The 56,419-nt window shown below is 38.2% G+C and overlaps 2 protein-coding genes and 1 long non-coding RNA gene across 5 annotated transcripts; all 3 read right to left on the bottom strand.

Moving 5' to 3' along the window:
- Nucleotides 1-8,883: 8,883 nt before the first annotated feature.
- Nucleotides 8,884-21,981, bottom strand: LOC136750585 (uncharacterized). Its single transcript, XM_066705720.1, has 4 exons — nt 21,891-21,981; nt 12,635-12,985; nt 10,241-10,368; nt 8,884-9,575 (listed from the first exon to the last, which is right to left on the bottom strand). Exons 1-4 carry the CDS (start codon nt 21,952-21,954, stop codon nt 9,477-9,479), a joined length of 642 nt encoding a protein of 213 aa, XP_066561817.1. The 5' UTR covers nt 21,955-21,981; the 3' UTR covers nt 8,884-9,476.
- A 5,461-nt stretch (nt 21,982-27,442) lies between these two features.
- Nucleotides 27,443-33,243, bottom strand: LOC136750095 (uncharacterized). The gene is made up of 5 exons (XR_010816822.1): nt 33,088-33,243; nt 31,950-32,067; nt 31,142-31,468; nt 30,595-30,861; nt 27,443-29,996 (listed from the first exon to the last, which is right to left on the bottom strand). It is a non-coding gene; the product is annotated as an uncharacterized LOC136750095 (long non-coding RNA).
- Nucleotides 33,244-38,722: 5,479 nt separating this feature from the next.
- narf (nuclear prelamin A recognition factor) lies at nt 38,723-55,214 on the bottom strand. Of its 3 annotated transcripts, none has more exons than XM_066704883.1 (12): nt 54,862-55,214; nt 53,699-53,802; nt 52,482-52,562; nt 51,784-51,927; nt 49,899-50,031; nt 48,616-48,750; nt 44,631-44,749; nt 43,850-43,976; nt 43,166-43,238; nt 40,941-41,078; nt 40,589-40,746; nt 38,723-39,861 (listed from the first exon to the last, which is right to left on the bottom strand). In XM_066704883.1, exons 2-12 carry the CDS (start codon nt 53,723-53,725, stop codon nt 39,620-39,622), a joined length of 1,377 nt encoding a protein of 458 aa, XP_066560980.1. In that variant the 5' UTR covers nt 53,726-53,802; nt 54,862-55,214; the 3' UTR covers nt 38,723-39,619. The 3 variants fall into 3 exon arrangements, with proteins under 3 accessions (XP_066560980.1, XP_066560978.1, XP_066560979.1); XM_066704881.1 differs by having other exon boundaries at nt 43,850-43,979; nt 54,862-55,211; XM_066704882.1 differs by having other exon boundaries at nt 43,850-43,979; nt 54,998-55,211.
- Between the last annotated feature and the right edge of the window lie 1,205 nt (nt 55,215-56,419).

Raw genomic sequence — 56,419 nt, 5'->3', positions numbered from 1 at the left:
TATAAAAATGAATAATAGATCATACATAATAACACACATTGTAAATACGTTTCAATAAATAATATATTACAAATAATAATAATACAATATTTGTTTTAAATATTGAAATCAAGAAGCAAAGGTAGACATTAATAACACATATCTTTCCCATTCAAGTCCCCCCTCTCACACCTAAGAAAACAACTACACTAAAAACTGTCCCCCTGCTCTCTGCAGTCGTGACATTTTACACTGAAGTACTTATTTAACATTGAACTGTGTCCTTCCCTACGGGCTGTATGACTGCAACCCTCCCTCCGAATCAGCAGCAGCAGCTCCCCACACACTGTGCCTCAGGCTGCGGCAGGCAGACACTTATTTTGGCTGCTATATGGACAGTGCCCACTTCCTCTCTCAGACGGATGGGGACTTTCTATTCATCTGGGAGGAATGTGAATTCTCTGATATGATTTAGAAAGTGTGAGGTATATTATTTTCCGATTTCAGTGTATTTCGAGCACGACAGCAGGAAGTGTGTCTCTGTTTCCGTCTCCACCTCTTTGGCAACCCAGGGCAGTCTGTGTGTCGGCCTTTTTCAATTGCCAGGATGTGGTCAATGAGTCTGAACTGTCAATGTTTGCCTTTGTTTTGTGTTTTTGGGAATTTAAGTTTCCTATTTAGGACTCGACAACATTCAAGTTGATCTAATCATTTTAATTCAGTTTTCCGATTTTCTGTGTATTTCTACTTTAGGTTATGGCCAGTTGTTTAAATTGTGTTGACCTGGCTCTGTGGCTCTCTGCTGGCTGTGCAGCTTGCGAGAGTTTCTTCGGGACGTCTGCGCCACAGTTTTGAACTCCCATCAAAATAAACTAAAATAACGAACCCAAACTATAAATGCAATAATTTTGCAGCCTAATTGGTCTTTCTACCTTGAAGGTTGCGAGAGAGACAGATTAAACAGGGCCACCTGATTGCAATTAGGTTATCACCAACAGCCGTGAACTTGAGGCCGATCATCAGGTTGGCCAAGGCCAAAGGTGTGGCTAATGAGCCACTGCAATCATGGTCGCCACCAGCAGCTGTGCATTTTAAAGGATGTCTTGTCACAATCATACTTATTCACACTTGTAAGTAACTCAAAAAATTAAATTCAGCAAATATAATGTAGCATTAACTTTCTGGTGTCTTGAAGTTAATTGGAAGCGTTTTCAACTTTTATAAAAGCTTCAAAAGTCAAAAGTACAGAAGCTATCCATTATTAGCATTCATAGTTATGGTCAAAGGCGGAGAGCTGTCCGAACATTTCATTGACACCCACAAGCTGGGTGATGGCTATAAAATACAACAACAACAAAAAAACTGAAAAAGAAAAACCTGCTAATTTCCACAATAACATTCTTCATCACGAAGTTCAAGGCTAATGGAACAGATGACACCTTGCCCGGAAGACGATGCAAGAAAATATTACTGCTACGTGCTGTGAGATAACATGAAACTTGGGATCATGTTTTATAGGTCAAAATAATTAAAAAATTATATCTATGGGCATGCTCATCAGTGTTATGTTCAGTCCCTCATGTTGAGAAGAGCATCATCCCTCTGTGAAATTTGGAGGGGGATCTGTTTCATTTTGGGGTTGTCATACATATTCTGGTCCTGATACCCTTCTTAGAATCAAGGGAAAGATTCCAGCATGTACAAGGACATTTTTACCCAAAACCTGGTTCCATCTTCTCAGAAGCTCAAGCTTGTTTGAAAATGGATGCATGCTTTCGAACATTGTAATGCTGGGACATCCACATGAAAATTGTTAAATGGACACAAAATTAACATTCTTGAATTAACAGCTCTAAATATTTTGTGTTCTGCACTCATAAAAGTAAAAATCAAGAAATATGAGGGAGTTGGAGAAATTCTTCTAGGAGGAGTGGTCCGGTTTCCTCCCACCATCCAAAGACATGCGGGTTAGGTTATTTGGCCATGCAAAATTGCCCTGTAGGTATGTGTGTGTTTGTGTGTGTGTGTGTGTGTGTGTGTGTGTGTGTGTGTGTGTGTGTGTGTGTGTGTGTGTGTGTGTTTGTGTGTGTGTGTTGACCACCGATGGCCTTGCGTCCCGTCCTGGGTGTATTCCTGCCTTGCGCCCTGTGCCTGCCGGGATCAGCTCTGGCTTCCCCGCGACCCTTACCAGGATAAGCAGTTTTGAAGATGGATGGCCACTGTATATGTGTATTATGTGATTCGGCATATGCAACTGTACAGAACATCAAATCAGACTTTCATCGCAAATGGGGCTAATTAAGAGCATTAGGGACACTGAACTGGGACCTTATAGATGCTGAACTGGGAAATCCCATATTATTATTCCAGTAATTGAAATGTTTAATTGAACAAGAAACATTTTTGAATACTTTGTGGGTGTTTCTTTTTTCTTTCAGCCTTTTGAGGGTTGTTTCTATTATTGTTCCATTTTACCAGTGGTTTCTTAATTCAGAGGAAACAGGTGAGATGCAAGTAAGCAGGAAAATTGTTTCTTTGGTTGCATGTCATATTATATATGTGGGCGTTGAATAAAATATTTTGACTCATTTTGAAAGGAAAAAAATCAAGCCTCCTGAAAGGTTTTTTTTTTTAAATTAAATATTTTTACGGTAAACATTCGGGCCTACTGGGGAATTTAAAAGGATAAAAGAGAAGAAAACATGCAGGCATCAGATAATACTATGTTTTTTCTCAAAACGTTAAGCTGCACAGTTTTAAAATGAGGTGAGTTTAAAGCAAAATGGAAAACAAATCAGTGGTTGTTGTAAAAAAAAGATGTAACATTCATATGAATGATGGGAAAAGGATAAGTCATCCTGTTTCTTAGAATATGGAAATGTTGATATGTCTCTGCTTTAAATAAAACAGTTTTGGAGCATAATGGGTTCAACAGTATTTTTACCTTAGTTGGATAAGTCACCATCCAATTGCACATTACCAATTATCTAATATAACAAGGCTCATAGTGTATAAGCTTGTTAGGCTGATACCATCCCTCTCTGAGCTCAGTATAGTGTTCAAGTTCCCTGAACCAGGCGACTGTGCTTTTGTTGCACCACTGTTTCAACTCTGTGGATTGGGTCCAAGACAGTGGTTCAGATCTCAGCACTTCTGGCCACACAAGCTACAGAGGCCAGGGACGGCATCGGATCGAAGTCTAGCACAGAGGTCTGATATGAGTCAGATAATCCAACAACAATGTTTTCAATGTAGATAGATATTACATTAGCATTCTATTTATATTTATTTAGCAATTAGTTGAATGTCAATTGATCATCAATCAAATAACTATTTAATATTAAATTGGGTCACGTAATCTTAAACGTTACTATGTCTTAAGAAGAATTAAACCCCATATTACCACTTCAAATGCTTTGTTTACATACCTAAGGCTGGGGTTTCGGTTACATTCTTCATATGAAGCATAGCAGACCCATCATATCTCTACCTCTATTATCCAGGCTTTGAAGCCTTTTGCTAAAATATGATACAATGATAAAAGGGAACTTTAATGTTACAAGAAGAATGTCAGCAGTCTGTTTTTGTTGTTGTTGTTGTTGGAGGGAAAATGCAGCGAGATCTACCCATGTTTACACCTTATTTCTTGGACGTGATTTCTGTTTATATGCAGGGGCACCCTGTGTAAGGAATAAAACAGTCTGTAAAATACTGTTTTATTGTTTAAAGTATTTTACATATAACCAATAAAAACAATTCAAATTTTTAATACTTATGATTAAAAACTTTTTTTTAAATCAATTCTTAAAATCACTTAAAATTTTTAAAATCTTTGTGATTTAACAAAAACAAAAAAAACTTATCTTTAAATAAACAAGTGCACAAAACAACAAAACAAACGTGATTAAAGCAAAACTGCTAACCAACGTAAAAGTCAAATACATTGAAAATAACTGAAAATGCACTGGACAAAATAAAAAAAACAATTAAAAAGGTAAAAATAAAAAACAAACAAAAAGGTCCAATGCATTTAAAATTAAATCCAAAACGGACAATGTATTTGACCAAAAAAATAGAACAAAACTAAACCAAAAAAAACCCTAAACAATTAGTGTTTTAAAAACAACTAAATCTTTAAAAACAGTTAAAATTCATTTTTAAAAGTAATTTTAAAAGCAATCATTCATAAAATGGTTAAAAGATCTTGGACTCGGGCTCCAGCAGGGGGAACTGACCGTCCCCGGAGGTGGGTCCCATCATGGGATCCTGAGCTCCCCCAGATCTTGTATATGCCAGTTCTTATAGGCTTCCTCCTTGCCCCTCTGATGGACCTCCAGATTGACGTAGTCCCTCACGAGCACCATGCCCCTCCGCGCGATGACAATCGGGTCCAGCTCCTGCTTATTGAATAGACAGATATTCCGTCCCTCCCACAGGGCCTGTTTCACTGCGCAGACGACACGCCACCAGCACCTCAGGGTGGAAGATGTTAATCCCCTGGCAGGACCGTATAAGATCTGCTGGGCGGTCGCCCGCACAGTAACGGCAAACCTGTGGAGGAACGGAGAAAACAGGAGCCAGACCCTGTAGGCGGAGGGGCAATCCCTAAAGATATGAGCCTCCGTCTCCTTCCCCAGGCAACCCTTATAGGGGCAGGTGTCATAAGGAGCTATGCCCCTTCTGTGCATGAACACTCGGGTGGGGAGACACCGACTCACAGCCATCCAGGAGACATCTTTTTGCATATTCGTAAGGCAAACGTGCGTAGCGTTAGCCCAGATAAACCGGCAGGTTTCGGGAGGGAAATCTTCTATCCGGCTGGTCTCCTGGGTAGATCTCATCTGGCTACAGATGGTCTTATAATCCCAGGAGGCCAGCACGACTTTATGGAGGCCTACTTCGAGCGCAAAGGCTCGGAGCGCCCTGTAGAACGGCGGGGGATCCCACGAGTGCGGCCTGGTGTTATCCATGGAGCAGAGGCCGAATGGTCTCAGGCTGCTGGCAAAATAAAAGCGGTTCATGAAACTCACTTTCTTGCCAGCAGCCTGGATGTTCTTGACCACATAGGCCAGCCCCTGCGCCTTTATCAGCCGCACAATGTCCGGGACCCCCCTGCCTCCATCCAGGGTACCCTTCACCATCTGCACACTTTTCAGCCTCTCCATTTTGCTCCCCCAGACAAACCGAAATATAATTCGGGTCACTAGTTTTGCGATGACCTTGTCTGGGGGGAAGATCATTCCTACGTAGAGGAGTATCGGGAAGAGGATGGCCTTTACGACCAGCACCTTACCAGCCATCGTCAAGGTCCTTGTGCTCCAGCCGTGGATCTTCTTTTGGACCTTAGATATGGCCTCCTCCCAGCTCCGGGTGCCCGTGTTGGTCCCGTCGATCGTGATCCTCAGAACCTTGATAAACGGTTTCACAGGGAACACGGTCGGCGGGCCCCGGCCGACAGGCCATGCCCTGGAGAGGTAGACCTCGCTCTTGGCCTTGTTGACAGCGGCCCCCGTCGCCCTGCAGAAGCCGTCCAGCAGTTCCTTGACCCTGGCCACGGACGGAGCGTCCGTGCAAACCACGGCCACGTCGTCCATGTAGGCCAGGGCCTTCAGTTGCTCTCCGCCGGAACCCGGGAGATGGAAACCTGTCACCCGGACGTCCCGGCGGATCGCCTGCATGAACGGCTCCAGACAGAGGACAGAGGCTCAACCCTGCCGGACCCCCGACCTGACCGGAAATGGTTCGGTCAGGTGGCGGTTCACAAGGACCCTGCTGCTTAGACCGCTGTAAATGATCTTAAACCATTTCCTCAGGCCAAGAGCGAGACCCATCCTCTCCATGACGAGCTGCAGGTATTCGTGGCCCACTCTGTCGAAGGCTTTCTCCTGGTCCAAGCTGATTAGGACCAGGGAAAGCCCTCTCTCGTTTGAGTAGGCCACGACATCCCTGAGCAGCATGGCGTTGTCGGCCGCCGATCTCCCCCAGGCACCACAGACCTGGTCGGGACCCACGACTTGAGGGAGTGGCCGCTGCAGCCGGAGCGTCAGTGCTTTGGCCAGTATCTTGTAGTCAGTGCACAGGAGGCTGACCGGCCGCCAGTTCCTCAGATCTTTTTGGTCTCCCTTCTTGTGAAGAAGGGAGAGGATACTCTTCTTCATAGACGGGGCCAATCTACCCTCTCTGTACATCGACCCCAAGACCTGGGCCAGATCTTCTTTAAGCACCTCCCAAAAGATCTTATAGAACTCAGCAGGGATCCCATCGGGACCCGGTGTCCTTCCAGAGTTAAGACTCTTTATCACCTGGGAGAGTTCAGTGGTGGTGATCTCTGGATCCTCCTCCTCCTCCTCGTCCCCCTCATTGCGGGACTCCAACAGGGACAGAAAGTGATGGATCAGATTTTGATCCACCACCTTCTGATCATACAACTCCCTGTAGAAATCCCGCACCACTGTCTCAACAGCCTCTCTGCCCTCCACCTCTTGCCCCGAGGAGTCGATCATGGAGGACATTGCAGGCCGCCTCTCCTTCGTTTTCTTGAAGAAGAAGCGGCTGCATTTCTCATCGTCCTCCATGATGCGGACCCTGGAAAGGACATTGATCTTCTCTTGCTCCTCCCGATAGAGGGCGGAGAGACTCAGTTTGACCCGAGCCACCTCCTCAGCTAGGTCGAAGCCTCTGAGCTGTAAAAGACTCAGGCGCTGGAGGCGGGCGTTTAGATGGGAATATCTCGCCCGCCTCTCACGAGCTTTCCGTTTCCCCAGCTGAATGAAGTAGGCCTTGGTCCTTTTCTTCACCATCTCCCACCACTCTATGGGAGAATCAAAAAGGTCCTTCAGGGTCCTCCACTCCTCGAGGCGTCTGCTAAAGGTCTTAATAACACGAGGGTCATCGAGCAGAGAGGTGTTGAGCTTCCAGACCCCAGGCCTGTAACTGAGTAAATTCCACCCTGGTAATTTTCCACAGTTTGGGACAAGTCCGCCTCCTTAAATGGGGTGGTCGCTCTGGAAGGTGGAGTTGGACAGGGGTTCAACTCATAAAAGCTGACTTATCAATCAAGTCTTTGTATCATTTTTGCCTTTGCTCTATCCAGTGTACTTGTATGCTATGATCTGTATTATTCTCTTCAAGAATACATGTAATTGATTGTTACTACCATAGAACCAGTTATTCCTTACAAGTTTGATTCTTACACCTGATATATGGGAAAAGATATCCTTGAATTTAATCATACCAAACACCAAGTACATACTCTCATTGTTTTCGATAGTGTTAACAGTAGCGTCCAGTAGATTATAGTTTTGCATCAAATAATTATGGTGTAACTGTGACCTAATTTAGGATATTATGTGCATTTCTGAGACATTTTAGTACTATTTGTCAAAGGAATGTCATACATGGATAGTGGACAGCCGCAATCCTGCAGGGTTTTCCAGGTCTCTCTAAATTACCAATTAATGGATACCTTAAACACAGGGACATTTTGCCTAATTAAGATCCACAATTGGTTCAATTAAGCAGTTAACGATCTGGATAGAACAAAAGCCTGTAGACCCTGCGGCTCTCCAGGACCAGGGTTAGCCACCCCTGGTATAAGGGGATTTAATTCAGGTATTCAAAACCCTGAAATTAAATTGATCTGTGTTTAGGATTGAAAATAGGGGGCACACACTACTCTGCAATGTGCTTAAAGCTGACTCTCTGAGCTAGATGATTGATTATACATATTTTAGTTTGTTTGTTTTTCTTAAATGAAAATGCACATGTTTGTAATTTTGCGATTTGCAGGTCGTTCAAAGTTTTGAATTAATTCTAGCTTCTGGGCTTCTTCAGAAGATTAGGTTTTGCCCAAATTAGCTGAATTACCTTCTTCCAGTTAGGTTACTTTCTTCAAAGATGACATGCATTTGCTGAAGAATGGAGTGGTGCTGACAATGAAATGTTTGTGTTTTACATTTATTTTTGGCTTTTGCTATGTATGTGACATGCTCTGGAAGTTTGCCAGTTGTCCTGTTTTCACAATATGAACACCTACAGGCTGTGCTGGACCTAATCCAAAAAATATTGTTCCGTTTAATGGAACATTTTTAATAATAATAAATATGGGTTACAGACTTCCCTGCCAGTGTTTGTTTGCCTCCTGGGCTCATAGGCCATGCTGAGGGTGGACCTACTCCCATGATGAGTTAGGTCATTGATAAACTGCATTTCTAAGGTCTTGCGGCCTTGCTGTGCTACGGTACTGTGCCATAGTGCAACCCTGATACCCAAAGGAACAAAGTCTGATAAGAACCAATTTTCTCCATCAATTTGGGCCTGATACATCATACAAACCCCCTTATATTAAACATTACGTATGCTTTATTTCTCCCCGGTTTGACTATATATGGCTCTTCCTGAGCAGTTGTCAGCCAGAAACCGAACTTCCACTCATCACAGGACAGACATGTGGGTCCTGTTATCTTTCTCTCCTGTCTGGTCTGCATAAAAGTGCCTGTAGTTTGTAACTTCTCTAAGACTGTTCTTGAGATCGCCTCTTGAACCTCTTCCTTGCAGCTGCTTGTAATAAAAACCTTTCGATTGAAGGTACATCTCTCTCTGGATGTCTGCGACTCTTCAGTCATCATGCCCTCAGTGAAGCAATTAAGCACAAATATATTATAATTAAATCACTATTCTGCTCTGTGGGAAAGGTCTGAATTATCTTTTTGTCTTTGTTATTTGTTATTTGGACAATGCTTTCCTTCTAAGCACACCTCTGTCGGTGGGATGAAAATGCACATGTTTGTACGTTTTTTTTTTTTTTACATCAAAAGCATTGTAAAACACACTGGACAGACACCAAAAAGGAAGGGATGCAAATGTTCCTTCATCAGATAAACTACAAATCTACAGAACCTTGAGACTTTTAATTACACCCTGTTTCTTTTACAGACTTAAGTACATTGTAATGAACATACATTTATATTATAAAAATATGGATATTGCACAGTAATGTTGGATACAATATTTGCAGTTATTTTCTAACCCCACCCCCAACCCCCCCAAAAAATGTATTAAAATATAATGAGGTAATATTGAAAGATGGCAATAAGCAGAAATGTACATTGCAGATGCAAAAGAAACTGCTGGATTACCCTATTAAGCAACACAACAGTTCAAGTGATTAGGGAAACCTGATTTACAGGCAGACATGTACAGTTTTTATATAAGTATGAACTTCTTAGCTACTTGGCATTATATTTAATATATAGCCTCCAAAAGGCAGTGAAGCTTTCAGTAAAACAAATGTCTTTTGGTCATCAAAACTCTCAACCGATGACATAGATATTATGATTATCAGTCCAAGAAAATATAAAACTTTTGTCTTTTTACTTATTTTAGTTGTTGCCCCTCACAGTGCTTTGGGAATTAATTACATTTTGACAAGCTGTTTAAACTGACTCAGATGGTGAAATAACACATTTTAACCACCCTGTAATATGTTCAGCCAGTCTTTAGCATTTTAAAGGATAGGTCTTTTCTTGGCCTTGGTGCTGGAGACAAATGTGTTTTCTTTTCTGGTTGATTTTAGCTGGTTTATAGCTTTTCTTTTTCTGTAAGAAAGTGAAGCAGAAAGACAGGAAGAACAAACAAATCAGGATGGGCTTTTTAAAAACCTTTTGAACAGTGATATTTGCTGTTCTCTGTAGGTCTGATACTTTGACAGTTCCTGATATTATCATTAGGCCATGTGTTCCCCCTGAACCTAAAATACAAATATTGTGGTGTATATGTGTATTTTACTACTTCTTTTCTCTATGGTATTCTATTACTTTCTATAACATAGGCTTTAAGAACTCATACATGTTCAGCAAGGTGGTTTGGCCTTTTGAATATTGCTTTAACTAATATGTATTTTTTGAAAGTTATTAAAATATTGGCTTTTTTAAATTAGTGAACAAAATGTCATCATTTAATTCATCTGACCATTTCATCTGCATGTCTCACTTCATTCCTGATCGAGCCTGAAGAGTCCATGTAATAGTATTTGCCAGGGGTTCACATAAGTTGTACATAGGCGCATGTGGACCAACACTTGAAATACACATTGAGAAGTTATGGCATCAAAATAAATATAAATTATATATAGTTTAAATCTATTCAAGTGTACCTCTTTGGCCTCTATACTACCCTAATTACACAAAGATGCTTATTTCTATTATTTATTTTTTAAAATCTCTACTCTGATATTAATAAATCATTAAAAGAAGATACTCACTCCTGTGCAGAACCAAACTAACACACAGATGAAGATGGAGAGTAAAGTGACACCGACGGTGACAGAGATGATGAACAGGATTTGATTAGTTTTCTTTCTCTTGCGACAGCTTTCCATTGGGTCTTCCTCTACAATAAAATAGGACAGTGTTCAGTATATACATAATTGTATGCCCTACAAATGTATTATTTTTGTTACACTAATTACAGTCCTGTCAAATTATACACTTGTTGTGTTTTCTAATATGATTTAGCTTTGATAACAGTCAAAGTAGCCAGTAGTAGTGCACTATATATTTTTCTAGAAAAGAAAAACATGCAAAAGAATGCAAACCAAAGAGTTTGTCCAGTTATGAGTACTGGTAGGATCCTGTTAGAGGTTTGTTTACAGTCAAACAGTGTTAATGTAAGTGGAAAGAGTTAGTCTTACTATTCAGTTCGAAAATATTTACAATCGTCATTTGAAACAATGTTATCATTGGATTCAGTTAGTTCAATACACATACAGCCTGTTACTCATTAATCAACTTTTCAGTTATATATTTTGACCATTTGATTACACTGATTACACCACCTATAAGGATTTAAATTAAGAGTGTTGGTGTAAATAGTTTGCACATCCCTATTTTTAGCTCTGTATATACACTCCAGGCTGAATCGTGGTTCAATAAAATGTCAGTGTAAGCTAACATTTATTACCAAACATATTTCCTGCCAGTGAGAAACCACAATATCTGTCTTCTCACACTTCCCCTTCCTTCACTTCTAAATGCTGACAACCGTCTAATGAACAGTATTGGCAGTTTATTTGTATGTATTTATTGACAATGTACAACTTAAATCAACGCTTTCATAACATACACTGTCAGCTTTTCATCTGCATTTATTCAAAACAAATGTTGCTGCCTTTCCTTATTTCATGTTGAGCTACAAAGGGAGTAAAGACGTCTGTGACCTGGAGTCCTATTTTGAAACCCTTCACACACAAATGCATATATAGTGGCCTCTGGATTTTTTCATACAGGAGGTCTTTGGAAGCTGCTGTAAAATAAGATTCCTTTTAACTTGTGGGCAAAAGAAAGTTGATGCAAGATTATTTGTGCTGGATCTTATTTTAATATAAATATGATGTTGCCGTGTGCAGTATATTTAATTATGTATGTTTTAGATATTTTCATAAAATATAAATGTTTGCACCTTTGCATTTCTTTGGTTAAATGATCTTTTTGGTACAATTTACTAAGGGTATGAATTTTTTCTGGAGTCCACTCTGACACAAGACCCCGTGACCTGATCTGCAGATATAAAAACAAATACTACCTTGCTTGAATTAATTTTACTTCATAATGATGTTTTATTTGGTTATTTATTTGGCAAACAACCACACCACAACATTCTTTAAAGGTAGACCAACACGTGGTAAAGTTGTGTATTACAGTTTAGAGTCCTTTTCTTAAAATGTAGACTGGATCATAGTGGCAGAACTAGTAAGAGCAGTCAGATTTTTGACGTGTGTGAAAGTGTAGTGAGCCAGGTAAGCAGGTAAGGCAAACTTAGTGATCTTATACAACAGTTTCTCAAATCTGTTGTGTGAAATGTGTATAAAGTATGTTTTAGTTTCAGCTGACTGCAGTAAACAAAAATAAATAAATAGTACTATATTAAAACACATACTGATTGACCTGATATTAACATTAGTATATTGTAGATTTCAGTTTCAGAGAAACTATATAAAAACATTAATAAGAATAACTGTAAACAATGCAAAACACTATACCACCGGAAGATGGATGATGATTATAAATTAAGATGATAAAACTACTGAGCTGACCAGAGCTGGCAGCATCACCTAAGAACTATCTGATCTTCTTGCTGCCTGTCTTATAAAATTATACTGCCTAGAAGAGAGGCAACCACTAGGCCTAGGCCTTATGCCAAAGACCCCCAGATAACTATTTTTTCTTATGTTATGAAGAAATGGATATTAATAGTAAGTGAGCATAACCTATGTCATTGCTTAATTACCACAGCTTAAGATAACTTTACAAAATAAAAAAGGTGAAAGGTGGCTGTTCTGTTCACTGTTGCTACAGTAACATTTAGACAGCATTACCGAATTTAAAGATAATTAATTTGATCATGTCTTTAAAATGACACTGCCTAACAATTATTAACATTTTAGAGGAATTGAATAGTAACTGGTCAATATGTGGGGACAGACAAGCTAGTGCTATATTTTTGGACCAGCAACACTTGCTTTCTAAATTGTGTCAATTAAGTAATTATACTAGTTTGCTTGTTTAATATTTCTAGTACTGATAGCCCAGTCTAGCTAGACTGGATCTGGGCTGAAAACAGAGCACAGACTTCCAGCAGGAACAATTGTCTGCAGTACCTTTCACAATGATCAGCGTCCCATTGCTGTTGAAGGTTTTCAACTGGGTGCTGCTTAGATCCAGGTGGTTCCAGCTACAATAGTATACGTCACTGTCACTGACTGTGAGCTGGGAGAGGATGATCACAAAATCGCAGCATTGGCCTTTTATAGTGATTCGATTTTTATACAGATCCCCCACTGTTTCTTTAAGGAAATCAAAGGATAAGTAAAGAACGTCAATTTTTTTGGCATAGCGACGCTTCAAATACAACCCATCCAAGCCCTTTACTGAAGTAACACAGTGGATTTCAGCCGATGAGTTTTCCTTTTGAAGGGAGATGAACTTCGGGGTCTGTGAGAATGTGGGTCCTAAAGAGAAGACAGAAGATAATATTTATTTAATTAAGTGCTGTTTTATCTCCTGTACAGTACTACCGGGCATTCCCTCCAACATGTTTTTCAGTTCTAAATGCTTGCTATTCAAACAGTCTACAATCCTGCACATTATATTATATTATCAAGACCCTTCTTGTTCCACTTTACAGATTTAAATGTTGTATTTTATTCATTTATTTATTTAGCCATTATCCAAGATTACTTACTTGTTTTTCCATAGTATGCAATGCACTACATATACACAGCAAGCATATATTAACAAAATGTTTTCAAATAGAATAATTTAAAATGCATATATTATGAAGGGGGCAGTGGCGTGTCCAGAACATTTTTAATGGGGTGGCCGAGGGGGGGCACAGACCACATTTAGGGGTGGGTGGGTTTTTCAATATAATTATGATGGTTAAATTAAATGATTCAGCTTAGGTTTGGTACATTTCCTTCTTCAAATAAATCATAATTCAATTCCAAAAGACTTAATACAGTGTTTGCACTGATGGTTAAAATTATTATTAAAATTAGTATTAGTATACATTTGTAAATGTGTGCCATAATGGAAAAACAGTAAACAAATTATAAATAACAATTAAAATAATTTATATATATATATATATATATATATATATATATATATATATATATATATATATATATATATATAGTGGCTCTCAAAAGTATTCACCACTGTTGGACTTCTCCACATTTCATTGTCTTACAACATGAAATCAGAATGGATTTATTCAGGAGTTTTTGCCACTGATCAGCACAGAAAATGTCCATAATAAAGTGTAAAATATAATCTGCAAATTGTTCTAAATTAATTACAAATACAAAACAGAAAATTATTGAATGCATAAGTAATCACCTGCTTCAGTCAATCTTTGGTAGAGGCACCTTTGGCAGCAATTACAGCTATGAGGCTATGTGGATAAGTCTCTACCAGCTTTGCACAACCTGACAAAGCAATTTTTGCTCATTCTATCTTTGCAAAATTGCTCAAGCTCCATCAAGTTGGATAGGGGACCTTTGATGAACTGCAATTTTCATCTCTTTCCACATAGTCTCAATTGGATTGAGGTCTGGGCTTTGACTGGGCCACTACTTTTTGTTATTATGCCACTCCAGTGGAAGATGAATCTTCTCCCATGTCAGAGATCTCTTGCAGAATTCAGTAGGTTTTCTTCCAGGATTTCTCTGTACTTTGCTGCATCCATTTTGCCCTCTGTCTTTACAAGGCTGTGACACAGAGAAGCATCCCCATAGCATGATGCTGCCACCACCATGCTTCATGGTAGGGATGTTGTTCTCAGGATGAGGTGTTAGGCTTGTGCCAAACGTAGTGCTTAGTATTGAGGCTAAAAAGCTCTATTTTGGTCTCATCAGACCATAGAATCTTCCTCCACTTGGTCTCAGAGTCTCCCACATGCTTTCTAGCGAACTCTAGCTGAGATTTGATGTGAGATTTTATCTCTCTCATAAAGGCCACTTTTGTGAAGCACCTGAGCTGTTGCTGCAGTATGTACTGTGTATCCCAGCCATGGAAGCCATGGAAGACTGTAACTCCTTTAGAGTTGCCATAGGCCTCTTGGTGGCCTCCCTGACTAGTGCCCTTCTCGCACGGACACTCAGTTTTTGAGGATGTCCTGATCTATGGAAAATGTACAGTTGTGCCATATTCTCTCCATTTCTTAATAATGGACTTCAATGTGCTCCGGAGTATAATCAATTATTATTATTATTATTTTTGTCATTTAGCTGACGCTCTTATCCAGCTGGGCATGCATTGGAAATGTTCTTATATCCTATCCCTTATTGGTGCATTTGAAGAACCTTATTCCGGATTTGCAATATTAATTTTCTGACCAATCTATATTGCCAAAATAACTCTTCATCATCATACCGCTGTAACACCTTTCCTTTCACGGAAGCTGCCCTGATGCCGTCTTCTTATTGCTGCCATCTCCCAGCTACTAAATATTGGTTGAGTTAGGAGGACTTTTAATTCTAAAGAATCTTTATGAATAGCTTTTACCAAATTGATGTCACTTAGAACTGATTTATGACTCTCAGACGCTTTATGAATACTGGCACTAATCAGCTCTTCCACAAATGTAACTGGTTCCACCTTTTTGGTTTGATCAACCTGACTAATGACCAGGGTGGCCAATCACATTTCAGAGGTGGGGGGGGGGAGAAGTCAATCACCCTGAGCCACCCCCTAGACACGCCCCTGGAAAGGGGACCTGTAAAATGTTTCTAATTAAAATGACTTAATTAGCAAGCTTGGAAGTGGGGGGTAAGTAAGACTCTGCAAGTCATTGGTTTTAAGTGAGAGAATGACAGAGAGTCATATTAGACCTAGCCATTGTCATACAGCATAACATTATAATAATTTGCTGTATTCCATAAATGTTCATGTAACGGGGCTCATAGTGTACATGGGTTACAGGGAGTTAAGGTCACATGTCTTCAACATCAATAGACAGTGAAATAATCATGAATCAGAGAACAAGGCTGAGTTCTTCAAATGCTGAAAATATCTGATAATATCACATTGCACTGTGATTGTTTTAAACATTGGCAAACCTTTCTCTGACTACAAAATGTTTAAACAGAATTTACTTTGTCTTTAATATTAATATTGCATTCAAATGCAAATTAATTATATTTATATGTGTAATTTAAAGCATTGGCACCCTGGTTTTGTGGTGCCATTTCTATATTGATTCTTTATTCACCACTGAACACCTCTATGGCATCTCAGAAACCACTGAATTACCAGATGATTTTTTATTGGAATTAGTATTATAAAATGAGTAAGGAGAGTAATGTGTTTTTACACTCAAGACTCTCGTTTTGAAACAAGAATAAGAAACTCATGTTTTTTTTCCATTTCACAATACTTTGGTAATCAGAAACGGTTATATGGATATTACAACAGAGCAAAGATAATGCAATCTAATTTAATTTTTTAATTGGAAAATATTTTGCATGCAAACCAAATGAATGCATCACAAAATTACAGCTGCAACTGGCTATAACAGCCATTAGTCAACCGTCCTGACAACTGCTGCTGTCCGCTCCCTTGGACTGCCCAATGCCCACTGCCCACTGCCTACTGCCCACTACTTTCTTTTCTACGCTCTCGCCTGTGCTTTCTGGCTCCTTTTAAGTCCACATCAGCAATCAAGATTGGGCTCAGGTGTGTTATTCCGGCTATTTCATAATTGCTAAGCGACACCCACTCCAGGTAAGCCGATGCATTTAAAGCCCAAACAAATTCAATAATCGAAAGCCATAAAAACAAATATACATATATCCAAGATAAAATCCAACTTAGAAATGTATACAATATTTAATAGAGCTCCTTCATAACCATCCATGACACATCCACCAAGGTAATGTGGTCATCTGTTTATACAGTGGTATAATGACTTTCTTGTGAAAATCGTCCTGAGATAGAAGAGTTTAAGTTCAGTAGTAAGTATGGAGGGCATTTTGCTTGTTTGTGTGTGAAGTATCAATAGTATTCAGTATCTGCCTTCTGCTTACTGTCACTGATTTGAAAGATTAGCTCACACAGCTTAAATAAAATATAGAACAGAACAGAAAAGTCATACACGTGTGGTTTGGGATTTATTTTAGTGTGTCAGCTTCTTCTACAGTGCAGTGAGCTGTGGGATTTACTAACAAAGTATATATATGAGCCAAACCACACACGAAATACCTTGGCGCTCTGTCATGCTTCATTCAATTTTCACATGCCATTAATCAGAAACACTGTCCAAAAGTTAATCTCTTTCTTGTTGCTTCAAACCCCCATCCTTGGGGCATCAAAGTCTGGGCAAGAACAGGAATTTCTGGCATACTCTTTGACTTTGACGTGTGCCAAGGTAGCTTGAATGGTCAACATGAGAAGTCTGACCTACCAGCTGATCTTGTCTAGTGGTTGTGTATATATGTATATATTATTTTCAATATTGAGTCATCAATACCTAATAATGTTTGGACTTTTTTCAAATCACAGTGGCAACATTTGTTGATCGTGAAGACCCGCTGTTGCATTTTTGCAACATTTTTACAAAATCCACCCAAAAACAAAAAAGCACAAAATTATTAATTTTCTTGATCAGAGGCTTCCTAAAAAGTTGATGAAGAAGTGAAAAAATGTAACAATAAAATCAATGCTTGGTTTATGAAGTTGTTTGTACTTAAATTCGTATATAAATGTCATATGATGGTCTAAATTAAAAGTTAGGAAGACCCCCTAACCGTGCCCCCTATGCATGCCCTTGATCTCCAAAGCCTTTCTAATAAAAATCTGTTGATTCCTAACTCCAGACATTGGCTGCTGCAAACTTTTACACCAAACTGAACTAAATATTTGTGCATGGTTACCCTGCACAGGAAAAATAATAATGAAAAAATGCCTATTTGCAAATATATTTAAATTGCAATATCAAATGGGTAACACTGATCAGCTCTAGTAAGAAGAAAAATAACGTGAAGCAAGCACTAAGCAAACATATTTTCCCACATAACCCAATGTAATGGAGGGATTATTTTTCTTCCAGACACAAGACATCATTATTTTTGAGACCAAATTAAGTTAAAGAGAAAACATACAAAAATAAATAAATATTGGTAGTAATTCAGTGGTGACATTAAAGCAAAATAACCATGAGTGAGTATCACCTGTATTTTATTATTAATAATAATAATACTGTGATATAAACAGGAAAGTTATACAGAAACCATGGATTAAGACAAATGTACATGTCCATAAGGAAGCCTGCAGCTTATACACAGAACATGATAACCTGTGACTCAGTTATCCTGCTTCGTGTAACCTTTCACTCTACAGCTGACAATAATAATACAATATAACTACAAGTATACAAAGACCAAAGAAGCACAACAATAACTTTTACTGTTATTGAAGGAGATTCCATATCTGAATCAGTCATCACTTGCGTGTGTGTGTGGGAGGGGACTCTGGGAGAATTCCCTCAGTTACATATTGAGGCCTCAAGCTGGGAGATTTTAATTGATGTAAATATAAATCAGAACAGAGCGTCCGAAAGTGAAACATAACAGAAGTTCATTGAACCCTTTGTTGGTATCTGCAAATGTTCCTAGAAAATGTCAGTCTGGTTTTATAAGTATGTTTGCTCAGTACCAATGACTAATTAAGGAACTTATTTGTAACTGAGTGCTGGGCTGAAATGAATACCCTGTATCTCACTAGTGCCAGGGCTGACTTGTACTCTAACATAACTGATGTTTTAGTAATGTTTCTAAAAGTTTACTGACCTAAAAGTCAGAGCAGACCACCTTGCCGGATGATGTAGGCCACGACAGAGGTGTTGTCCATTCGAATCAGTACGTGCCTGTGCTGGATGCCCAGGAACACAGTTCGGAGTTCCAACACCTTGATACTGTATGAAGAGCACTGTAAGGTTCCATCCACACCTTGCGGATTCCCAACCAGCATCCGTTTTCACCACCTGCGGAGAAAGACCGGCTCTAGGCCCACCGTGAGGGTCTCCCACTGATACTCTGTCTCTCAATTGCAAGAGGGTAAGACAAGAGGTGGACGCAACTCTCTCAACAGTCAGAGAAGCGGACATGGCAATTGAGATGAGTCACAGTCTGAGAAACGGCACCTGCATCGTCAGTGTAAGCTGAATCTTCTTCCAGTTGACCCACAGGCCGAACTCGCAAAGATGGTAGAGGACCAGAGAAGTGTGTGTTGCTACGTGCTCCCTGGAAGGTGCACAGATGAGCCAATCAGGTTCAGGATGCAGACCCCTTGACTCTGAAGTAGCGCCAAAATCGCATCCATGCACTTGGAAAAGGTGTAAGGAGCAAGTGACAAGCCAAACAGAAGGACACAAAACTTGAACACTCTGCCTTGGAAGGAGAAGCTGATATAGTTTGTGTCCATTGAAATGATCGGGATCGCATCTCAGTGACCATATACTATCTATTAGGGAAGGAGAGGTCCTGAGGTTCAGCTGACACAGGTGGATGGGAAACCATGGCCGCGAAAAATGAGTCCCCAGTAGGAAACATCAGGCCCACCACTTGTGCTCGCTGGACATGTGAGAATAGCTCCCCACTGCTATCAGGGTGGAAGCGGAAACTGGCTTGTTACAGGAGGCCTGGACTTTTTTAAGAATGTTAGGAAACATGGGAAGAGCCCCAGGAGCACAATGAGGGCACTGGAGCTATTCAAAAACAGATCAAGGAAGTCTGTAGCCCTCTGCAAGGACTCAAGGAACTCCTGTGAAGAAGTTGGAGAGGGCAGGAACTTTTCACATCCACTAAGGCTGACAAGGCTGACGAAGGTCTCTCTTCACATCGTCCATGCCTTCTGCAGGCAGGTGGAGGTGGCAGAAGCTCGAAAACCAGTAGAAGCTAGCAGACGCTTATATATACACTCACCTAAAGGATTATTAGGAACACCTGTTCAATTTCTCATGAATGCAATTATCTAACCAACCAATCACATGGAAGTTGCTTCAATGCATTTAGGGGGGTGGTCCTGGTCAAGACAATCTCCTGAACTTCAAACTGAATGTCTGAATGGGAAAGAAAGGTGATTTAAGCAATTTTGAGCATGGCATGGTTGTTGGTGCCAGACAGGCCGGTCTGAGTATTTCACAATCTGCTCAGTTACTGGGATTTTCACGCACAACCATTTCTAGGGTTTACAAAGAATAGTGTGAAAAGGGAAAAACATCCAGTATGCGGCAGTCCTGTGGGCGAAAATGCCTTGTTGATGCTAGAGGTCAGAGGAGAATGGGCCGACTGATTCAAGCTGATAGAAGAGCAACTTTGACTGAAATAACCACTCGTTACAACCAAGGTATGCGGCAAAGCATTTGTGAAGCCACAACACGTACAACCTTGAGGCGGATGGGCTACAACAGCAGAAGACCCCACCGGGTACCACTCATCTCCACTACAAATAGGAAAAAGAGGCTACAATTTGCACAAGCTCACCAAAATTGGACAGTTGAAGACTGGAAAAATGTTGCCTGGTCTGATGAGTCTCGATTTCTGTTGAGACATTCAGATGGTAGAGTCAGAATTTGGCGTAAACAGAATGAGAACATGGATCCATCATGCCTTGTTACCACTGTGCAGGCTGGTGGTGGTGGTGTAATGGTGTGGGGGATGTTTTCTTGGCACACTTTAGGCCCCTTAGTGCCAATTGGGCATCGTTTAAATGCCACGGCCTACCTGAGCATTGTTTCTGACCATGTCCATCCCTTTATGACCACCATGTACCCATCCTCTGATGGCTACTTCCAGCAGGATAATGCACCATGTCCCAAAGGTCGAATCATTTCAAATTGGTTTCTTGAACATGACAATGAGTTCACTGTACTAAACTGGCCCCCACAGTCACCAGATCTCAACCCAATAGAGCATCTTTGGGATGTGGTGGAACGGAAGCTTCGTGCCCTGGATGTGCATCCCACAAATCTCCATCAACTGCAAGATGCTATCCTATCAATATGGGCCAACATTTCTAAAGAATGCTTTCAGCACCTTGTTGAATCAATGCCACGTAGAATTAAGGCAGTTCTGAAGGCGAAACGGGGTCAAACACAGTATTAGTATGGTGTTCCTAATAATCCTTTAGGTGAGTGTATATTAGCAAAGCTATATAGCAATGGACAGCAGTCAGGTGACAATTAGTGTTGACCAGTGTGGGCACCAGGAATAACCTTGGCACTCCAACCAACATCAACACTGTGGGAGCATTTTAGTGCAAGAGTCTGTGAAAATGTCATGTTCTGGAACTGATTGTACCGGGGTACAATGGAAGTGGACCAGAGACCACTGACGAATACTGAGCACCAAATGCTGGAAGGAAGAATATGCAACACTGTAACATGCAATTACTTTGGGTAGTATGCTCAACTTGAAAGATAACTACTTGGAACATGTTCGAGATTTCTAAAATAATCAAGAATGTAGTCTCTGCAAAAGCACATTAACATAAATTCTTAAACAAATGAGGTAGAAAATGATTTATTTTCTGCTAAAGAACATGTCCACTGATTAAATTATGCCTCATTCTTTGCAGCATTTCAATGTTCATTCATTAGTTCATTAACCAATACATAGTAACTCTAATTACAATGGTAAGTTCTCGTAATTACAGAAGCCTTTTGCGAAACAATTGTGAAACGGAAGTAAGGTGTTAAATATAGCAGTTGTTGCTTAAAGATGTTATCTATGACACTTGAATCTGCTTACTGACAGTTTTGTGAACAATTGCTTATTTCCTTATTGTAATCATTCAAACAATAAAAGAAGAAAAAAGTCTTTTTTGGTGGTAATCTAAGATGTGTATTGTTTCGGTGAAAATAGTAGTAATACTTTCTGGTACTGTTCTCTTTCGCAAATAATAAAATAATAAATAATCAGTCACCAATGAAACGGACACTTAGAACTACAAACATTACAGGACACTTTCTAGTGAATGTTTCTAACAATGTATATGTACAATGGCCGTACAATAATAATAATAATAACAAAAAACAATCTGCTATCTATTTTCTCTGTAATAAACATCATTTATTGCAATGTAATCATTCACTTAATAACCGACTGATGATTGTATTTATCAATTACAGTTTATTGCAAAACATAAAACATGTAAATAATTTAGTGCAGAAGCCATCTAGAAAACTGATTCTGTTTGTGCATACACAATGTTAATTGAAGCGACTTGCAACTGTATTGCAACTGATCTCTGATGTCTCCTGTTTCGTTAGGTTCAATAACTACTTTAAAGCATTGTTTGCACACCATTTAACTTACATATCCACAGATAAGAAATCTGCCGAATGCCACTCACCTTCTTCAGAATGCACCCATGAAAATACCCCCCAAGCAAAGCACATCCAGAGAACAGTCTTCATGCTTCTGGTGTTCTGAGACTGGCAAGTGTAACATCAAATACAGGAGATTCTCTTGTTCAGCTGTTTATCACGACAAAAAAACTGACGTGGTTATTTTTTTTTCAGCCTCAGGAAGTCACATCTAATTTCTGTTCTGTTTTGTTTTCATTGGTGTATCTTTTGTCTTTAGATTCATAGCTGAACTCAGGTTTGGAAAAGAAAATGTATTCATAATCAGAGTTTAGCAATTTCAGTACTTGAGATCTGCATGAGGTTTCTGGTTTTCATTCAACCTCAGGTCTTAATTACTTAATTGAAATTATTATTCAGAGAAGATTTCAATAGACCCCACATCGGCAATATAAAATCAGAACTTGCAGTACATATTTGGGTTTGGAGTTGACATCTGCAAATAATACATGTTAACACAATAAGTCTCCCTAGTTACAGTGTATTTACATAGTAGGTACTCAGTAACTACAAATGTAGTTATTCATAAGTACAGTGTAACTATGCATTATTACAATATATTTAATGTGTAAAAAGTGGGCCATAGCTCCAAAGGTAGCCTCCCAGTGGGCATCCTTACCAGACTAACTTTACATATACCATTAATCATTTTTACACATTAAGAACATTGTAATAACGCATATATACACTATTCTTACTAAGTAAATACACTGTATCTAGGGAGATATATATATATCCCTATTTGGGGAAACAAAAAATAACCTGTATTTTCCAGGCAGTTTCACTTTTTTTTCAACTATTTGAAAGCTAGTTTGAAGACTGGAATTTCCCCGCCAATTTTAAGTGCAATTCCCTTAATTGCAAGTGTCTCCCTTTATTTGTGTTATTTACATGGATGATGCACAACTAAGCTGATTACAGCAAGTGGGTCCTTGGATGAATGGATGGATGGATGGATATTGTTGTTTCAACTAGTAATGAAATTGTGGCTCAGTTTTTGTCTGCTAAAAAGAGGAACCCTAACAGATATACAATATATGGAAATTCATTATACTGAAAATGTATTATTGGATTCAGTGAAATATGAGTTAGTTCAAATCATATCTTGGTTTCAATAGTAAAATGTATATAGTTAATAGGAGGATGCATTACTCTTCTGTGAAGAGAGAGCAAGGCCGAGATTAAGTTGACATCACTCTCTGCTTGGCAACTCTCAACAGAAACCGGGAATATGGTGCAAAGGTGATGGTTTATTATGTTCAGTGCAGAGGTGTGAATGTAAACAAAATCCTAGCTCTTGGTGGAGCCTACCTCACTTTCAGTGCCTCCCTAAACAAAACACTGACAAACAGAGTCTGGGAAAGAGTTCAAATCCAAATCCAAAAAAGCAGAGTCACAGTCCATAAGCAATGGTCACCGTGTTGTTCCAGGTGGGTGGCACTCCTAGGCCTCTAGGCTCCCTCCTCCCAGGTAGCAGATTCTCTTCTTTCTCTCTGGTTTTCTTCTCTCCCCCTCACATTCCAGCTCCTCTGCTCCCCCAACAACCAGGAACTGTGTGAGCCAGGTTGAGCTGAATGTGTGATGTTCTCAACAGTTTCAACCGTGGACTGATTTGAACCTGAAGGACTGTCCCCTTATTCTGAAGCGCAAAGTCTTTGTTTTCCCTTCTGATTCAAAACCAGAGTGACCATATTACTTTCTGTATTACTATATGGTCTCAGAGGTTGCTGTGCATGTGTGTATTTGTGTTCATTTGCTGCACGACAATGAGGGAAAGGAAATCTCTTTTCAACATTTGTTTTTCTTATTTTGTGTTGTGAGACTTTTATTAAACTACAGATACAAAGAGTTCAACACATACCTCAGAGTACCTGCTGTTTATCGGGGAGCATTTCTCCATATCATGCACCAGTTTAAGTTTGTGTTCATCTCTTGAGTCTGCCAAATCAGTCAATCAATATATAATAGGGTTAAACAAACAAAAAATACCTATTGGCTTATGTGTTCTTGGGAAGCTGTAGAATTACTCAGTTAATGTCATTTCAAATTGAAGAATCATGAGTTGGTTATAATGAATCAACACTGTGGTTTTCATGCTTTATACGTCAACTGCAATGAACAAGTTAGAACTGATCAAATGTGAATTGTAAACCTCAATGCGTGAGTCTTAATACTGCTTTTAGATTTTTTAAATTATTTTAGAAAAGCTCACTAGTGGAAAAACAGAAAAGCTGAAAATGCAAATAGCTATGCAAGCACTAAGACAAAGCCTTCATACAAAACTGGAATTTTAAGTGAAACTCTTACACCATTATATGACGCACAGAAGAAACTGGAATCCTTGTATCTGATAGATTAAACATTCTCTAATACGTATGTATGCAGACCTTGGACCGGATTAAATAAAAACTTTGACCTTCCTGCTAATAGAAAACTACAGAACTGTACTCAGTTGTGGCTTAATGTTTAGTAAGATGACACTTTCTTCTAATCATAAATGATTGATGATGAACAAGTTTGTAGTTTTCTATTAGCGGGTGGGTCAAAGTTTTTATTTAATTTGGCCCCTTATTTGTAAGAAATAACAACTGGTGTGATTCCAAGAAACATGTCCATGTTGCCAGTCAGTAAGCAGGACACACTCGCAAATGCTTTCCAGAAATGTATACAACGATGTCAAGGACGTGATAAACTACTATCAATTGCAATAAGTTTTAACTGCAATTTGTCATTCTGGAAAGCACAGAAACAGAATACACACATCTGCTAAAGTCTTTTGCCATAGTTCAAAAGCTGTACAATCAATTTATGTACAGAACACAGAGGGAACATTCTGCTTGAGGAGACATGATGTTCTATTCATGGTCTTTCTGGAGGGAGCCGGACAGACAGAGATCAGAATTTTGTCATTTTTATGGTACATCTTCAAGAGATACAAGGAACTCCATCAGAACTACTTCAGCTTAGGTTACTGGATGTGAAGTCATTATCTTGTATGTTTATGGCGGGAATATGAGTAGAGACTTGAAGATCCCTGTATCAGTAATTTTTTTTTTTTTTGTGTTATTAAATCTTGATCATCAAGAGTGAAGAAGTAGTAATTTTTTCAGAAATCTAATTCTGAATTATGAGTTCCTTCATCCTGGGAAAACTTTTTGTAAGTCTTGAATTTACTGAAAAGGGTTGGCCATTTCTATCTGATGCATTTGTAATGTATATTTTTAATTATTTGACTAATTATTTCTCAGTTACAGATGAAGGATGGAAGAGTGCCATGTGCCAACATTAAATAAAATTGTGGAACGGCATCTTAAAGCAGACCTTTCATAGTGTCTATAGAGTATAGTGTACATAGTGCATAGAAAAGTAGACCTATTATAGTGTGGCACTATTTCCCATGTTTTGTTTCTTTTCAGTAATATAATAAAAAAATGCTTTTCTTTGCTCAGTTTTGTTTAATTACATGTCCCACTCTATAAACTGATGCCTGGAATAGATGGCATTTGAGCTGCACTCAATCTGTAGCTTGAGTCATTTATATTTGATAGTAATGTGTCACTGACAAGAATAGGATGATTTTCCTCTTCACAGCAGTTTGCAGGTATAGATGCTTATCTTTCATAATATGTACAAAGGAAGTACTTTTTTTTAAATTTTAATATCATCTTCACATGTCTGTGTGGTCACAAATGAGACATGTCAAGCAGACAGCTATGGCTTAAATACAACACTCAGTAGGTTGAAACTAAAACTGATACACAGTAGGGATCTTTCTCACCATTGCTGAAAAAATGTATGATCTGTGGTGATTGAGCATGCTGCTGCTATGTACCTGCACTGCATTTCTCTTCCAGGTTGTAGAAAGGACCGTGTCTATCCTCTCTTTAAAATCCAGTATGGAAACCACTTTAATTTCCATCTGTTTGCTCTTTTTATTTCTGCATATGCATGTATGTTATTTCGCTCTTGGCATCTTTTTGATGTAAATGCAACTCTTCATACACTTATAAAACAATATTCAAATAATAATCGGATTGGAATCCCCATTAATTCCCCTTCATTTATTGAAACCATTGCTGTGCAAGGAATCTTCTAACAATGTAAAGTATAGGATTTCACAATTTAACTGGATAATTGCTTTGCTTGTTTCTATGTATATATGGATTAAACTGTGCATTTACAGCAACACCATTAAACATTTTAATACAGGGTTGAGTTCTGTAAATGTACTTTAAGGGGACCTTGGCAAGCTGTATGGATCAAGGAGTCATGAGGTAAATTAATACATTTTGTATCATGTTGAGACTGCTATGGTACTATTCGGCTTCAAAAACAGGTCAAGTTTCCTTTCATCAGAAGTCATGAATTGCTTTGCCAAGTTAGCAAGTTGCAGGATGTTCAATCGTGACTAACAGTGTCAATAAAGGCTGTCTTCACCTTTTATGTCTCTGTTCTGTTTCCCATTACGTAGTCTGTGGTTTATCTGAGAGAAATTCACCTTTATCTTGCAATTCTTGAAATGTCATATTTTTTAAATTTAAAAATAATCTTGTGACTGATGAGCATTAAACACTTCACTATTTAAGGCTTTGTTAATTGACATTAACATAAATAATTTAAAAATGACTTGCTAGATAGTTTGATTTGTTTTAATGCATGCCTTAAAGACTACATAAAATAAAATATAAATATATAATATACACCGATCAGCTATAACATTATGACCACCTGCCTAATATTGTGTAGCTCCCCCTTTTGCCACTAAAGCAGCCCTGACCCGTCGAGGCATGGACTCCACTAGACCTCTGAAGGTGTGCTGTGGTATGTGACACCAAGACGTTAGCAGCAGATCCTTTAAGTCCTGTAAGTTGTGAGGTGGGGCCTCCATGGATTGGACTTGTTTGTCCAGCACATCCCACAGATGCTCGATTGGATTGGAATTTGGAGGCCAAGTCAACACCTTGAACTTGTGATTCATCAGACCAGGCCACCTTCTTCCATTGCTCCGTGGTCCAGTTCTGATGCTCATGTGCCCATTGTAGGTGCTTTCGGCAGTGGACAGGGGTCAGCATGGGCACCCTGACTGGTCTGCGGCTACGCAGCCCCATACGCAACAAACTGCGACGCACTGTGTGTTCTGACACCTTTCTATCAGAACCAGCATTCACTTTTTCAGCAATTTGAGCTACAGTAGATCGGCCTTTGGATCGGACCACACGGGCCAGCCTTCGCTCCCCACGTGCATCAATGAGCCTTGGCCGCCCATAACCCTGTCGTGGTGTCAGAGGTATATCGATATCTAGTAGACTATGGAAAGCATTAAGTATATCTAGGGCCTTAAAAGTTTAATTAATACTTATCTGTGTTTATTTAGTTCGTGCTGTTTTAACAGACAAAAATAATTCCTAATTAACGACTAGCTACTTTTCTACTTTTCTTGTTTCATATTTAAATCATACCTCTGCTGCCCTCTTTTGATTCAAGCTTGACTAAAATGAAGAAAAATCAGGAGAAAAAAAAACAAAAGAATATGCAAATCTTTCGTGTAAATAATCTTTTATTTTTGACCATGTAATCATTAAAACAATAAACTGGCTGTTAGTGTTCATTGAAATTCCCAAATAAAAAAATAATGAAAAAACTTTTACCAGAAGATTTACAGTTATATACAAATTTTCACAGTTGTTAAAATAAAGCCAATAGAGTTATTCATTCAACCACATGTTCTCAGTTGCATGATTTTGTCAATACCAATACCAACAGACAGTGCAGTCATACAGGTTTTATAGGTGTCTTCTTTCATTGCTTTGCTTCGTACGTTCTCCTGAAGTCTGTGGTTCTACAAGACCTAGATGGAAAGCCTTGCAGTTTAAACTAGAGTCACCAAATCAAACATCAATAACCCAGCTATTAAAGGACAGTTAGAACAGGATATAGGTTTCAAGTTGCCTGAAAACTTAAATTTCTATTTCAGCTATTGATCAGAGTAGTGCAACATTAACATCATAACCTTAAGCAGCCCACCATTTTACTAGTAAATTATATTGGAATTTGATGACACATTGGAATTTGGTAGTGATGAGTGAGTTCAGTTTCATATTATACGGATTTCAAGAGAATAGTAAATTGTACAACTCAATGTAGAATATCTGTTTAAATTATAGTATTATATAACAAATAGGGAAAATTGTAAACAATCAATTCAATTAATGTATTTAAGCCTCCCGAGCACTAGTGGTTTAATAGTTAATATCTCTGTTTTTAGGAGTAACTTTAAAACCCACTCCTGTGTCTAGGTGTCTCAGGAGGTAGTAGTCTTAGTAACCCAGTTACCCACTTAGTCCATGTGTGACACAAGCTCTATACAAATGACATAACACACTGGCACACATTAATATCAAACACCGAACTGCTCTGAAACAGGTAAAACATACAAAAATGACATGTTTTCGACACTTTATCCTCCAGAGCCAAACATGCTAATAATTTTATTTAACATTTAATATCTATTATAAAACATATATTTAACATCTAGTGAACATAAACATTACAAATTTTCTCCATAAAAACAGTAGTGGAAAATGTTATCTGGAGCTTACTTAGAGGTAAGAAAATGGAGCAGATTTTGTAATTAGTATTATTTTAAAACCTTACAGATCAGACTATCCTTAAGGATATTGAATATCAGAGTAGGTGTTATAAGAAACATTTACATTTACTAGTATTAGTAGTAAATTTGTGATATTTTTGGCTTCACCTGCTAATATATGGTTGGTTGTGTGGTAATAGCTCTTGATAGATTAAAGGGCAACTGAACAGCATTTCTTCAAGAAATACTATTCAGTTAAATTTTAACAGTTTAATTGAATCCGTCAGTGAAATGTGTTCTTTGCTAAGTCACTAAAAGAGGTTAAAAAGGTCAAAGGGTCAAATCTTCTTGAACAGGAAGTTTCAGTATATTTACATTTATTTCCAAAACATTTATTTACAAATGTGTACATATCCACATATAAAGAAATTTGAGATCAGTGTAATGTAATTTACATCACTTAGTGTTATACTTCATTGCTTTGTTAACTGTGACGTGTAAGTGCTGACTATCCTCTAAAACCTGAAGACAAATCAAAAGAAATCAGATGCTTATTGATCAACTTAAGGGTCTGGGAACCAGCTCAGCCCATAAATATGTGCCCTTTTAATTTTCTAATACATAATTCTTGTCACCCTGTCACACACACACTTTAACCACACTTGCCTCTTTACTGACCCCCATGAACAGCGGACAGCAACAGATCTGAGGTGTGAGGTATCAGACACTTGCATTCTCACAATCACTGGACCAGCCAGATACAGGGGATCAATTCATTTGACCAACAATCCTTCACATTATATCTTATCCAATACTGCCATTTCATGCAGTTTTGTAATGTCATTTGAAATCTCCCTACCTCAACCTCAAACCTGGGAATTCCAGCCCATAGTCCTATCTTTCAGATGGAGTGGAAGTTTCAGCCCCCAATGATATATATATTTTTTTTATTATTTCTTTTTTAATCTAATGGGGACTGGGATTTGTTTGTGTGGAGTATTTAAGGTGCAAATCATGACCATGGTCATTCAGGCTGGAATGTTTTGTGGTAGACGTACATGATCACGGACAACATAAGAAAGGGTTTGGAAATAAACTTTTCCAAATGACTGGATAGCCCTTTTCAGCTTATGGCTGCATCTTCCCTGGTTGCTAAAACTGGTCACATTATAGTTACATTGAAAGGTTTATAGTCAAGATCCTTTTTTGTCTCTTTATGGCTATGTTGTTGTTTTGGTTTGCATTTTGTTTATTTATGTATTTAATGTTCTTTTATCTATGGCATAAAAGCCCAGATCCTTGATATAACATAATGGACCGTACTAATAATGCACGTTACATCCTGTTCATGGATCCAATACTATATTTTGTTGACTGAGTTTGGAGATGTAAGACCACTTTGCCAAGAACAATGCAGTAACAGCCACTGTGAACAACATTATGCTCACAATCACTGCCTTTCTTGCTCGATCTGGAACCTCTGATGCTTCCAACATTTGCATTTCTGAAAAACATAGTAGGCAAGTACATCAATAATTCAGAAAATAACTAAATCAAATTATATTAGCTGACGTGCTTGCTTACAATAATCAGTTTGAGTAACTACAACATGTTTTGGACTTTTGAACTTAATCAACGTAGGAATTGTATACTGGTAGAAATGTCACACAAGCATTAGGTGGGTGTCATGCAGATATCTTTACCCCTAATTTCCATCAATTTACCATCCAATTCATAACCATCCATACAATTACCATCACCTTTATTTGGGAAACCTTCAAGAATCTGATGTAGATATACTTTTAGTGCACTTATTTAAATAAAGTGTTGTTCTCACAAGATGTATATATTGCGGGTATGGTATTGCAGAAACATATTGTTAACTATCAGTGCATTCATTAACTCTTGCTAAAGTGTTCTTACCAAATGGACTGCATCTTTGACATTACAGTCAACTGTCCCAGAGGTCTTAACGACCAACAAAGCTATCTGTAACTGCAGAGTGAGGTCTTAAGAGCCCTTAAAGGTAGTTGTAAAAGGAAGTAGTTTAAGTGGAAAACATTGTATATATTGTTATATCCATAAAAGCTGAAGGAAATTACCATGGTATTCTGTTGTGTGTTCAGTCACTCCTTCTTTTATTACAGAACAGCTGTAAAACAGCAAGGACTTGTTGATGGTCAGATTGCTGCTCAGTGTGTAGCGGTCATCTGATTCCAGTGAGAACCTGTCTTCTCCACTCACATTATTGCCATCCCAATCAGTCCACTGGATCTCCCCCTTAGGGTACCCTCCATGAGAGCTACAGCTCAGAATCACCTTATCACCATCAGCTTGGTGCTTTGTTATTATGGGTACACTATAGGGAGCTGCCAAGAAGAAAGAAACCAAAACATTTTAAATAAATATTAGCCAGTGTCTTAAAGGAGTAGTGTTCATATTATTCATATTGAGAATTTTCTGCAGCTACTACATTCAAAGCTAGCTGCTCTTTTTTTTTTTTTGGGGGGGGGGCAGTTATTAATTTATTGGGAGATTAGTGTCCAGATACTTATGCCTGAGAGGGTGAAGTCAGGTGTGAGATTGTCCTAAATCAGTTTGAAACTCTATTTGATTGGTCAATATAACCTATTTGTCTATTTTACTTACCTTCAACTTTCAGATCCACACATCCGTGGCTGATACCTGCATCTGAAACTACTTTGCATTCATATCTCCCTTTATCCTTGATTTGAGTTCCTTTAATTAGAAGGGATACATCTGTGGTACTATCTTGAAACTTGTGGTATAATGTAATACGATCATGGGTTTCTTCAATGGCAGATCCTGCAGAAAATTTTATCAGTGTTGCACCACCATGCATCCATATAAGTTTTGTGACCTTTGTATTACTGCGAACACTTCCCAGAGTGCAATGAATAACAGTGTCTTCATTGTACTTTCCTGTTGTGTCGTGACAGATCATTTTAAACAGCTCTGAAAATGGGAAAACAGGTACAATATATGACATTCTGCAAAAAACTATTTAAAAGAAAACATTGTGGTTGCCTTGCATTGTAAATACATGGGAACATACTAATGGCAGCCAATGCAGCCCAAACAGAATGGCATATGTTTCTATGGACTTGAATTACTTGAATTAATGTATACAAAGGTTTGCCTGAACTAAATCTGTAAAATGAGGTCAGCTACCTTGTAATGCTCACCACTAGTAAAGTTAAGTTGTCAAATCTTACACTAAAAACATAAATGTGGCTTTTGTAGAAGGGTTTTTGCAGTAACTTAGATCCAATACATTGAGATACACTGAGAAGAAAACATTTGTACTTGTTTTAATCATTAATACATATAACTACATTTCAAATATTTTAAGCACATAAACGATAAAATGATAGTAGTACTTTTTAAATATTGTTAGTGCTCAGAAAAAGAATTGTATCATCATATTAACACTTACCATCTTTTTGGTCACAGGCAGATATAAACCATGTGTGGGATAGTAGAGACATATACACGACACCAACTATGCAAAATATGGATTTCATCTTCCAAGCAAGTGCAGGAACACCTACAATCTAAAGAAGAAACATATATGTGTGTAAATAAAGATCTTAATATGAAACTTTACATTTTCCTTGTATCTTCACTTATGTGAAGGCCAATGGTCAATGCTTAGTACAAAAAGATGGGGAAAACAAGCGTAATATATATGTATAAAATAAAACATAAAAACTGCTATCACAAAAGAGAACAAATGTCTTTTTCTTTCTCCTTTCTATGTTTTCTTATGTTGCAATTATCTGTTCTTTATCTTTGAAGTTGACTGACAGTACAATGTTTGGGAATTTCTCTGACGTGTTAGAATACAGGACAGTGTGTTACCAACGTGTCTTTGTATTATTATATATGTTTTAAATGTATACTGCCCCCTGTGCACAAACGCTGAAGTGACGCACTCATAATTAATCCCAGCCTAATCAGCACTGGACGTTGACCTCGTTTCCCCCTTGGATGAATGAGATTTACTGTAAACGTCTGAATAGTGGAGTCATAAAGTTCATTTCTAGAAGCAGCTGGCAAGACAGTACTGATTTCAATAGTAAAGCTGAATATTCAGTAGACATAGCCCTCTGAGTGTGCGCTGTTCTGTGATAGTGAACATGTGTATAGACTATAACACAGTTCAAAATAGGCTGATCTGATTTTCAATACATGTTTTTCTCTGCACTAAATATAACAATCTCTAACAACGGAGATCAGTTTCTTTCATTAATACAAAAAAAATCGTTTTGGTGCGTTCTTTATTCCATCAAAAAATATATTTGTATATCTGCACAAAAATGTTACACCCTTTAGTAGGCTATATATGCTAGTAAAAGCACATACAAAATTATTCAAATGGCTCAATTTATACATCCCTTGACATGTGTCTTTACATCAAATAATGCAATAATAAATGTCTATATTAGCCCGTGGTTTAGAACAAAAAACAAGAAAAGGTATTCTGCAAAATGCAGCCCCCATTCCATGATACAACACAATAAAATAATTTCGCAACTACAGAAAGTAAATGCGAAAAAAAGCACAATTCTTACCTAAAAGAAGAAATCGTGCACGTCTGTTTAGTTAGTTAGTAGTACATTCCTTAGGTCACCAGGCTGTACTGATGTATAGATGATTGTTTGTGAACATTTTGACATGCAAGCACTTTCACTTATTTAGTTTCAAGATTACTCAATCAAGTCACATGACACCGGGATCATGGGGAATTCCGAATCGAATTCAACTCGCCTGTCCCGTACACATAGTATAGATGTGAGAATATGTCCACAGTGAATATGTCCACAGATCTAAGGGGGATGTGGGGGGTGCGGTGTGGGGAAGATCATTTGGGGGATCTGGGATGCATGGCATGGTCACAAACAAACTGGTGTCTTGCTGGGGGTCCCTAAGCAATTGTCTGGGCATGCCTGGTGTGTACTCTGCATAACAATTATAGTAAATATGAAGAATAATACAAATAACAAATGGATAACTATATACATTTGTGTAAGCTATATCCCTGTCCTTCAGCATGACGTAGCCAGTGTAAATGTCTTATTAACTTTTCATATTCAACAGAAGATAAAGTAAAAAAACGTCCGTGTATTAAAAAATAACCCACTTTGGTAACGCTTTATTATTATTATTATTATTATTATTATTATTATTATTATTAATAATAATAATATTGATTTATTTATTAACAGAAACCCTTGTCCTGGGCGACATACAAAACTTTAGACAAAGATTCATCCATAGATATTTAATAGCTATTACATTAATTAATTAATTAATTAATTAATGTGTTCAATCAATATGTTATTCTCTCCTTTTGAATGTTTATTCGCTATATCTATACATATGCTATATGGCACGTTGTGTGCACTTTTAAAAGGAATTGGTATTGCCTACTTCAGTTCTAGACTGTTAATTAAATAGCTATAAGGACCATAAGGACACTACATTAACATGCAAAAGCAATAAACCTTAACGTAAAACATTTTTTTTATTATTATTTTTAATAAATACATTGCCTAATCAGCAGGCATTTAAAGCATGCATAAAAATGTCCATGAAGCACAACTGGACAGAAAACAGATGTAGACTTACAGTGTTAACAATTGCTGTAAATATACTTTATGTTGCTACACTACACGTGTGTTATACAATACACTGTTTAGAGTAAAATATCACCTGACCTCTTTGATTTATGGTAAATTGTTCCAGACACCCATTGTCTGCTAAGGAAATGAGTATTTTGCAACTGTGTTGAGTGTTTTATTACTGAAAGCCAGTCTTTCACTTACACATACTAGGTGGCTTTTGTCAAAAATGGGCTTGCTAACTGACATTTATGTAATTTTATCAGATATTAAGCTGTCATATCTTGATGCATTTGACCATTTGATTTGTAAGTTAATTTACAAAATCATTAATGTAGTCTATGGTAAAATACATCTTCCCTTATAAATGTGTGTAAGCAGTATATCCCTCTCCTTCAACGCAGCCGGTGTCAATGTATTATTAAATGATCATATTAAACAGAAAACAAAGTAAAGTAGAAAATGTGTGTGTGCAATACAAAATAACCTACTGTGCATCTTCGGATTTCTGTTACCAGAATAGTTTTTTGGGGGCAGGGGTTTGTGGGGCAGAAGAGGAAGGCTGTGACTGGCAGCGCTGCCCACAGCGACCAGGATGAACAAACAAGGAAGCACACGACAAGGGCACCCGTCAAAGTTCCTACAGCAACTTCAAACTTCAGCCGAGTAATTTCAAAACAGTCTTGTGAAGGGGAGTTCATTCAAGGTCAAACGTCTAATTACAATGTAGCAAGTGTTTCCAAAGGCAAATATACGTAGAAAATGTCATCAGGATCCAAGGAAGCCAAGTCAAAAACAGTCTTTCAAAATTAATTTGATATGGAATGGCTTTTACATGGCTGTGTGCTTTAGTCATAAAGAAACTTGCAACAAAGTCCAATTGGCCTGCAAAGTGTAATTTTGTTCAGTTTTGTAACCTTACTATATTTGTGTCCCATGGCTAATCAAAGGTTTCTAATCCCAGCACTTTAAAATAGGACCACAGCACTTTGAAAACATTGCCAAATATATTATTTGCATTTCTGTTGGAGCAAAATTGTGTAAATTGTGAATTTCAGCTTCTTGTATTGCTCTGGGTTTAGAGGTAAAATTTGGGGTCCCTCACTAACAACATGTAGTTGTTCAGCAAGCAAAGGAAATTATCCTATATGATAGAATGTTCTTTAGAAAAACATAATTAAAGGTAAACAAAATATTTTGTTATTATTCTAATTAAATCAGGCCCCGATTGTTCCTTGTCCACCTATATATTTATCCCTACCATTACCAAATATCTTCTCACTAACTCACACTTAAACATTATTTAAGGATGTTAATGTTAACCTTATTTTTACGGGGCACCATCATGTGATCTGTGTATCATTTGTAATGTTTAGTGCCTAGATTGAGTGCCTGTACTTATAAGGTACCCAAACATTAACGTTTCAAGAAACAAAAAAGCAATATGTGTATGGCGCCCTCAGGTGGCTTAGAAAAGTACATTACAAGACAAAATGTAAAGTGATTTATGCAATATCTAGCTCCAATTTAAAAAGATTATGCTGACTGTATGTACTGCATTTAATGAAAATGACACTACAATGACTTTAGATTGAATATGCAGCAACTAACCCTTGTATCTCCTTTTATACTTTTTCAAATCTGCATCCTAATTAAATTGGAGTTGGAGATTAGCTAAAATTGTAACCCTTGTGATTCCACACAATATTTCCAGTCGTACACATTCTGAAGATCTTCTAATATATTTATTTAAAGTCCACCATTGTATAGGCAAGATGTGAAGCACCAAAATTCAATGGACATTTTACAAGCTATGGCCAATCCATCACTCAACCTTTATACATTATAATTTACAATATCTTGCGGTTCTTGACTTTGAACAATTGGGTTACACCAGGCTTTATTGGAAATTGTGTGTTATCTTGTTAGTAGGTGAGCAGGCAATACATTGTTTTCCAAAAACACAAACAAGATTTTGGCTGTCAAGGTGTCCTTCAAAAAACATTCTCTGGATATCACATGACTTCTGGTACAATCCATTACCAGAGAAGGCAGGCCTTTTCCACAATATTGCATTTGTAATATTGTGCATATACCTGGGTATTAACCTATCCTCAAATTAAGCTCATGACAGGAGGGTGTGAAATTAAGATCCTCTCCAAAATGAGAGGCAGCAATACCAGGAATACTAAAACTCCTCATGGCAAGAATGCCGATTGCCCTTTCCTCCACTTCCATTTCTGTGGCTCTGAAAATCACATTCCAACAGCTCTTCAGCCCAAGAGATGTTCCGACCTTTTGTGTATTTGGTGTATGTGTGAAAGTGTAATGGCAGCCATCGATAACTGAGAAACAGTCAACTGGCTCAGGATTGTTTCTATACGGCTGTTTGCCACACAACATAGTTGCATAAAGGAATGAACCAAGATCTCTTTTCAATATCGGGAGAACCATCACCCCTAATCCTGCCCCATATCAGTGCCACAGCAGGAGACAACAGGCCTAATTCTCTTCAGGTTTCATTTCACCTGAGCCCTCCTCTATTTCACTCAACAACCAAAGGTTTTGGCTTTGTCCTGACAGCACATTTTCATTAAGCTGGAGACTTACTTACTTACTAGAGTGGAAGATATTTTAACAAGATCTTTGGTGAACTGATGTATTAAGGGCCCACTCAGGTAAAGGAATCACAGGAACAGCCCCAGAAGACCCCTCACACTCCATCCCATGTAAGGTTAGTAGAGAGACAGGGAAAGGGAGGCTCAATCTACACAGAGAGTTCTGATATAAACACCCTAAGCAGGTCCAAGCTCTCCTCCCAAGATGACTACCATCACGGCTCCCATGGTAGAAGGAGCTACAGCTATAGAAGGTCTAGAATGTTCCGCTGGCTGTAATAGAAAACAATACTCAGCCACAGTAAAAGTGTAGAAGCAGAGAAAGTAGAGTAAAACAGATGAAAGGGAGAGCACTTAATTCAGTAAAACCTACCATGATCACAGTATTGCAATGCACTGGATCTGCCAAGCTGGCCTATCCCAGAGACCATTCATACCAACAATGGCCAAGATCTTTGCTGCACAACTCCAGTCCTCAAAAAAGGAAGGTTTTCACATTTCCATTCAATCCAAGTCCCACCCATTAATTTCTGAACCAGTTTACCTGCAGTAACTTATCCCTAGAGGATGAGAATTGTGTTCCTGTTTTGTTAGGAAATGATTCCAGTCGAGTTCTGCACTCGGCACCAAGATCATCGACAAGTTAGTCAGTCCTGTAAATTAAGGTCTGTGCCTTTCGTTAGAGGTAAGAAGCTCAATAGTTCTTCTCCAACACTATTTTGAAACATTTCACAGAAGCTTTATTCACCACAGCATTTATTTTTCTTAATTCGTTCTGCTTGAATGATCACTAGGATGTCAAATGCTTCCTTATCAGAAAACCAAAGATGAAGGTCTATCAGTAGTACAATAATGAATAAGAAGAAATGCTTGCTTAAGTCATACCATGCATTTCATACATAATAATCTATATTACTACCCAAATGAAAATGCTGTCTGCTTCACGTAAGTTGAAAGTAATTATCCCATTGAGATATAAACCCTTTTTTGAATTTGTGTTACAGTCACAATGTATTCTATCCCTTTACCTTCTTCGGGAAACTAACCAGGGGAAATATGTAATCATATGATAAGGGTGAGGACTGCAATGTTTTTTAACCAAAAATTTACATTTTCTCTCCGATTTGGAAGGCAGTGCTCCATAGATTTAATGTTCAAAACTGGAACAAAAACAATGTGCATGTTGCCCCTATTTAAAAAGGCAATCATGAGAATCTAAATGGTGTGGCTATGGGAAATTAAATTAAATCCTGAATTACATTTACCAAAGACTTATAAATCAATATTAACCCCAAATATAATGTTGTAACTTTAATGTACTCGATTCTAAATCATAATCTGTAATTAATCAACGTTTCAAGCCATCAGTCCATTCATAAATTAGCATATACCATAACACAAGACAATGAAGTGACATTTCAGTATTGCTACAATGTTTCAGGATGAAAGACTAAGTGTTATAAGCTATAGTCAATGGACCTTTGCTGGCTTGATAAATATTATTCATGTCCAGTTTAATCTCTATATTGTTGATGCATGGATTTAAAATTTTCCTTGTACAGTACCGACTAATATGTTGCATTATGTGCTTCCTCCCTGCATGCTGACATGCGACACAGCTGCTTGCTTGAAGACTTAGTGGAGATAGATTTGAGCCTAGATTACAGCACATTCTGTGGGATTGTCTGTCCTGAGAATAAAAAAAAAAAAAAAAAAAAAAAGCTTGTGCTTGTTGGGAAAACTTATACAACGCACCTTGCCGAAGATCTTGAAGAAAAACAACAAAACTTTGTAAAATATATGGTATTCTAAATAAATACTGTAAGACCCAGCCAGTAGTAACTGAACACTGTTAGCTGAAGAGGACAGGCCCTGAGGAAGACACTTTAAAAATCAGTGCCATCACATTTAAGTTGCAGTAAATTAAATCCTTTAAAAATCACCTATATGTATTAAAGGCGATGCACTGCACTTCACATCTTTTTAATTGTTTTGGAAGAGGGGGGTTAATGAAAACATGATTTATAATGGAGATATTAAAAACTACTTACTATCATAATACAACTACAGAAAAAGGAGCCACTTCGGGAAAATTGTAAATCCTTCAGCCTGTCTTCCATTGGCCATTTGTCTGGTTCTGTAATCAACCCGACACACATGGGTCATACAGCCGAGATAGGCAACCTTGGCACTTTAGTCCTATTCCACTGAGGGGCTGTCAAATTTGAAAATCACCAAAACAAAACCAAAATTGCAGTAATATTTAAGAACAAGCCACTTTTCTTCCTTGTCCCAGCTCCTGTCAGTCTAAATCAATGACAAACAGGATTTAACTGGGTCAGTTAGCTTACACAAACAGAAATGCCCATACAGAACTCAGCAGTTTTTGTTGTTGGTTTGAAATAATTTGATAAAAGACATTGGATTGAAATATATAGCACCATTCAGTTTAATTATGTGTAGCTAGCTTTCTGGCTATTTATACCATATCTAAGAAAACCTATATGAACAATTAATAGTGCTCTTTAAAAAGTCCCTTTCAATTCACTAGATCGGTCTCCTTGGTTAAATTTCCCTCATCACTCTAGATCAGTGCAGGATATTGTTCCCATTACTACTGAAGTATTAAAGCCATTATAAGCTGCAGGGCCAATGGAGTAGTCCAGAGATAATGATGTCAATACAGCAGCGGCTGTCTCAAAGTCCCACAACAGAACAGAATGGAAGTACCAAGGTGTGCTCAGGTTTCTCCTCGCTCAGCTCAGGGCTGCAGTGGCTGATATCGGAATTTAAAAAGAAAAACATTTTTGGACGAAGAAGTTGCACCACTTTGTTCTGGAAGTCCAAGATTCAGAGGGTTCGGGCTACCACTTGTAGTCGGGTGTGCTGGACGCCTGGCTCTCGGGCCGGTACTGTGTGTGCAGGGCCTGTTGCGCCCGGGGAGACTCAGCTCCGTCCAGCCAGTCCTGGTAGAGCTGCTGCAGCTGGGGGTTGGTCTCAGGCAGCCGCACAGGCAGGCTGGTGTAAACCTCCTCCATCTGCTGCAGCAGCGCCCTGTCTGGCTTCCCACTGTCAGTCTGCGCCTGGCCCTTCCCGTTTAGGCAGCCTGACATGACAGGAGCACAGACGTGAGACATGAGGGACAAAGATATTTAACATCACTTCCCCTCCACCCAAAACCTAACTTTTGATACCTTATCTCATCAATGAAGGAACAAAATATAATTAATCAATGCATTTCAATGTTAAATGACAAGCATTTTACAGCTGAAAAAAAGGTCGTAATTTCTCTCAATATTGTGGCTCAGCAGGGTGAAGTATTAAGTAAACTATTATCACAGACCTGAGATGGTATAAATAAAAATGGTTTCCGTTTTTACTAGTTTCTTCAGGGTTAATCTCTTTCAATTAGAATTATAATCTGAAAATTTAAATCTGTCAAATGCATCCATTTCCACTCATACCACATGGGCTTGTGTTTGTGTTATATTGATACAGATTAATTGATTGATGCCTGGTCTACCCCGACACACCAACATTGGAACTATTTTAGCAGCTCAGTTGTGCTAGAATTTGTATTTTGCACATATATTGCATTTACTTTATTTTGTAATGCCTTGTCACCCAAAGTAAGGCCACCTGCTAATATATATATATATATATATATTTAAATGTATAAATGTCTTTAACAACTCCCTGGAACTGGAAATCAACTTGGACAAAGGCATCAGCCACAATGAATAATGAGAATAATATTTGCTCATCGTAATCCGCATTGGTCTAGGTTGGATAGAGATACCCATAGATGTACATGAGGAATAAGGATGCTGTACCTCCAGGGCAGGAGAGCACTTCCACCAGTTGGTATGGGAACTTCCCTTTCTTGAGCTTCTGGATCATGTTCTGAATGTTCCTAAAGCCATAAACCGCGGCAAACTGTAACAGTGTCTCCCCGTCCTTCTCCAGGATCACTTCCTGGAAATCACGGTTCCTAAGAGAGAGGGCGAGAGTGAGTTTATACACACTTTCAATGCATTTCATCCCACAGTAGGAGTTTTGTTATTTATTTTTCCCAATTAAAGCATGAAAACTATATTCTCAGCTCACAAGTCTACAGATCCAGAGACAACTTTTACTCATAATTAATTTTTAGACGTTAAGTAATTAATGTTCCCAGGCACTTACTTCAGTGTCTTGTAAACAATTTCCTTCACCTCCAATCCAAACAGCTCTTTGGCAGCATATTTGAAAATGTGTTCCAGAAAGCCTTCTGCTCCCCTCCCTTCATGGCGAACAATATCAGTCTCTTCAGACTCACCGAAACTGGAATCGAAACACAAATTTGAAAATCTTGTAGGAGCTGCCATCAGCTCACCTGCTCTGGGTTACTGGGGATGTCTATGCTGGTTGTGCCACTGTCACTAGCTCACTACAAACAGCATGACAGGGCTCTGGGTGGAGAAGCCAAGTTTTCCTTACTTCGTACATCCCTGAAACTCAATATAAGCCCAAGATACACCACAGCAGGGTAGGGATGTGATGGAGCTGACAGAAATCCACATCCATCGAATATGGATTTTAAAGCATTAAATCCATCGAATGTGGATGCAAATGTGGATGCGGACGTAGTGTATTTAGTTGTAGGTTGAGGGGTATTTTGTATTTGCCATTATTACTGTAAAATCAGTTTGCTACAGTTTTTATAAAAAAATAAATAAATAAAATTAACACTATTTAAATGCTGTAAATGTGAAATAGAGCTGAAAAACACCAGCTCATAGTCCTAAAATTGAATGTAATGGAGTACCTTTAGTCTACAGACATTTTGAATTAAGTGTTCAGATGCAAAAGTTACAATTCAACATGGTTTCTTAAGTTCTTAACAGTTCTAAATACTACTATTACCAGTCACTTTACTACTTACATGTAGTTTAGGCTAGTAGTTGTACATTACATTTCAAAAACACAAGCAGCTCTGCTTTGTTGGGCAGTAGCTGCTGCGATGAGCATCACAGGGGGTTGACATGCAGGGTTTAATTTGTGAAGTGATGATGCGCGTGCACGTTTGGCATCAGTTATGTGGTCAAGAAAAAATGTTCAGAGAAGGACAGGGTCACACCTAAATACTTGAGTAAATGTAAAAATGAGGTCAAGCGAAAAAGCACACTCATTCCAAATATAAACAGTATTAATCTTATATATCATAAAATGACCACATTATAGAAGTGCAAGGTTTAAAGGTAAAGTAAGTTGCCGATGGACGTTTCATTGTTAGCAATGTTGTATTTTATGTTACTAATAATGCGCAAAGCTTTTTATTTTTTTCTATCTTGTGGGTCTGTTGTGCACCGTTAGATACTTTACATCGTATTGTAATCCTACCTTTAAAACATAGATGTCACTAGCAACACTAAAAATACATTGACTTTGTAGGGTGGTACAGAAAGATACACTTTAGCCTGTCTTGCAAGGACAGGTAGTTGATACTGGTTCATTTTCCACAACAACAGGCTTTTCTGTTGTTGAATTATAGTTTCACCAAAATATGCAGTCACCTCCAGTGGTGTACATGTAGAATGAAAAGGAGCTGGTGCTGCATGCGTGTCAGAGGCGGAGTTCTGCCTTAATGGATTTTGAAGTGCTGGTCGGAGCGGTACTCTGGTCTGGTGCGCTCCCACAGCATTACAGGCCTATCTGTAACAATCACATCATCCCTTCTCTATGGAAAATAACATCTGGACCGTACTGAGTGAATGAGCAGGCTGGCTTCATGCATGTGCGTGTGGCAATGGGTAGACAACAATATTCTGCCACGAATTCGAAAATCGAATTCGAAATTAGAATTTGTTTGGTTTAGTAGTTCGACATCTGCAAATGTGGATTCGAACTTCGTCACAACCCTTCAGCAGGGTAACTAACCGTGATCCTCCTATACTTATATAAATGCTACAGAGCATCAACCTTTAAAATATTATAGATTTTTAAAATTTCCTTTTAAGCACTGTTGAGGGATTGCAGTCCTGAAGCCCTTTTTAATGTACAGCCACTGACTTGGAAACACAGAGCATTCAAAAGGCCTTTCTAAGTAAAGGCTCCCGATTCTAAGAATCAAACAGCTGGAATGTCAGGTTAATCCAGAAAAACTAAAGTTATGTCAAAACCACAGTTATCTCACTGCCTAATGAGGTGTTAATAAGCAGAGCTGTTCATATGACATTATTTAATCTGTTCTCTGCACTGAAAATAAACTCACAACATAACATAAGAAAGTATTAGATTAAATATTGATTAATACATGTGGTGGTCTAACAAATATTGTAATAGAACACCCACACACAAATATAAAGCACTTGATACAAAATGTAAGTACAATTTGAAAACATCCTTATGTAGAATTTATAGGAACTTACACATAATCCAAATGGACCGAGTCTAAGCTTTCTACTGAAATGTTTTGTTCTTCCATCATGTGTATGATTTCCCCTGAAACACAAATATTGTTTGTGAGTATATTAGAAATGCCACAACAAGTCTCTGTTAATGTAATGCACCTCAGTATGAAGTTAAATAGGCAATGCTGCATTCAAATCATATATGGCAAAACCTATACTAACCAATACCCATATGCAATAGTAACTGTACAATGATAAACAACATCCGATATAGTCTTGGGTTCAATATAAGATCAATAAAATCTAGCAGGAAAGAATTTATTCCACATGGGTGTGTGTTTTTATCACATCCATAGTAAAACCATAAATTACAAACTGCCATAACAAGCTCTACCATCTGCCAGTGCAGCATAAAAGTGAACAAAGTTGGGCACAAAGTTCTGGAACCAGTGGGTTTCCAAAACAACATACAGTAGCATTAAGCCAAATGCACCCCAACTAGTTTTAAAACTTAGAAGTTTAAAGTCTACTGCACTTAGTCCGATCCCTCAGAGAGCAGGGGACTTACACTGAACAGAAGGAATTACAGTCAGGTGACTTAAGCAGTTACACAAGCATGTGGCTTTTCCAGAACACCCATAGCGTGCCATCTGCTGATTTAGCGGTAGCAGTGAGGAGTTTGTCTGAGGGGGAAGGGCTGACCTGAGGTGAGAACACAATCCACATCTTGGCTGTCCAGCAGGCTGTTATAGAACTCCTCCCGCAGGGCCTCCAGCTTCTTATCAAAGCATGGAGCCACCACCACATGGTACAGTTTATCAGGGGAGAGCTTCTGAAAGAGTAGCACACACTCCCTCATCAAGACACAGTTCACACCCTGGACCCTTTCAACACTTTCATTTATTGACACAGCCAGAGGTGTGTGTGGATAATTCCTGGCCAACATTTAGCGGTTTAGATTAATTGGAGAGCGAACTTATTTTCTACCTTAAAGCATTGCCGATTAGCCTACAGTCCAATTAGATTTTACAACCTGAATTTGCTGTAATAGAGGAATATGTTTTAACTATGTTCTTTGGAAGGAATGTGCTGTCCTGTTAGAAGATCAAGATACTGAAAGACAATCTGTCTGCAAGTTAATTCATGTATAAAACTACATTCCTGGCTTGGGAAACAGTGCCCTCTAACGGTGCAGTAATAGTAAACATTCATTTAAATGATTTCCCTATGAAAAAAACAGACAGAATACATAAATAAACGAAAACAAATAAAATGAACAATTAAAATTTAAGATTTACAATAGCAAGAAACTATATGCAAGCTCAGTATTTTGTAAAAATCTCATGGAACATTACTGCTCAAACAATGAAGAACCTACCTGCTCATTAATGTGTAATGTTGTTTACATGTCCAATGTTCCTAATAAGCATGTTGGGGTCACAAGATTGTATTGAAGTGCAGCCTGTTGGGTGCTGGTGCTCACCTGCTGTTTAGTGAAGTAGTCCTTGACCAGCGTGCCCATGATCTGCTGGGGGGATTTGGCAGTGCAGATGTGAGGAGTCACCAGGCTGCCCAGGACGCGCTCTGCATACCGAATCCATCCTGTTCGCACAATGAGTCACATTTGCTTTGAAATCCTCCCCTAATCCATCCATTCACACATATACAGCCAAGTGATACATGCATGCATACATACAGAAGAGCATGTATGCATTTTGTTTGAATAAAAAACATGAATATATATTAACTTGACTATAAAATCATCTTGCTACTTTGTCAGGAAACCCTGAATCTGATTGCATGTTTCTCAACAGATTTATCTTTCTATTTGATCAAATGTTCATATTCTGAAAGGGTTTGGGATGCAGGCAGAGGCATAGCAACACACTGCCCCTATTTCAAATAAATATAAATAAAAATGAGGTTTTACCTCATCCAAAACAAGAAAGCTAATTAAAGAGATTAAAATCGAAGTAGGTGTGGCATTCATATAACCACTAAATGTTATCTGTTAGAGTGATATGCCAGGAGAGCAGTGCCCATAGTCATGCTGTTTTAATGGCTCGGATTCAGACACACATTGCATAGAAATCAATAATTCAAAAGCACTTCAGAATAGGAAACATTTACATCTAATATCGGATTCATAGAAAGATGTAAATAAGAAGCGTAATTTAAAAACAAAAATACAGCATAATAGCTGTTAACACAACAGTGCCAGTGTTTGGCTCACTTACTGGAATCAACTGACAGTGTATGTGGAACTACCATAGTTCCCAAATGTATTGTTTTATACATCTTTTGGTGTTGCTAATAAGTAATAAGTAAGGTGCGTCTTTCCAGTGCAAATTGCAGATGTCAAAAGCCTACCACAAGCATATCAGTTATGGAATCATGCACAAATATTACTATGCAAGCAAAATGCATTCGTTTTGGTGACCTTATTAGTTTATTTTCTATTTAAAAAAATCTGTAAAGAGTGGCGCGTTCTGGTGACAAATTTAAGGAAAATAAGTCACTATGATACACATACACAAAACACACACTATACAACATCTCTGTACAGGAATTTATGATAACACATCCTGAAACCCTGAAAGAGCACACATACCGTCTTTTGCCATCTGCCAATATTTGGCGACTTTTAAAGTGTTAAAAGTTGCTTATATGATAATTTCAAACTTGAACCATGCTAAAATGATGGGTCTATGTGTTGTAATTGGTAACCCCGCTAGTTCCCCTTTAAGTCAAAATTTTACAGAAAACACTGATAATGTTAGTGATGTGTAGCCGAGGGGTGAGGAATACAACCTTGGTTAAGATTGACAAAGACTAGAAGTAAGTCTTCAAGCCTATACATAAAGGCTGAGATCATTCCACAGCTTAGGGACCCTGTAACTGAATACTCTGCTTCCTGTATTATTTTCACAAATTCAGGGGACTACCAGATCCCCCTGGAGGGGAGGCAACCATTAAGCCTAGGCCTTAAGCAGTGGTCTCCTCCAAACCCCAAGATTTATATACAGCTCTGGAAAAAATTAAGAGACCACTGCAAAATTATCAGTTTCTCTGGTTTTACTATTATAGGTATGTGTTTGGGTAAAATGAACATTTTTGTTTTATTATATAAACTACTGACAACATTTCTCCCAAATTCCAAATAAAAATATGAATGGAATGGCTGCCATACATGTAGAGATGTTAATTTAAGAAAAAATTGCAGTGGTCTTAATTTTTTCCAGAGATGTGCGTGTGTGTGTATGTATATATTATATTTATATATATACATACATACATACATACATACACACATCATTCTGAAGGAGTTTTTGTTTTTATCTTGTCCGTCCATGCCTAATGTTTTTGTTTGTTAATTTTTTTGTTTTAAATAACCGTTATATTGTTTTATTTTGTGCTGCGCTCTGCGGCAATCTTGCGAAGGGTGCTATAACAAATACAAATTGACTGACAACCTTCAGGAGCAAATAATGCAATGAAAGATTTACAATAATGGGTTGTTTTGGTGATGTTCTGCAACTTACCCAACAGGAGTCTATAGTGATATCTATAAAGGAGGTGGGAGGGCTATAGGTCTTTGCCTCTATCTATCGCTCTCCAACAGACCTTCAGTGGTATTTGTGCCAAGTCATTCCTATACATATCCTCAACAGCTATGCTTATAGCATTCTTCACTCATTGCAGATTGTACTTCCAGTTCCTTTAGCAGCAAGAGAAATCAACAGCACCGCTCTACAACACAAATACGTACTTTTCCAATAAATAATACAAGTTAAATAATCATCAGACAAGAAGGATCGGTGACTACTAACAATTTAAGTGGGGATTATGAACTATATAAACAAAAAAATGAAAAGCCCTATAATTGGCTGATGGTAATCTGCAGAAGTGATTCTCAAAGGAAATATATTCCCATGATACAGTAAATTCAATGGATTAAACCACAAGGGTGACCAGGGTGAAAGAGTTCAGCAGAGGTCTGAGAGTGCAAGTGGCTGGAACCCCGTTAAACTGGGACTGTTACCAGGCAGAGACAAGATTCTCCGCTGGACATCCAGACGGGACTCAAAGAAAACACTTACTGTAACACGGGATTTATTTTCACTTTACAAAACTTAAATTTGCTTAAATTTGTTATTTCAAACTAAAATAAATAAATCACACGCGTATCCGTATCTGTGATCAAACATTAGCCTTAGTCAGTACTTTTGTTAAAGCAAGCAGACTCAAACACTTGTTAACGGCTTTGCTAGTCTGGCTATGGACAGGCTGTCCAATTCATACAAATTGAAGTACATTGTTAAAGCTAACAGCACCACATTTTCACATCATATTACACAATAGGATCATGAGAGGGACACATCCTTAATGATCTCTCGATTACACATTATTTGTACAAGTGAAAACCTCAGCAACGCAACAGCTAATTAATGCAATTAGATGAATTTAGCTTGACAGCAGAGAAATCACTTACCAAGAGGGAATGCCGCGGGACCTGCTACACTGAACTACCCATGAATCACAAATTGTCATTTATTGTCACTTTCTAAGATTTTTAAATAAAAATGTGTTAGGATACACGTTTGTAATTGCAATCACCAGGAGGTCACATTTTTTATTTGGTTTAGGGAATAGATTCAAATTGTTTGCACTGCTGATTAACAGTATTAAAGCAAATAAAAAGATGCAACAGTGTAACAGTGGACCTCTCATTGTTCCTATTGCACTGTGGGAGTGCTCATAGTGTCTCGGTATTAAAATAAAACAAGTACCTGCGAGAAAAACCTGCTCATACAGCCCTCTTCTTTCAGGATTAAATGTTAAACCTTACTCATGCATATTACATTGTTATGTATTACAATTAGATTACTTTTTTTTTTTTTTTTTTAAAGAAATTACAGTAGATTTAATCTTAACATGTTTAGTAAAAGGTAGTCTGTGTTCCTTTCACATTATTCATCTACCACTTAAAATAACACAGTCACCAACACTGAATATGGAAACCAGAAAAAGTAGGCATCAAACTATGCTGTTTTGGTGGAGTGATTAATCACTTTGTAAATCAAAGCTCAGAAATATACATACAGAGATGGTCTTACAACATTTAGAACTGAAACTATTAGACTTAAGCCATGTAAGCCACACCAGCCAAGCCTGTCCACAACTCCAGATATTTCTCACAGCTTCTGGCATTAGCAGCGTGTGAACATTTCTAGCCAAAGGTCTAAATTAAAAGTCTCAAGTGAACTGCAAGATTTTTTACATACATGGAGATGAAGGATTTAAAGTAGTACACCATATGTAACTGCACTCACAGTGGAACTGCCAGGTGCTCAGAGTATACCTTATTGTTTGCTATGGGGCAAAGTAGGATGGCACAATGAAACCCTGAATTCAGTGCAATGGGAGCATTCCATGTGCAGGGCAGGAGGGCACAGGCTGACACTCACCTGGGCAGGCAGAGGTGAACATGGGCAGGGCATGCTGGTCCTGGTTCCTCCGCCGGTGCCGCTGGACAAATTCCCTCTGGCTCTCCAGGAGGCTGAAGTCAGCAGCCAGTGTGGCATCAAACACATGGTGCACCCCTGGAGAGGAGTACCAGAGGCAGTGAGAGAGAGACCCTAGTGCCTTAGCTTCTTGTCAAGCTGCTTTACACTTCACAATTATTGCCAGGAATACATGTCATCTATAATTGCTAAAAAAAAAGTCCTATTTATTTATATGTTTTTTTTCTGCCCATTTAAGCTTTAGAGCATTACAGAACCTCTTCAGAAATTCAACAGAAAACAGATACAAGGGTATTCAAGTAAACCACTACATATTGATGCGACTGTGCCATGTCTAGATTTCAAATATGGTTTCTTTGTATGAATGTTTCTGCAACATTGTGTAAATCATGTGCAATTTTCATCTGTGTATCCAGGTAGTCCAGGTTCAGTGCAGTGTCTGTGTAACTGGTTTTAGAAAAACATTTTCATCCAAGGCCATACAGAGAACAGACAAAAAGAAGTTTGTGATAAAGTTTGGGGTACCTCATTGACGTCATGTAGTTGCTCAGCAACCAAGGGAGTAATCTTCTATATGATAGTATGTTCTTTCCAACTGACCGTCCCTGGAGCGCTTTGTTATTGCTGAATAAACGACTTTGATATTATTCTAATTAAATTGGACCTATTACATACAATATTAAATACCCTTACTGCTTACCGAGCAGGATCTCCAAATAATTGAAAAAGATTTGATCATTCTAGAAACGTCTGTATTGTAAGACTAACCTTACTCCTGTAATTTCAAAGCCTATCAAAAGTAGCTGTTGCTCCACAAGAACAGAAAGCACAATATCTCTATTGTTATCTCTACTGAAGACACATAAATGGTTTAAATTACAATATCTTTATACAAATCTCTTTAAAATGCAATATTTATAAATTGTTATTATAGAGAATGTCAGTTTTCCTAAATGGATGAATTGTTATCTTTAGGCACTAGGTCACTTCTTATGACACTTTCTGTATCTTCAGGAAGAACATGTTTTGATAGCCTCTGAAATGACAGATGAATATTTACATGTACAAATCCTTTACTAAATTACTAATTTCATAGCGTTAGATTTTTTTCCTGATCACCTGTTCATCCTCACCACATCCTGTCAGATATCAAAGGATAACAGTTATGCATGCTTGCCGATATGATCAAACATGGTGGGTGTAACTAGAGGACTGCCAGCACTTACCTATAGTTTTTAGGAAGCCACAGAGTTTTTTGGTGGCCTCTGGTATGCTGAGGTTAAATCTGGCAGCAAAGAAAGGCAGAGACTGGGGGCACAGAGAAACTGCCAGCACTTTGTGTTTTGAGGTATCGCATTTCTGAGGGCAAATGGAAAAAATAAATTAAAACCTGGTTTGCAGGGGGAATGTCAAAACCAGCAGACAGCAGAACAGTCTGACCCTGAACAATGCATTCTGTCACAGCTGTGAGATCAGCTCAGAAATGCAAAACAAAACCGTTTTCTGCATACTGCCAACTGGAGAATAATTAAAGATGTTAGACAAGCCATCTGAATTTTAACAGTGTGTGTTGATCACATTAAATGCACTTGCCCATGTCAGTTTAACTCTCTATTTAGGTTCAACAGTCACTGACCAAATCAATGTGCCTAGTCAGCATAGAGAACTGACAGAACCCCTGACAATACTCCATACTTTGAGTTCAATTTGTAGTACTAAGAATTTCAACACAGAATGAATATTAATTATACAATGTATATATACTTCTGGACCACTTCAGGTTCAACCTAGAACCCTGAAACCACAAGTGAAAATTAAGAGCAGGTGATTATACAAGGGGACGTGTATGGCACCACCAAGATATGGCCTAGATCAGGCCATTCCTCCAAACTGGATGACCAGAAAGAATGAGATGTGGCATTTCAACCATATCCCAAGCACTCCACAAATCTAGCCTATATGGTAGGGTGGAAAGGCGGCAATACAGAGTTTTGTGGTCTGACTAAACTAAAATGCAGGATTTCACACAGCTATACTCAAGCCAAAGATCGGGGCCGCCTGGCCAAACAAGTGTGTAAAAGTTGCCACACCTCTTCCTCTTATTTGCTACCCCCCGCCCCTTTTAAATTAAAAAAATAATATTATATATAAGAACTAAAACAGATGTACCATTGTCAACATGGTATTCTAGGGGAGGGCAGGCAGTCTGACTGCAGCAAAGGAATATGTGCTTTGGATGTAAATAATGTTTTTACATTACATTACATACACCTGCACATTTGTTTAAACCGCTATCCCATCTGTCTATGCAAGGCCTGAGTTTTAGTTTTATTAACATTTGATATTATAATTGTATACATTTATTTAATCACTTTGTGCCATGTAGGAATAATAACATATCAAAGACTAATACATGTATTCCACAGTCTAGATACAATGTAAAGTTACAAATACCAAGAAACTGATATATAATTATGAAACTACTTTATATACAGCAGAATTATTTAAAAGATGTTAAAATATCTCCATAAATCTAAGGGAGACTTTCAATATCAGTATAACAGTAGTAAGCATGAGAGATCTGTACTCTCATTCTTGAAATACACAATCTTTAAACACAATATAAAAATGGTAAAATAAAATGTTTTCAGCATCAATATGACAGTTTTGTTGTCACATGGTTAATAGCAATTGGATCATTTTTAAGTTCATATCTACCGATACAAGAAAGAATATATATATTCTGGACCCACAGATACACCAGGTAATGTTAATTTGATAACATGTTATACTACACTCTTCTGCAGAGGTAAACAAAAAAAGCCATAGGGTGCCTGAGATGATACAGATACAGTACAGATCTTGGAGATTTCAGCCAATTCCTGACCGCAAATCTGTACGAGGGAATGCTGAGAATTGGGTTCATGAGGTTGCTTCTGCTGGAATTGGTTGAAGACAGCTCAAACATGGGGTTTAGATAATTCATTAGTGACTTTGTGGTGCAAAATATTAACCCGCACTACTACTGATGACGGAAGAATCAGCAAGTGTGTTTTCCAAAACGGAGGCTGTTAAGCGTTCCAGAGCTTTTAAATAAAGGATATGCAGTACCTTGTTAAGGCTAAGAATCTGAGAGAGCTGCTGAAGGTTTTGCTGGGATATCCTCTGGCTCTCCTCTTCGGTGACGCACCGGTCACACGCCAGGCAGTCGCTAAGGTACACTCTCTCTCCCACCAGCTTATGGAACTCGCTCAGCTGCAACAGACCAAGACACTGAGTTTTTCCACTTCCCAAACACAGCTTTCAAACTCAGGTTCTTGCTGGTAGAAATTACAGTAGAAGCAAGCAACATCAAAAACAGAGCTTTTGGAGAAGAAAAAGCAGGTAACATTTTAAACAACTCAAGACTTAAAACTTTAAAACAAAACTTCAAAAACTACCCTGAATACAGATTAACCCCTAATAAGTCCAGACAGTGCTGCTTCCAATGTGGACTATGCCAGATTCCTCACTGGGCAATACAACAGTCCTAAGGTTGGGTGGACTGTATTTGGGGCATCTTATCACACAACCACCAAAGCTTGTATGTGCCTGCAACGCAATATCAGTGATGGCTCCATCACATCTTTACATTATGCTGTAGATGTGCTTTTTACACTGTGGTCTTGCAATATGAAAGAAGCAAGTGGCATGGCAGTGGATGGGAGTCGTAATGAAGAGGCAAACTGATAAGTAACTTGATTCCAAATAAGTATGGTGTAATAAACAGAAAATACCAGACAATGTGCGAGTTCCACTGACTGCATTACCTCTGCATTTTCCTCAGTCTTTCCTGTGGAGTTGCTTGAGGGAGTTTGGTTTTCATCACCTCGCTGTTTCTTGCTGCATTCCTGTCCAACATTTAAAGAATGTGAAAAAGTGTATTTGTGTAGGATAATTACCTTTTCAACAATTCATTACATTGTGAAGCTATAATGAAAATGAAAAATGGTCTCATCATAACAGGTTATCTTTCCTCTTAAGAGCTTTGACATTATTGCAACGAAAATGGAAATCTGACTACGACTTATGTTGCACAAGACGAAAAACCTTCCTCATACTATAACCATTTCTCCAAGACCTGAACCAGAGAAATACTAGATTTTACAAACATCAGTATCCATTCTGACTGATTTATGATCCCCCTCCCCCTCCAAAAAATATATAAATGAACAGTTGCTTGACATTTTTTGTTTGTTCTACTAATGAAGGAGTAAGAAACACATACATGAACTAAGGATGACAAATTCTGAAAAAAACGTCTGACGTCTTTCCCACCAGGAAAAAAAAAAGTTTAGGAAAGACCTATCGGTTTATCAATATGCATTCACTTGTGTGATAGGCATTGAAATTGGGGTTGATTAGAAGTGAGGTTGGCATTATACAGGGTCAGGTATAACAGGAGACAGATGCACTAGTCCAAAACTTGACATTATAAACTTGACATATAGATATTCTTCAATAGCTTGAGGAGACTCCATTTATAGCGTTATTTACTTATTTAGGTTTCCAGTCATGTCAATAGGGAGTTGTGGTAGCTGTGTTCCGATATACAAAACTATTTGTTAAAAGGAAAATACAAGGAAACACAGCCATTGCAAGACTAAACTCTGTAATCAACCTTTCCTTTTATTTTTTAATAATTGTGTACACTTTTGACTGCTTTGCACAAGAATCCATAATGTTTTTGAAATCTGTAAAATACAAACGGTAATTGTTTCTCGTCAACAGCGCATTTGAAAGTTGTCACTTGCACACTTTATTAAGGGACAAACAAGTTCACTAGTATCAGTTTAGTTGACGGTTTAGGTTATTATTTTGCTGCAGGGTTAGGACTTTCCCGCAACCATGTTTTGAAGAACTAGTTTTGAACATTCCCTCAAGAAAAGGGTTTATTTAAAGCACCCGAAACTGGGTTATGCATACAATTAAAGTATATAACAAGAATATGAATAAAACTGAAAAAAACATAATATACATGTTTTACCTTCTTTGTGCAGTTCTCACACTTCATTTGTACCTCTTTGCGCCCCCTGGACAGGGTCGTCTCTTCTTACTGCGAATTTGTTAGGCTAGAAGCCCGTGTGATGTCTTTAAAATAATTAAAAAACATAAAACCATAACTTTGGAGAGAAAATATATACAATCACAGTCCCTAACGCCTTCGGTGTAAATAAACCCAGTGTGGGGTGTTTGGAGAATATGTAACTGCACAGCCCTCCGATTTCCTACCTAAGGAACACATGACGTCAGACGAATGAAAACGCATATGTATGAATGACGGATGTTCTACCCAATCACTGATAAGCTACAACATCAGTCATTCACAGATCTGCTCTTTCATTCGTTCTCCCCACAGAGCAGGTGACGAATCAGCGACGAGATTTGAGTTCTACACCCTCCGCACACAATGACAAAGACAGACGACGCATAGGTCGCGTTTGTGTTGCGCATTTTTCCGCAGGGCTGCGCTGCTTCACCAATGGGATCGGTGGGATTTTGCAGACATGTGCAAACCTGCGCTACAACAACGCGACCATAATGCTAGCGTCACATTACTGTATTTCGCCAACTGGGGATGAAAGTCGTCTCGTTCCAGAGTCTAACACATCTACACGCAAGGGGGGATATTTTGGCAAGGCAGTATATGGTACATTTCAAGTTTAGAGTTCACTGTTAATCTGAGAAAAAGAAAGAGAATGGGCCTTCCAAATACTTGTTTTAGATTTACATCACTTTCCAAGCACAAAAAGATAATTGTTCTGCACTCTCAAAATATACATTATGCGAATTCACATAATCCGACTACTCTACCCGCAGCAGCTACCTGCAATTAGGTTCCCACTGGATTCATTATGAGATTAACTACGATTTTCCATAATACTACCCTTAGTACCACCATGAACTGTCACCATGAAGGAGACAGTGATGAATTAGTATTTAAACTCTTCAAACTCCACTTGGCTCTCATACAATACACAATTGAATACTAGATAAACGAAGCAGGATAATAACATTCCATGGAATCATTTCGTAGCAGAAAAAAAAACAATCACAGGCAAAAACAACAACAACCTGAAAGCATACATTACTGCCACTGCAACTTGTCCTAACTGGTCTATCCAAACATATCGCAATCAAGCCACTCACCGCAACATTAAAACGTCTTTTGTTGAAATCCTCCAAAACACAGAGAACAAATGCTGCCCTAAAACACCGGGTGGTAATTATACATGTATCCCTGTACTGTATAATTGCATGTACTCCAGGTGTTAACCACGTTCACCTTGTAATACGCCTCGTCAATCCAAGACACAATCTAGAGATGAGTGAACTATATGTGTAGCACAACGGCTTTCTTAAATCCAATCTCGCTTTTGAATTGTCACAGGAAAAGTAATTCAGTGCGTAAAAACGGCATTCTGCTCTCCTCCGCTTGTGTGTCCTCCACGCAGCCCAAGGCGCATGTGCGAAAGACATTTTCCAGCTCAGCCGGCGCACGTCATCCTTTATTAAAGAGCCCGTGACAGCACTGCGGTCTCAACTCGTGACACTGTGCTGCTGCGCTTGGTGGACATCCTGCAAAAGCATGCAACAGATACAAGAATATAAGAGAGAGAGAGAGAGAGAGAGAGAGAGAGAGAGAGAGAGAGGGGGGTCACTATTTCATAATAAAGATTCTTCAATTGGTCACATTCTGTGTTTTGCATAATTTCACCAACACATTTATAAGATTTGTACACTTGTGATTCTCAATCTTGTACGATCTTCAATGTTGCAAGAGAGACTTGTTGGCCTTGCTACCGTGTCAAGAGAAAACGAAATTGCTAAACGTGTGGAAGAATTTGCAAAACTGAAATTAAACTGCTATCTGTACAAGATTGTTTCAAAACTAACTAGAATGTCCTTTTATTTTTTTATACGTAATGTGATAAGATATATATATATATATATATATATATATATATATATATATATATATATATATATATACGTTTTTCACTGTAAAAATGCAATACATGTTCAAGGGTTATTGAAAAGTATAAAACATTTAAGAAAGTACAACTATTGCTTCCTATAATTTGGTCATGTCAAACTACAGTAACCACTAATCAGACGTGTTTCATACAATTGTGTTAATATTTAAGTAATCAGACGGTTTCAGTATTAAAAGTACGAGCTGGCTCTTAATGTTTGTAGTGTGAATTAAGTACACATAATATTCTTGCTTTAACTAAAATGTGACTCAATAACGTATTTTCTTCGTTGCATACTATCATTTCATTTATGTCCAATAATGCAGTACATTCAATGTTTTTCCACACTATATTGGAAGTGTGACTGTGTGTAGCTGGGAGGGGAGCCCTTGCACCGGCCAATGCTGTGGACAACGGTTTAAATAATGCCTGATTAAAATGTTAATGCATGTTAATACAGGCGATACCACTTAACGTAGCTTTTCTGCTATTAGGTAATTCTTGAAACGTCTAATACCTTTGTGGTATTTAAGTAGCCATGTTTGTAATGAAATATATACTTAAACAATTTACTAATAGATGAGTGAGTGCACTAGTTCTCCTTCCACTAAATTATTGCACATATGTATTCACATAGTAGGCCTGTGTAGGTACTTCTACATGTCCTGTATGCTGTAAGAGTGTGTTGCTAGGGGAAGATTCAGCATTCCTCACCCTACTCTCACCACAGA

This window comes from Amia ocellicauda, chromosome 5 (assembly GCF_036373705.1).
Source record: "Amia ocellicauda isolate fAmiCal2 chromosome 5, fAmiCal2.hap1, whole genome shotgun sequence".
Classification (NCBI taxonomy): Eukaryota; Metazoa; Chordata; class Actinopteri; order Amiiformes; family Amiidae; genus Amia; species Amia ocellicauda.
The sequence above is the reverse complement of the archived record's forward strand: the minus strand, read 5'-3'. Positions and strand labels throughout refer to the sequence as shown.

Excerpts from the sequence above, each read along its gene's own strand:
- LOC136750585 (XM_066705720.1), bottom strand. The coding sequence starts at position 21,954 with ATGAAGACTGTTCTCTGGATGTGCTTTGCTTGGGGGGTATTTTCATGG. Across the intron at positions 10,369-12,634 it reads GACGCTGATCATTGTGAAAG|AGGAAGACCCAATGGAAAGC; the intron begins GTACTGCAGACA and ends ATTTTATTGTAG. Across the intron at positions 9,576-10,240 it reads TAGTTTGGTTCTGCACAGGA|AAAAAGAAAAGCTATAAACC; the intron begins GTGAGTATCTTC and ends ACTTTCTTACAG.
- narf (XM_066704881.1), bottom strand. The coding sequence starts at position 53,725 with ATGAAGTGTGAGAACTGCACAAAGAAG. Across the intron at positions 48,751-49,898 it reads TGGCTTCCTAAAAACTATAG|GGGTGCACCATGTGTTTGAT; the intron begins GTAAGTGCTGGC and ends ACTCCTCTCCAG. Across the intron at positions 41,079-43,165 it reads TCGGTCCATTTGGATTATGT|TTTCGGTGAGTCTGAAGAGA; the intron begins GTAAGTTCCTAT and ends TTTCGATTCCAG.